The sequence below is a fragment of the Mytilus galloprovincialis genome, chromosome 9, assembly GCF_965363235.1.
Source record: "Mytilus galloprovincialis chromosome 9, xbMytGall1.hap1.1, whole genome shotgun sequence".
Taxonomy (NCBI): Eukaryota; Metazoa; Mollusca; class Bivalvia; order Mytilida; family Mytilidae; genus Mytilus; species Mytilus galloprovincialis.
Genome location: NC_134846.1, coordinates 35,312,655 through 35,384,743, shown reverse-complemented (window position 1 = coordinate 35,384,743; position 72,089 = coordinate 35,312,655). Strand labels below are relative to the sequence as shown.

At 32.7% G+C, this 72,089-nt stretch overlaps 1 protein-coding gene and 1 long non-coding RNA gene across 3 annotated transcripts; both read right to left on the bottom strand.

Annotated features, from left to right (window-relative positions):
- Positions 1-30,052: 30,052 nt before the first annotated feature.
- LOC143046771 (uncharacterized) lies at positions 30,053-34,195 on the bottom strand. Its single transcript, XR_012969271.1, has 2 exons — positions 33,976-34,195; positions 30,053-30,500 (listed from the first exon to the last, which is right to left on the bottom strand). It is a non-coding gene; the product is annotated as an uncharacterized LOC143046771 (long non-coding RNA).
- A 1,875-nt stretch (positions 34,196-36,070) lies between these two features.
- On the bottom strand, positions 36,071-69,829 carry LOC143044902 (ionotropic receptor 25a-like). Of its 2 annotated transcripts, XM_076217131.1 has the most exons (13): positions 69,508-69,829; positions 53,569-53,721; positions 51,479-51,736; positions 47,797-47,978; positions 46,979-47,116; positions 46,112-46,195; positions 42,025-42,132; positions 41,378-41,470; positions 40,855-41,046; positions 39,624-39,942; positions 38,250-38,805; positions 36,965-37,205; positions 36,071-36,397 (listed from the first exon to the last, which is right to left on the bottom strand). In XM_076217131.1, the coding sequence occupies exons 1-13, from the start codon at positions 69,596-69,598 to the stop codon at positions 36,281-36,283; spliced, it is 2,532 nt and encodes an 843-aa protein (XP_076073246.1). In that variant the 5' UTR covers positions 69,599-69,829; the 3' UTR covers positions 36,071-36,280. The 2 variants fall into 2 exon arrangements, with proteins under 2 accessions (XP_076073246.1, XP_076073247.1); XM_076217132.1 differs by lacking the exon at positions 51,479-51,736.
- Between the last annotated feature and the right edge of the window lie 2,260 nt (positions 69,830-72,089).

Here is a 72,089-nt window from a genome sequence, read left to right as displayed (position 1 = left end):
CAAGCGGCGACCTTGCAGCTTACTATTAAAAAAATATGTCCTAATGAATTTCTATGGCGCACATAGTAGCATATGTTTTTGACCGCTACGACAAGAACATCTCTATAAAGTCGCACAGAGACTACAGCTTCCATTACAGTGTACCAGATCATAGAGCGGAGAAGTATTCCTGACTGGAAAACTTTGACAAATCCCATAAGATTCCACCTGATGTGAGCTTTACATAGGCAGAACGTTTGTTAATTCCGAAATTATAAAAAACACTGTCCATAGCTGTCGTAACTTGTTCAGCACTCAAGAGAAGGCCTATACCCAATGCCTTAAACTTTGACACGGAGTTTAGGGGAATGTGAAAGAGTGGAAGAACAATCATACGGACCTCTTATACAATTGTAATTGTTCTGTGTGTTCGCTACTATAAAAATAGGACACAAACAATTTGTAAACTATTGCCTGCTGCACATGTACTTACCGGATGCGACGCAACTTCGTCTCTGTTTGGAGTAGGTATACAAACTGTCTACAAGACTTCGAAGGACACGCACGACTATTTCAGTTGTTTTTAGAGTTTCGGTTATATTGACAATGATGAAGCCCTTGTTTTGGCATAAAAGATGATTTCAAAGGTGTATGATCAGAACTATCTTTTTAAAACCACTCCATCATAATACTTATTCAAGTTTGCCACTAGTAAAGATTTAAGTTTAGTCAGGTTATCTTCCTGCGAGACGGCACTGAAACAGTATGTTTTACGTACTTCGTTTCAAACTTAAAATTTGGACCTCATTACACATTGCTAAACCCCTATCCGTTCACCTTTAGAATACGGTTGGCGGCGAGAGTAAAATGATGCATTACATCCCGTGTATTTTAAAGGGCATATTTCAGCAGAATTCTTGCAGAATCTTGTGTCTTCACTGAAAGGAAAATCTGCAGGTGAAAATGTCATGTGTTTGTTTCACAACAAAACTTTACATGCCTGGGACTTTGATACTGTAAAGGGTCAGAATTATGTAGAAATTTCAAATCATATTCATTGACAATTAACCAGAAGATATAATTCTGTTGTTTGGATCTCTTTGATTGGAATGTTGAATTGTAACTATTTTCGAATTATTGAGTGCTTTTTAGTTATAATGAATTTCATGAATGATCTTATGCAAAAAATGCCTTCATGACAGTAGGATGCAGGTAACAATAATATTTATCATTTATTGATGAGGTTGAATGTCAGCCGGCAAGGTAACTACTGTAATTTTAACAGAATATGTGTTGATCTTTTTGTAATAGAACAAATATTTGAAAAACGCCAAATTCCAGAATAAATCGATTTCTTATTCATTTTTTAAAACATTTTCGAGATAATTCATTGATAATTGATATAAGAAAATGTCTGTATCTAGAATTTAACCTAAATTGTTGTATATTTTTTCAAATTTTGAAAGTATGGAAGAAAAAAATAAAAACAGAATTTGATCTTTGACCTCATTTTATGCAAAACTGTTACCACATTTCTTTTTGACGACATCGATATTTCAATAGTACTAATTTTCCCGAATCCAATGACATATAATATAGCCATATAGTATGTTTGACGATTAAATCTAAAAAATATTGGGTCTGGTCACCGTACTAATAGGACCAAGACAAATAAAAGAAAATATAACACGTTAATAAGATGATAAACAACGTCAATTCGTAGAATCTATACGTCAAAACCATCTTGTATTATTTTTGAAGTTGATACGGAATATTCGTCAACAAGGTCTTGGTACCTTCCGATGAATTTTTTTTAGAAAAAAAAAACGAGACGTTCTTTGACATACTCCTGTTTCATCAACTTTCTGTTCAGACACTAGTGACGTTTTACAAAGTCTGAGTCGGAGCTCCTAGCTCTTGAATATCGAATAAATTGGGAAATGTATATCCCTTATGCAAGTGAAGTTGGTATATTGCTACTAAGGTGGGGAAAACTGATAATTTCAAAATTAAAATCGTCTCGTTTGTCATAGAATTTGGTAATGAGATAACTGTGTATGTCAAATCCGAAGTATAAGTCTAAAATTGAGGCAGAGGAAGTCGTGTCTTGTTTCTTTAATTTTTTAGTTCTGGGAGATATCTTAATGGAACCCAATCAGAAAAGTTTGGATTGTTAATAGAAAAAACATCATCATCAAATGTAGTCTTAGTAAAGAAGAAGGATAAGGTCTAATAATGTGTGTAGATTTTAGACAGCTTAACAAGAAGTCTCGTCTTGATGCTTATGCTATTCCCCGTAAGGAGGAAAAATTCGACTGTCTTGCAGGAAACAAGTATTTTTCTTCCGTCGATATGAAATCGGGCTGTCACCAAGTAGAGATTTACGAACCGCATGAAGAGCGCACAGCTTTTACTGTAGGCCCTTTAGGATTTTTCGAATTTTGTAGGATGCCGTTTGGATTATCCAACTCACCTGCAACTTATCAGCGTTTAATGCAAGATTGCGTAGGAGACTTGCACTTGAAAAGATGTTGCATATTTATAGATGACATCATTATATTTTCTAGGACATTTGAAGAACATATGGAGAGGTTTAAATTTGATTTTGACATAGTTAGAGATACTTGTTTGGTAATGACACCAACTAAATGTACCTTCTTCAAACCAAAGGTAAATTATGTTGGTCATATAGTCGCAGAGGAAGCAGTTGAAACTGACCCCGATAAAATGGAGAAAATTAAGAATTGGCCAACACCGAAAACTCCAGAGGAAATCAGCCAATTTATTGGTTTTTGCGGGATACTACCGTAGATTTATACAAAAATTCAGTCAGATTTCTTAACCGTTAACCGAATTAATGCCGACACCAGCTAAAAAAAAAAACAAAAAGAAAATTCATACTAAACAAAAACATGGACAGGAAATTGCATTTGGAAAATTAAAAGAACTTCTATCTACAGCACCAATTGTAGGATATGCCGATTATACAAAACCTTTTGAATTACACACAGATGCTAGTGAATCAGGATTATGTGCTGCATTATATCAACATCATGAAGAACACAACAGATTAATATCATATGCAAGCTGTGGACTATCAAAATTTGAAAAGAACTATCCGGCACACAAATTAGAATTCTTAGCACTCAAATGGTCAGTTTGCGACAAATTTCACAGTTATCTTTATGGACATGCATTCAAAGTATTAACCGATAATAATCCATTCACCTATGCTTTAACAACTGCCAACTTAGATGCCACAGGACATAGGTGGTTAGCAGCTCTTTAAGTATATGACTTTGATATTACATACCGTCCTGGCAAAAACAACTCCGATGCAGATGGTTTATTAAATATACAGATGGAATCTATTAAAGCTAAATGTGGATTGTTTTCTACATCATTAGTGGAAACTCTATCAATATCACTAGAAGTAGTTGATGAAACAACAATAGATACTCAACATCAAATTTACAACGACATTGATTGGGTAAGTATACAGCATCAGGATAAAAAACTTCAGCCATAGAAATGGTAAGGTACTTAACTAGCTTGTACTACCATCAGATTATGTAAAACAGTATTAGAGGCTCTACATAATGAAATGGGACACCATGGACGCGATAGAACAACATCATTATTGCGTTATAGATTCTATTGGTCAGGTATATCGAAAGATATTGACTATTGGATTGAGAACTGTGATCGTTGTATAAAAGGAAAAAAAACAACCATCTAGAGCACCACTGTACAACTTCACAACTTTTCGAATTGGAATGCATAGATTTTTTAACTTTAGAACAATCAAGAGGAGAACATCAGCATATGTTAGTAGTGACAGATCATTTCACTAGGTACGCTCAAGTCTATCCGACAAACAATCCGACTGCTAAAACTAAAGCAGAAGTTTTATTACACCAGTTTATTGTCCATTACGGAATACCGAATCGCATTCATTCAGATCAAGGAGCATAATTTAAAGGGAATTTAGTACTGGAACTTTTTAAACTTTTAGGATCTAAAATATCTAGAACTACACCTTATCACGCAATGGGAAATGGAAAGACTGAAAGATTTTACCGTACTCTACTCTCTTTGTTGAAAACTTTGGAACCGAATCAAAAACTAAATTGGAAATTACATGTAGGATCACTTGTTCATGCATGTAACTGTACAAAACATGAATCTACTAATCAATCACCAAACTTTTTAATTTTTGGCAGGGAACCGCAAGGTAAGTTAAGGCGTATGAATTAGCAGCTGCACACTCAAGGAAGGCTCAGGCTAAACAAAAGAAAGGGTATGATCTCAGAGCAAGAGGTGCAGCAATTGAAAATGGAGATAAGATTTTAGTTAGGAAAATTGCATTTGACGGAAAACATAAAATAGCTGATAAGTGGGAGGATGAATCGTATATAATTATATCGCAACCGAATTAAGAAATACTTGTTTTCAATGTTAACAAGGAAAATAGAGACGAAAGCTTAAGATTTAGAATACTCCATAGAAATCTACTTCTACCTATTGGCCATATTTTAGACAAAACCGTTACAACTCCACTGAAACCGAAACCTAGATTAAAACAAATGAAATCACCACCGAAACCTAAATCAGTCATAGTTACAGACACTTCCGACTTAGTTCTGAATCTTCATCAGAGGATGAATATTAGTTTGTACAAGCAATGATGATACTGCTGTGTTACAGTTAGAAGAAATTGAACAACAGGATACAACAGAATCAGTTGGGGATGATTCTGAATTTGGAAGCGCTTCTGGGATTGATGAATCTGATCATGAATTATTGAACAAAGATTAAACCGTTCAATCTGATAATGATAGTGATACGTTAGATGATTTGGTCCTTACTCCGATACCTCCACCTAGAAGGTCGCGTCGTGCTAGGAGAGAACCAATGTTGCTAAGGTCTGGAGATTTTGTTGTGAAAAGTGCCGTGATTTGTGATTGGAAAGAAAAAGAGAATTTATGGCTTCTGCATTTAAGAATGGAACGCTATCTGGATAAGAAAAAGAAGCCGGGAAAGCTTTATTAGACGTTAGTTTGAAATCATCAATAGAAATTCAGTGAGATTATTCCATTCAGTGATTGAGATCTGTGTTTTATCTTTAATATGTTTGATAGTTAATTTCATGAATTGTTAGTAAGAAGTACTAAGAGTCAGAACTTCACATGTGTATTAATATTATATATTGTATTTGTGAAAAAACTTGACTGCAATGACGGGACGTCATTTCCCAATGCAGGGGAGTTTGTAGTATAGCTTGATTTTGATCATTTATGTTAATAAATAGTATTTGTATATATTTGTTCATGCATTGACTGGTTGACTGACTCTAACTGAGTATACAGTATGACAGTACTTTGATTTGCTATTCACTTATGTATTTACATCCTGGGTTTTTTATTTCATTATTTCGATTGGTTACTGTGTGAACTCCTTTGATAATGAGGCACTCTTTTCAAATTCTATACAGAGATATAGAACACTGACACTTTATTGTGATTTATATATATTTTTTACATTAGTATTTGATGCATGTATTTCTATATTTTATCTTGGTATGAAAGATATGAATGTATTATGAAAATGTGTATGATAGTCCACTTTGATTCCCATGAGTATGAAAGAGTTCATATGTTTACTTAAGTTGGTATGTGCCAGACAGAAAGAATATTACAGTTATTATATTATTGTTCATATTTGGCTGTTATTAGATTCCAGCATAGAATATTGTCTTGCATTGAGTTTAACTAGATATATATATATATATATATATATACTATTCTTGACATTAAGACTTATTAAGTCATATTTCTTTATATTCAGATTCCAATATGTTGAGTATAGATCAGTATAAGAGTACAGTACCTTTATAGAGGAGCACTGCTCAGACCTTTTATTATATACACGGTAAGCTGTGTTCTGTGGTTACGTGTTTATTTATTTACATGTTGTCTATTTGTACTTAATATGTGTCTTGTCTTTGTTTGTAATGTGTTTTTTTTTAGTTTACGAATATCTACGAATAGAATAGTGTATTAGAATTCATTAACTTTAATGCTGATCGTTGACACAAAGTGTTATTGATATATGTAGTTTTGCATATTGAACAGTTACCGGAATTAAGACTTTGGTACAAACGCTTATGATTTGTAGTAAAACATAGTACTTTTTTTTTTTAATTATTGTATATTTTGAACTGAAGTTAACTACTTGGATAATTTATATTTTATCATATTGATATGGAGAATAATTAGGGTTAACGTTCTTTGAACGTATGCATTGTGTCTTATTGTGTGTTTTATATGTTATAGGGTGTTTATTTGAAATTGCCTATAATAAATCATTAGAACCGTACTCAGAGTTATTTTCGCCCAACTTGATGAGTCTTACATGTATAACATATTTTGGGTTTCATTGCTCGTGTTATTGACTATGTACAAACACGGTCTGCAGTGTGAAAGAAACATCCGAAAAATATGAAAGAAACATAACAATTTAATATTTCAACACAAAAAATGAGAGAAATAAGCGTGAGATTTGAACCCAATCGTAAACCCAATCCATTATTTACAGCGCTTCCCATAAAGCCACGGCGACTCTTGAAGACATAGCTTATATTTAGCAGCTATATAGGTAAAATTGAGTAATGTTTATCTTGTTATTAAACAAAGTGGAACGTTTATGTATTAAGGACACTAAACCAATGCATGTTTGATGGAAACAGTTGTATACATAACAACAACAACAAAAAACATAACTTTGTTTTGGTTGAAGTTTCCTTCTTCATGTTCTTGTGGGATTCCCTGTTTTCCAACCGTAAACACGGAATTTATGCAAATTAAAATATCAGGGGAAATTAGCCCTACAATTTAACTCTTTCTAAAAATTTAATAAAATTCAAGATTAGGTTTTATAACAATTCCAAGAATACTAATAAACTGAAAACTAATAATGGTTGGCACATCTTTACTTTAAACTAAAATCATGCCAATGAATTGGGTGATTAAATATCTCTACTTTTACATACGAATAGTAAAGAAAAAAATAGAATCACAACTACAAACGATCGCGATATGCTGCAAACAAATATCCAATCAGAACTACAAATAAAACTTCGTAACTGAATACATGAACGCTTGATAAACAAATACCAAGACACGTCTTATAGCAATCCGAATTAACACTCAGCAAAATAGTCAGATTCGGGAATAGATCACGTTCGGTACTTTAAAGACCAGGCAACGTAAATAGTAAACCACAATCTAAGACGTGTGAAAGTTGGAAATTTGCATTTTAACCAAGAGAATAATGACCTGATAAGGTCTCTTATATGGACGCCACACCGTTATCCAAAACTAATATAATGAGCTTAAATTTTATAGTACAAGTCTAACAAAAGACAGATGCTACTAAATTGGAAAAGGCGGATAAATGAGGTTGGGTTAAACATGTATAGTGAGAAATGTCAACCCTCCCCGTATACATTTAACAATGTTTAACAATCCACAGTTTGAAAAAAACACTAAATTTGAACCACAAAATGTTTTATCATCTTCTATTCCTGGCTTTCTAATTCTTTATCATTACTGTTTGTGTTATAAATGTGTACATGTATGTAATAAGTATCTTCCACAGATTGGATTTTTAAAAGTACAAATGTTGAAATATAATTCATTTTATATCCATGGCAATATTCTGCATTTATTTACCATACAATATTGCAAAAGGGGTGGTAAAAATGTCACATATTCCCCCAAAATTTGGTTCAAACTAGATTTTCAATGCCTTTGAGTGATACCTTTTCAGAAACTGTTGATATTAATCTACCAAATGATCAGATAAAAATGGGTGTCTTTCACCTTCATCATTTTGTCTTATAATTTAAGCGCAAAGTTCGTATGACAAAAAGTTGGAAAAAAACATTACAATAATAGCCAGACAAATATTAGTATGAATATGAAAATACGGACTGTCATACAGAAAACAGTCCATATAACATGCATTACATAGTTTTGATGTTCTTAAAAACCCACTAGGAATGCTATTTTAATCTTAAGCTATCCAAAAAGGAATTTCATTCTACACTAGCTATCATATTTGAAATATACACAGGGGCCAACATGTGAAACTACACACCTTACTGTGGAGTGCTACCAAACACACATACAGCAAAATTACAATGATACATCAATAAACAAAAGACTGCTAGTTGCTTCTGACATGACAGCTCTTGACACCAATTACATCTATTGAAAGAGAAAGATTATGTTTGCATCATATGTCAATCAGACACAATCCCTCCCGTTAGGGGTTTAGTATCATAACATCATAAAATATAGGATAAGAACAAAATTCGTATCATGCCAACAACTGTTTAGAATAAATGTGTTTAATTCTGATTCAAAGACCTGAGGAGTGAATTAATATTAATTCTAAAAAATAACCTCCTTAATGACCTGACAACAGTTTCGTAACTGTATCCCTTCTGAATAAGTATGTTTAAAGGTTTGGTTAGCTTTTGGGTTGTATATGAAACGACGACAAGTAATCGGTGTGTAACTAGCGTTTTCCTTGCTTTGTTTTTTCTTGTTATGGTCTGGCGAAAATCGGACTCATGTATATGAATATAAAAATAACGTCGACATAGCACAGAATGTTACCATAGAAAAATCGGCTACACGGTGAAACTTCTACCACAAATTCAACAGATATAGTATCACTGAGAACCCTCAGTTTTATTTTATAACAAAATATGATGAATTGTATCCCAAAACAATATATCTGTAGTGTATGGTAACCCACCTTATGAAGATAATATTCAAATTTTAATTACTTTTGAAGATATATCTCTTCATCTGTTTCGGTTCTTAGTATTCCTGGCTTTTACATTTTTAACTTGAGCGTTCCTTATGGACGTAAATCAAGTAAATTAAGAGGACAATCATATAAAAAAGTGCAGTAGTTCATAATAGTTCTCATGAATCCACAAAACTAAGGGTGTTAACAGTGTCACAGTTCTTCTGGTATCCCTCTTTTACTCCGGACAACGCTTTAATACGTGTAACTTTAACGGACACCTGTTTGCTGAACATATAGATGAAGCAGTAATGGGCCGTTGTTTGAACGAACGTTTGTGAAGTTTGAGGTGTCTAATACAAACAAGTTGCACTTACATACTCAGAAAAGAGGGACAAAAGATACCAGAGGGACATTCAAACTCATAGATTGAAAATAAACTGACAACACCATGGCTAAAAATATTAGGACACACAGATAAAAATTGTACAGAAGACACAACATAGAAAACTAAAGACAAAGCAACACAAACCCTACCAAAAACTGGAGGTGATCGCAGGTGCTCAGGAAGGGTAAGCAGATCCTGCACCACATGTGGCACCCGTCGTGTTGCTTATGTTATTACAAATCACATAAATTGGCTAATCGGTAGGTCACATTCGTGAAAAGAGAAGGACATTGTAGTTACGACATAAGGAACAAATCCGATATCATCTGTGAAACGGTTATTCCATAAAGGTCAACCATTGTGTGATGGCGTCCGTCAAATTTACGAAGGGATGATTTCAACACTACCATTCAGAACTCTTGTTTAATAGCTTCCTTGTGAGCAGAACCCTCTATCAAGGAAATCATAATAGGAAATACAAGCCCGGGAATATCGTATTAATTGGGAGATATATAATCCGTATGCAGGCCTTGCTGGAATGTTGCTACATATAAATGAAAATTTCACAATTGGGAAGCTATAATCATCAAGTTTTGTTTTCAACTGACCCTTATTGTCAATTTCTAGATGGAAGGAAGTCTAGAAATGAGGCAGACTTAACTGTATCTGTACTATACTTTATCTCTAGTTTGATAGGATAGATTCGTTCTCGGCATAGTCACCAAACTTTGAATTATTTAGTGAGAGAACATCATCTATATAGTGAAACGTAAAGTGAAAGGATATTGCTAACTTCTTATCTTTATAAGTTCCTGTATGAAGTCAGACATATAATAATAAAGAAACAAGTCGGCAAGAAGAGGGGCACAACTGGTTCTTGTCCATTCGTTTTTGATGCGTTTTGTTATTTGATTTTGCCATGTGATTATGGACTTTCCGAATTGATTTTCCTCTGAGTTCAGTATTTTTGTGATTGTACTTTTTCCCATAGAAATTTCGACAGTCTGTTGAAAAACACGTACTCCACACGTAAAAATATGTTGTCAATCAGGTAATCAAACATCTTGATAATATCAGTTTCAGAGAATGTGTTGCTTAATCAGTGAAATAATCAATTATTCAATAAAGAACTTTTGGTTTGCCTAGAGCATTACTACTAGAAGTTTTGTACTTTATATACCTGGTGTTATTTTTCTTCTTTTTTTTTCTTCAATCACCAAAAAACGAACCCCTGAGGAAAATTAAAAAAGGAAACTCCCGCATCAAATGGTCAAATCAAAAGCTCAACACATCAAACAAATAGATAACAACTGTTATATTCATGACTTTGTACAGGCGTTTTCTTATGTAGAAAATGGAGGGTTTAACCAGGTTTTATAGCTTGCTAAACCTCTCAAATATATGACAGTCGCATATAATTCCATTCTACAGACAAATGGATACCGATGTGCGAAAAAAATACCGACATTAAAGGTAAAAATGATCTTCAAATAATGGTTCTAATTGATTGTTGTTACTCGCTACATTTAGGTCCATGATAAAACATCTTCCGGAGATGATAAATTTAAATTACATTTAGATCCCCAGTAGTTGTTTGGGTAGAGGGTCATGCAATGCTTATGCAGTTCAGGTTATGATGTAAGTGTAGGCGACAATAGAAATATGCGAATTCGAAAATACAGCGGAATCGTTTTTACATGTATAAATATTTGAAGATATGATGCGCCTGCCAAAAAAGGTATAAATGTATTATCTCCGATATGCAGATTGGTCTGTATATGTTATGGTGCCTTTTTATTCTATATCTTTTCAATCTAGTAAGATAGAAACCATTACGCTTTGAAAATAAAAAAGTCCTTTTATTTGATTTATGATAGTTTTCGCATCTGAAAATCAGTTATTTCTAGATCTGCAACATTCTATATCACAAAGAATTGGTTCGTTGATTGCAAACCTATCTTGGCAGGAATTTCACATTTACATCATGTTATGATTTCTATCTTACTAGTTTAAAAATACCAGAACATAGCTTCATCAAATAATGAATACCCTTTCTCCAAACACATGATACATCCTTTGCCAAGTGCATAATTTCTTAAAATAATTATGCGGGAGATGTATGTATACTGACGCCTACTGATAAAACCACATGTTTCGTGAACTCAACAAACCATACTTTTAATGTACGCTGGCAAAATAACTCTAAGCAAAGTATACTGAACCGAACCGGCAATTAAAAAAGGAACGTCTATGAAAATTGACAAAAGCAGACTCTATCAATAAAGGAACAAGCGAAAGACAATTGTCGTACATGTGTACAATGAAGTTCTTTCATCTCAATTTATTTGCATATTATGACATGTACAATGTTACATGGTTCATTTGGTATGTTTGTGTTTCTTTTTACAGTGACGTTTAGTAGGTTTTATTGGTTCTGTTGTGGTTGTAGTTGCCTCTGTTATGGTAGTTGTTTGTTCAGTTGTCGTATCCGGGCTTTCAGTCGTTGTATCTGGGCAGTTTCCTCGTGGAATAATATCACTTGTATCACAAACAATACCAGGTGGAGGAGATGTACATGTTGATGGTACGTTGCAAGGAACAGAATTCACGGGAGGTGCTAAAAGTATATAGAAAGATAAATAAAAACATGTCATCATGTGTTTGTTGAATCATACCAGAGTCCTAAGTGACATTTGTCATTAAACTGTTGTATGGATGTATTTATCGATTGATGGCTGAAATCCAATGACCAGTACGTATACATTCATATCCGGATAGCCATGTTTTTGTTAATAGATATAGGAAGGTGTTGTATGAGTGTCAATGAGACAACTCTCCATCCAAGTAACAATTTATAAAAGTAAACCATTATAGGTCAAGGTACGGCTTTCAACACAGAGCTTTGGCTCAAACCGAACAACAAGATATAAAAGGCCACAACAATTACTAGTGTAAAACCATTCAAACGGGAAAACCAACAGTCTAATCTATATGAAAACGAGAAACACGTATGAACTACATAAACAAAAGACAACTAATGTACATCAAATTCCTGACTTAGGACATGTGCAAACAATTGCAGAGGGATAAACCGTTTTAATGATACCAAACCTTCTCCCTATTCTGGAACAATAGTATAACATCATAACATAGAAAGACATACTATAAAATATCAATTGGAATGACTTAACTGAAATATACGAATAACAAAAGGATGTCTACCATACCTACACGTGGAATAGTTGTTACCCTATCTGTATATGGTATGCGGTGCGTCGATAAGGAAGCGCCTTGTGTTTATCAGATGGAAAGCAATAACCAATTTACAAGTGTTTGGATTGACACGATAGGGGATAAATTCGCTTTTTTCCCAATGACACTTAATGTTGGTTAATGCAAAAAAACACGATATAAAAAATTACAGGAATAATGACAAAAAAACATGTACCATTAATTTTGCTTATTCAAAAAATATACTATAATTAGCATTTTTTCTAAAATAAAAATCAAATAAACGATTAATATACTTATAGACAGGTGTTCCGGATTCTGCAAGAGAAGTATGATGAATTATCAGAAGGCTAAAACAATAAATTTACTTTACAGTATTATAAGTTTTGTGACGTCATTGAACTTAAGGTTAACGGTTATTTATATGTGTGGTCTCTTTTCTGGATAAACAAACAATACTTTCTTATACTTGTACTTTCTAGATGCCTGTGAACAGTTTATAACAAAAAGGTTCTAGGTATAACTGAATTGCCCTGAAAAAATTGCACAATATACAACTTTTCCACAACATTACACTAAAAAAAAAAATGTTTACGCTTTAATAACAAGCAATTCCTATTCCGCCAATGATATTCAAGTGGCTCAGTACAAATAAAAATACCGTCATTGGTTGTATCAAATTAATGAACAGCATACAAAATGCGAAATATGTAGTCGAAGGGTAGTTATCAAATAGACTACATAGTAGATAAATATTGAACGGATATTCTAAACATCAAGGTTAAAAGAAACCAACAATAATGTTTTAAAAAATGACCAAAAAAAAACAACAACAAAAAACGAACAAAAATGACACACAAACACAATGACAACAAAGAAATACCGCAACTTTTTTGTCTGTACAATCTTGAATTAATTGGATGTTGGAAGAAATTTAGCTAGGGTTGTTCTTACCTACAGCTTCAACAACTGTTGACGAAGGTTCTCCGTCACTGTAAGTCATGTTACAAACTCCACATAAATCAGTAAATTCTCCTGTCTGGTCTGCGAATGTTCGTGGAACTGAAAGAGAATCAAAAACTTTAAAAACATTATATTTGTGTAAATGAACTAGTAGAATGTTAATCACGACATACACATCTAACCAACAAAATCATTTCCTTAGTTTTCCTCATAGCTATCATCTTGTAATGAATTCTCACACCTTGCTGGTCGGTGTGAGCCTATAATCCTTGTTGAAGGCCGTTCTTTGACCTATATTGTTATTTTAATGCATTGTGTCTTAGAGAGAAATTTGTCACATTGGCTCTCATACGTAATGTAGATTGTAATTTATGTACTTTATACATGTTATGTAGATGTTATACAAAAAAATGGTAAGAATTTTTTCGACGTATTTAATCTTATATTTTTAACTATTCTTGTGTTTATTCCTTTCAGTTGAAATATACATTGTACCAAATCCCTTTGGGATATTACACCCTACTGTTTTAATTCTGGGGGTTAATAAATTAACCTTTATTTTTAATAGAATATAGATAAACTATACTTTACCATGTCCGTTTGGTGACAAAAGACATTATCAAATTCCAATCCAACGGATACTGGAAATAATTTTGGTTTGTTCTAGCAAGAACCAGTTGAAATTAAATTATATGTATTTTGCGATGCTTTGTGATTGCATATCAGTGATATACATAACTCATCGTACTGCGTATGGTCAACATAGCATACTTTTATTGATTCCAATATCTTATAAGATATGGTTTGTTTTTTTTTTTCCTTTGATTGATAAGCATATTTGTCATGTGGGCTCCTTTTATCGCTATTTTAGCATGTATAAGATAGGTGATTGTGCATCGTTAAAGGTTTAAGTTGAATTGCTGATGCTAAAATATTAATTTTGTTTCCGGTAGATAATTGCCTTATTGTCTAAAATAGCATATCTCCGCAATTTTATAACAGGCAAATCACAACATAAAAGTGATATAAAGATAGAAAATCTAATCAATTCTATTGTCATGTATATACTTTTAGAGTTTATCTTTAAAATTTATCAGTATTTTTGTTGATAGGACTGAAAACAAACACAAAAAAGCATTATCAAAACATTTTCAGTAGACAAAAACTCAAATGTAACAAGCAAACTTTTGTCTTTAAGAATCTTATACTATATCAATATGATCAACAATATATAAACACGTACTTCCTGCTGAAAATGAAACTTCACAGGACTCCCAATGTCATAAAAAATCGCGTAACAAACATATTGGATTTGCTCGGTTGACCTGAAAAATTGTAAATTCTATTATATTCTTGTTCAAATCAAAGTACTATGAACATCTAAACTTGATTTTATTAAACATTTACTTTGTTATTTTGACCGTCACTTTTTTACCCAGTCATGAATACGACATTTGTTGTCGATCCGTTTGATGAGTTTGAGTTTTTGATATTGCTATTTGATAAGAGACTTTCTGTTTTGAATTTCCGGAGTTCAGTTTTTTTCAAACTCCTTGTATTGAACATGGTGAAAGCAAAATTTGTTTCACTGATAGAAGTCGATATTAAAATTCATATTTAAACATATTTCTTCCCAAAAACTATAATTGTCTTCAAGATGTCTAACAATTTATCATGTTTTAAACAAAGATATTAGTATGGATACAAAATACAGTCCGACTAAAGCTAACCTCCACTATTCATTTGCATTTGTAATGCAAAGTGTATAGTGTGGGCTGTCTTTAGTCGGCTTTTTACAAAATATTGAGTGAAAACTTTTCTTAGTTTGGTCATGGTCACAGACCATCTGATATTTCTGTCGTAAAAAAATTAAGATAACAATCCGAATGACAAAATAATAACTCCAGTTAGTAAGAAATATAATCTAATTGACTAATAGTTTAAGGGGGTACAGAACACCTAAGGCATTTAACTCTTTTAAATCAGTTATGCGTTTTAATCCCATATTATAAGTAAGCAGAAATCAAGCTTTGGAACGACAAAACTAGAGTTTGTCAAACTGCTTTATAGCCAACCAAATATATTATTCCTGTAAATTGTGCGGTTCAAATTTCTAGAAATTTTCATACTTTTGTTAATACGTCAAAGTAAATATTTTGTCAAAACTTTATAAAAACTTAACGAGCCAAATCTATTTAGTCATAGTTCTGGGTACTCCCTTAAACAATCCAAAAAGGGAATACGGAATAATTTCCAATATGACTTCTATCTGTTAAATTAAACAAAATAGACCAAAATGACTTCGATCTAAGCGTTTATAAGTTTATTCGTATGTGCATATCGACATCAAAGCAGACATGCATGTATGTTACTTTCCATGTGTTAGGGAGTTGTCCTGCTTCATAGATATTAAATGTTTTGTTGCGCCATTCACAGGGAAATTTGCATGGAAACTCCGTTATGCCTGAAATTTGAAGTTGATGCTATTGGAAAATTTGATATATGAACATGACAAAACTTTCAATCTATTAATTATTTTATTTCTATCTTTTTGCTGAAATATACTACCTTGTCACAGTACAAATACTCCATTGGAATATCTTAATACAGTTGATGGCAGGCCAAACATTACATGTAGCATGCGTGCTCTACATGTAAACGCCATATTAACTCCGAAACTTCAGTAGACAAAAAAAAGTAAACAGGTGATATGTTAAAAAAAAATCTTAATAAAATCAACCACATTATTCTTAGTTCAGCTTTGGCTGAGGAAGTTAGAACTAAAATTTTTAAAAGCATAAATAAGAGCACAAGCGAATATATATAAGTGCTTTTACGTACACCATTATTTACACTGAAGTGTCTACATCATAATTTTAATACACAGTATTTGATTTTATTGGTTAGTTAGTGTTTGACGCCATTATCAGCACTATTGTACTTTTTCGTGGCGGTCAGTTTTTGTGGAAGAAGTCGGAGTATCCGGAGAGGACAACGGATCCGCCATAGTCTATTAAGATTGAAGTTGACGCGTACTTGCCACGTTCGGCATTCGAACGGACAACCTCATCAGTAGAAGTTTCACGCTCCTTAGCCTATTCGTCCAACAAGGCCCCGTAAAGTAAATAAACCTATAGCACATGACAAAAAATAGTATCAACAATTGTTGAAAACTCTATGAAAGCTGCAATAAACGTTACTTGTTTTATTATTTCAAATAGCCAACAATCGATATACTATATACTTGTGTGTCAGTGTACTGATCTCTCTGAAATTGTTCTTCAAGATACCATATCACAAAGGGAAGGCTGGAATTGTTTTAAGGGGTAATTGCCTCAAACATTCAGGAAATAGGGGTCAAAAACAAGCATTTTTCTAATTTCCAGACAAGAACTTCTGTTTAAGTAATGGATTTCTTTAAAATTGTACTGCAAGGTACCATACCACAAAGGAAAAGGCTGGGATTAAGTTTTGGGGTAATTACTGAAAGGGGGTTAAAAAAAACTGGGGGGGGGATTTTTTTATCCAAAATTTGGATCACAATCCAAATACAGACAGTCTATCAAGCCTGAATATTGTGTCCACACATGCACCAACTGGTCAGTCGAATAAGGCTGCGCTCTGCACATCATTTTCTTAATCATATTAATCTGACATGTTAAAGTTTGTACATTATGAAGTTACTGTTGTTTTTGTGTATTTCAGATTATTATTGAAAAAAGAGCACTTTGAAGTACTAGGAGAATTTGAAAACATCTTGGTGAAATAGTCTGACTGGATATGACAGAACATCAAAAGAAATGACGAAAAATTACACATCTTATCAAAATACTAGAAACTAAAAGCTACTTGCAATTTTCACTGGTTTTGAGCTCAGTAACAGTCTGACAAGGAAAGAATTTAATGAACATGATTCATCTACATTCATCTATCTTATGATGTCTCTTGATAAATATTAAAACATATTGACTGTAAAATAATTACCAGCTCACCAATTATATCTGTTGTTCACAAAATTTGTTATTTGGAAATATCTGTTGAATGTTTTGAAATTAAAATGTGTTAACTTAAATGATTGAAGAATTGAAGTCTTTGAATGATACAAAAGCAAGGATACATGGAATGATTGCAATTGAGACAACTACTAACCCTGCATAGTAGGGCACTGATGTAAACAAGTACATGTCACCTGAAGTCTTCAACAATGAGCAAAATCCTTAACTTAAAGACCGTTATACATGGGCTTATTAAGTCCCAAGATAATGGTATCTACATCCTTTGCTTTCGAATTTTTGTTTGTATGTGATGATGGTTAATTAAAATAAGCCCAGCACACTTAATTTGTGAACTGTTTTTTATGCCCCACCTACGATAGTAGAGGGGCATTATGTTTTCTGGTCTGTCCGTCCGTCCTTCCGTCTGTCCGTTCGTTCGTTCAGGTTAAAGTTTTTGGTCAAGGTAGTTTTTGATGAAGTTGAAGTCCAATCAACTTCAAACTTAGTACACATGCTCCTTATGATATGACCTTTCTAATTTAATTGCCAAATTAGACTTTTGACCCCAATTTCACGGTCCACTGAACATAGAAAATGATAGTGCGAGTGGGGCATCCGTGTACTGGGGACACATTCTTGTTTAATTTCAAAAGAGAAAGCTAATAGACAAATTTAAGCAAATAACAAAAAAAAGGAAATCCATTTAATATGGCAGACAGCAACCAAACACGACCAGTGGACATAATGAACATGTTTATGAGTGCTCAAACTGCACAAAAAACATCTTATATAATGCTGGATTACCAAAAGTGTTTTTCTTTTAAATCATCTGCTCTTCTCTGGTCTTTAAAAATTGTACAGATTTGGTGTCACGATATCTCAGTAGCATGGGTTCGAATCCCGGCGAGGGAAGAACAAAAAATTTGCGAAAGCAAATTTACAGATCTAACATTGTTGGGTTGATGTTTAGACGAGTTGCATGTACATGTACAATATATACAAAAAGTTAGCTGCTATTGAGACAAAAGCAAAAATCATAGTGCAACAAAACATGTTGATTACAGATATAATAACAATAAACTAAAATAACATTTACCACTACTAAATGATTAGGAACTTTCAGGAACCAATTGCAGCTACTGTCCAGGTTATGTTAAACAAATTTTCACCTCCAACTGATCTGTTCAGTGAAGAGTTTTTACCATTGAAATGAAATGTGAACACATTCCAATCTTTTGGCAGACGTGAATATTCTCATGTGGCATTTATACCTTTATCCAAGGGTACCTATATATGGTGGTGATGATACACAGTGATAATTAACCATTTTTTCTTCTTTTTATTTAATTTTAAAAAAGAAAATGGAATTTAAACTTTTTTTGTTAATTTTGTAAATTTTTCAATTTTTTTCATTTATTTTTTTTTAAGTATTATTAAATTTTAAAGAAAAAAAAATTAAAATAAAGGTAATTACATTAAATTACAAAATAATTGAACTAACACCATGAAATTAAGAGGTAAGAAGAAATGGAGGTTTTCTAAACTTGATGTTGATTTCCAGTTTTATTTAATACCTTGTTATAGGAAGATGTGGTATGAGTGCCAATGAGACAACTCTCCATCATAGTCACAATTTATAAAAGTAAACCATTAAAGGTCAAGGTACGGTCTTCAACACGGAGCATAGGCTCACACTGAATAGCAAGCTATAAAAGACCTAAAAATACTATTGTAAAACCATTCAAACTGGAAAACCAACGGTGTACTCTATATAAAAAACGAGAAACGATAAACACTTAAACGACAATGTTTATAACTGTTTCTTACGTCTTATCTGGATTGAAAACAACGACGTCATTGAATTTCATTCTAAAGAAATCAATTAATCGACTAAAAGCTTGTAAATGTGTCTTGTATAAAATTCTTGTGATAAGTTATGCTTTTAACTGACAGCGGTGCGTTCGTTGGATTGTTCAAATGACATAAATTTTCATTTCATTTGAAATTGGGGTTTTCCGGTTTTCCGTTTGAATTACTTATATATATATATGACAACTTGTATAACTAGTTCTGATACTATGTACGTAGTATAAATAAAGTTTGGTGTTCGGTACATAAGGCATGAGAAAAGTTTTTGCGGTACTACAGGTAGGGTTTTATTGTACTACATTTATATAAAGTTAGGCATTTAAATGTATTGGTATCGAAGATGCTCACAGTTATGGCTAATCGTAGTTATTCACATTAGGGTTATTGGATACAGTTGGTAGCTCCTATGTTTATTACATATATTGATATGTTGTTGAGTCGAAGAAAGCGGTACAACAAAGTAAAATAAAATATTGTATCGCAAGACAAAAAATGTGTTACTGCGAGCAACTGATCCTATTTCTGTATTTGTGTTGTTTATAACCTATTGAATTAAGAAAAGCAACACTTAGTAGTTCGGACAAACAGTGCGGTGGGGAATTTAATTTGTATCATATCTATCAACTTTGATTTTATATGCTTACTTTAATAACCCCTTAGCTATTTTGATGGACATCATGTTTGCCATGTTTCAAATCTTACAGAAAAAGGTAACATTACTTTAGTACATGTGGTCAATTGAAAACATTAAGGATTTTATCACTGCATCGAGTGTGATATGGTTTTTCTCCATTCAAAGACAGATAAGTTTTTACATTGGAAACGCGACGCTTGCCGATCATTCTATATATTTATATTTTACTGTCGAAAGAGGATAAATATCGTATATCACAAGATGCAGTGGTATAATCTTAATAGATACATTATACCTCCGTATAATCTGGTTCCCTTATTATTTAAATGCGGAAGATATACAAGCTTTATTTTTACTCTTCAACAAATTTCACTATCCGCCGACAAAATATGTTATTTTCATATTTGATATCATTTGGGCATGCTCACTGGGGCTAATTCAGATGAAAGCAAAATGAATTATCATCATAATTCAATTTTGACCAATAAAGAATTGAACGCATACACACAATTATATATGTATAGATTTATTATTAAGAAAGTGTTAAACCAATCAAAAGAAATAAAAAAATCAGGTTAGAATAAGAAAAACTCATTTATAACCCTGTTTTACTCCAGGCTTTATTTTCAGTTTTTATTTTTAAAGAAATTTTTTCTTTCATCCTATTTCAACAGTGTGATTTATGAAGAACACCCAAGGATTCTTCTTTTTAACTATTTTGATAATGAGTTCTCTCATTACATTATATTTGTATTAATGTCATCTCACATTAAGGAAGGAAAATCTAAAAGATGGAAACGTTTAGTTCAGCTGTTTAATCGACGTGTTTATTTTTCTGCAGTTACTTTCTTTTCTTAACAATTCACCTGACATCAATGAAACTCACTTTTAGAAACACATCTAAGATTTAAAAGTATAAAATTCTCAGCTGATGCCTGCACAATATTTCAACTCACATCAATACAAAATATCGTTGAATGTATTAAACCACACGCCTAACTAGATTTAGTTTTTATCCATTTATTAAACACTTAAGCTTATTTCATTTACCGTTATCTTTTATTTGTTTAGGTTATGTATATTTCACAAAATAAATCATTCATATGACATGAAGAAAAATAAACTGAGTTGAATTCAATATCGTAGCAGCTACGTAGCCGCTAAGAGAACAACGACACAACACTACAATGTAACACACACAGAAACGAACCAAGCAACAGACAAAATCCCACGAGAATAACAAATATAACATCAAAACCTAATACATGAATTTGGGATAGACAAGTACCGTGACACGTCTTATCGCAATGTGAATTTACCCTCAAAAATAAGAGAAAACAAACGACGCAACGTTAAAATGTAACACATACAGAAACGAACTATAATATAACAATGGCCATATTCCTGACTTGGTACAGGACATTTTTAAAGAAAAAAATGGCGGGTTGAACCTGGTTTTGTGGCATGCCAAACCTCCCCTTTTATAGCCATGTGAAATATAACATTAAGATGACAACTCAACACCACAGGACTACAATATAAATAAATTGGAGAATAAAAAATTGACAAAGAAACACACGAACAACAGCCAACAAAAGGCAACAAGTTGAAAATTTTAATACGCCAGAAGTGCATTTTATCCACACAAGATCTACTAGTGATGCCCAGAAACAAAAGTTTGAAAGCCGAAACAAGCACAAAGTCGAACAGCATCGAGGACCAAAAGATCAAAAAAGTTGTGCCAAAAACGGCCAGGGTTTTCTGTTAGTTACCAGAACATCCTTATCATTTAGAATGATTTATACTTTTGCAAAATTACTATTTTACTAAAATTACTAATTTACTAAAATTGTAATGATTATATTATGTGTCTGTTTGACCTTATATGTGTTCCGTACAATTTACACGATTGTGTACTAATCATTAGCACTGAAACTCATCAGTAGACGTTTTGTTTAGTTTTCTTTTCATCATGCTAAAGTAATATTAATAATAGAAAAGAAGAAATTTTTGTCAATTATGATGAAATTTGGATTTGATGCAAGAACTGAGTATATGCTATTGCTATAACCAAATTTTGGTTTTCGTTTGTTTTGCAATCATAAAAAAAGTAAAGGAAATTAATAAAGTTGTCCCCTCCAACTCCGGAAAAAATACATCCGCATAAAATCCAAAATGTGACAATTTTACCATGTTTCAAACTCCGTTTTAGAGAAAATCACGACTCTGTCTCGAATATAAAACTTATCAGAATAACTACAGCAAAATATTAGACAATAACATACATATTGTTTATTGATATATTTTAATTGTTGACACTATAAATATGATAGAATAGCTCAGTAGTTATTGCTGATTTTTTAATCATATACATGTACATGTAGTATATGTACATCGGAAAATGAAAAATAACAATCAATATAGATATATGGCCGTTAATTACCATTTTGTTTAATGTTTCGACAGATCAAATGTACTTTCATACAGGAACATTACATTGATTGGAGGAATGCAAACCATTTAAAATGTATCTGTCACCTGTTGACATTCGTGGATCTTCCTGTTTGTCAATACGGATACATGATATAATGGTTATCCGATTCCAACGACTAGTCACTGCACTTTTATTTTTCAGTTTATAGATTTTGTAAAGCAGCTGTTGCATGTTAACAATAAAGATATGTTGTAATAAATCTGCTATGCAGTAAACTCTCATAGGGTATGATGAAATCCTTTGCAGTCTCATATGGTAATACATCATGATAAGATCTACCTATTGTCCCAATAAAGGCACGATATCTTGAAAACAACGACGGGGGCCATGTTGAAATCAATCAATAAAAGGAGATAACATCTAAAGGGGATGAAGAAATCCTGAAAAAGTTCAACTGGTAAAACTTCATTATGTGGTCTATAGATGGTTCAACTTTGGTATTGATGACTCCAGTAGAAGTGGTAGGAGGGCGTGCCAAAATATGCTGGAAGAAAAAAAGAAGAAAAGAAAACGTTAGAAAAACAATAAGAGTCTTTCCTCGCGTAGAGGAAAGACCTTAAAAAACATTTCTATTTTCTACGGGAACTCGGACTTCATATCTTTCTTTTATGTGTTGTGTGCGTATTTTGTTTGAACTTTTTGTTAGGTTACTAACTACAGTACTTCTGATTAAAAATATGTAGAGGTGTGGGTATGCTGACATCAACAAAAATTGTAAGCCTTGTAAAATAGTTCTTGTTCATAGCCTAAATAATTTTTTTTTTAATATATTTAATTTCCCAGTAGGCGCTCTCAATAACAACATTTTTTGATAAAGTTTAAGAAAGCAACAACATTCTAACAGTAAACCGATTAGTCGAGTATCATTTTTTTATTCGATGCTCCGTACTACCGAGCAATACTCGAGTACTCGTTGACATCCCTAACAAATACATACCTTATTTACGTAATTTGTTTGATTTTTTTTTAAACCTGTTGCAAATTACAACTTCCTTGATGACTTAATCAATTGTAAATGCATTTTTAGTTACTTAATCACTAGTGTGGGCACAAACATGTGTTGACTGATAGATTTGTACATTATAAAGCCAGCAGGCCTATTTGTCTCCAAAATATGAAATTAAAATTTAGCCAATTTGGACACTGCTTTACATTGAAATATTTCTACAAAAATTTCCGGAAGTCCTACATATTAATACTGAGCGCAAACGCTCAGGGTATGAAATGTGGTTCTACAAATATGTTGTGTTTTGTCATGCTCAAACTCGCAGGACCTACATGAAACTAAAATTGAATTTTGGAATTGAAAAATAAAATTTTATTGAATCTTTGGAATATGGATGTAATGTAAGAAATAGTGTGTAAGTGAAAATTTTTGACAAGATACTAAAATTGTAATGAATATATTATGTGTCTGTTTGGCCTTATGTGTTTTGTACAATTTACACGATTGTATACTAATCATTAGCAATGAAACTCATCAGTAAACGTATTGTTTAGTTTTTCTTTTCATCATGCTATAGTAATATTTATGATAGAAAAAAAAAGATTTTTTTTGTCAAATATGTTCCTGTTTGTCAATACGGATACATGATACAATGGTTATATGATTCCAACGACTGGTCACTGCTTTTTATTTATCAGTTTATAGATTTTGTAAAGCAGCTTTTGCATGTTAACAATACAGATACGTTGTAGTAGATCTGCTATGCAGTAAACTCTCATAGGGGAGTGTGAAATCCTTTGCAGCCTCATATGGTAATTCATCATGATGAGATTTACCTATTGTCCAAATAAAGTCATGATATCTTTAAAAACAACGAGGGGGGCATGTTGAAAAAAAAAATCAATAAAAGGGAGATAACTTCTAAAGGGGATGATGAAATTCTAAAAAAAGTTCAACTGGTAAAACTTCATGATGTGGTCTATTGATCGTTCAAATTTGGTATTGATGACTCCAATAAAAGTGGTAGGAGGGCGTGCCAAATAAATGCTGGAAGAAAAAAAAAGAAAAAAAAGTTAGAAAAACATTAAGAGTCTTTCCTCGCGTAAAGGAAAGACCTTAAAAACATGTATATTTTCTACGGGAATTCAGACTTCATATCTTTCTTTTATGTGTTTTGTGCGTATTTTGTTTTAACTTTTTCTTCAGACTTCTGGCAAAAAATATGTAGAGGTGTGGGTATGCTGACATCAACAAAAATTGTAAGCCTTGAAAATAGTTCTTGTACATAGCCTATATAAAATTTTAATAATATATTTAATTTCCCAGTAAGCGCTCTCAATAACAACATTTTTTGATAAAGTTTAAGAAAGCAACAACATTTGAACAGTAAACCGATTAGTCGAGTATCATTTTGTATTCGAAACTCGGTACTACTGAGCTATACTCGAGTACTCGTTCACATCCCTAGTAAATACATACCTTATTTGCGTAATTTGTTTGAGCTTTTTTTTTATACCTGTTGCAAATTACAACTTCCTCGATGACTTAATCAATTGTAAATACATTTTTAGTTACTTAATCATGTTAATCACTAGTGTGGGCACAAAAATGTGTTGTCTGATAGATTTGGTAATTACATGTCTCCAAAATATGAAATTAAAATTTGGCCAATTTGGACACTGTTTAACAATAAAATACGTCGACAAAAATTTCCAGAAGTCCGACATATTAATACTGAGCACAAACACTCAGGGTATGAAATGAGGTTCTACAAATATGTTATGTTTTGTCATGCTCAAACTTGCAGGACATACATGAAACTATAATTAAATTTTGGAAGTCAAAAAAAAAATTTATTGAATCTTTGGAATATGGATGTAATGTTAGAAATAGTGTGTCAGTGAAACTTTATGATAAGATACTAAACTTGTAATGAATATATTATGTGTCTGTTTGGCCTTATGTGTTTTGTACAATTTACACGATTGTATACTAATCATAAGCACTGAAACTCATCAGTAGACGTTTTGTTTAGTTTTCTTTTCGTCATGCTATAGTAATATTTATAATAAAAAAGAAGTTTTGGTCAATTATGTTGAAATTTGGATTTGATGCAAGAACTGAGTGTATGCTATTGCTATGACCAAATTTTAGTTTTCGTTTGTTTTGCATACATAAAAAAGTAAAGGAAATTAATAAAGTCGCCCCCTCTAACACCGGACAAAAATACATCCGCCGCATAAAATCCAAAATGTGACAATTTTACCATGTTTTCAAACTCCGTTTTAGAAGAAAATCACGACTCTGTCTCGAATATAAAATTTATCAGAATAACTACAGCAAAAGAGACAATAAAATACATATTATTTATTGATATATTTTAATTGTTGACATTATAAATATGATATAATAGCTCAGTAGTTATTGTTGATTTTTTTTTTTACATGTAGTATATGTACATCGGAAAATGAAAAATAAAAATTAATCAATATACTTAGTAGATATATGGCCGTTAATTACCATTTTGTTTAATGTTTCGACAGATCGAATGTACTTTCATACAGGAACAATACATTGATTGGAGGAATTCGAACCATTGAAAATGTATCTGTCACCTGTTGAAATTCGTGGATCTTCCTGTTTGTCAATACGGATACATGATACAATGGTTATCCGTTTGCAACGACTAGTCAATGTACTTTTATTTATCAGTTTATAGATTTAATAAAGCAGCTGTTGCATGTTAACAATAAAGATATGTTGTAACAGATCTGCTATGCAGTAAACGATGAAAAACGTATTGACTGCGTATGGAAGAATTGCGAAAATTTGAAATGCCACTGCTTGACAGCAAATTGTGCCACTGAATGCCTCTTTGGATATTTTGATGAACAACATTTTAAAGTGAAAGATTTTAAATATCTTCTTCTGTAACGAGAAGTATAACCTTGATTTAAATCTATAAAATGCTAAGAGCATTAAACATTAAAAGACCGAAAATTTTTCAACCCGCCTTTAATTTTACTTTATAGATGTAAATATGCCATGATTTGTTTAAAGCATTTCAAACTAAAAGAAATTTATTAAGAAAAAAAAATCGCTGAGAACATTGTCAGTGAATAGCTACTGTAAAATCCATTAGAAAAATACCATCAGGAACAAAGGTTCGATGACGATCAACGCATCTATTTACAACAGTCCTCAAATATTCTACACAAAAAAAGGATCCAAAAGAACATTTACTAAATCGACCGTGCTTATAAATACCGGGGTAAACCTATGGTGCCGAAAACATTATGCATGCACGTTCTGCATCATTAGTAAACAATTATAGACTCTGTAAAAATATAAATGTGTTCCTTTACTTTTCCAGGAATATCAATCGGTAAAAAGTTATAAGCTTTTAACTATGTTCTGTTTTAACTGGTATTACTATTTTTCAAAATATTTCTAGATAACGGAGCAGTCAACAGAGTTGTGGTTACAACAGGAAAATATCGATATAACACGTTCATTGGTTCATTGTAAGCAAGAACCTTAACTGTAGGAAATCATATCAAGAAACGCAAATTCTGGCACTGGAAGAAGTTTTGAAACAGCATTTGTATTAAACAGGATATGCATCAATATCTTGTATTTGTTGTCATCAATAATGCATTAATCTAATATATTAACTAGGCAAATCATAATAAATAATGAACATAGAAAAAGCGACATTGAGTTGTCATGTGTGATCAATATATACAATAGTATTTATTTAATCACAAAAACTGAAGTGGCCTAAAAGGTCTTCTTCAAAGTGGTGAATATAATAAAGTTAGATGAATTTTAAATTATTCAATTTGTCACTGAACAGTTATCAAAGGTACCAGGATTATAATTTAATAACCGTCAACTTGGCCCTTCAAAATTGTCAAAAAACATTTTTGCTATTTTCAATGACTGTTGCTATTACCTTATTGCTGGATATACAACAAGAGATAGTGCACGTAGGGGGGCCATCAAATATACCACTGGAGATCAGGCTTACTCACAGGCATCCCCCATGTCGACTAGGGGTAAAGAGAAAGTGTTCCACTAAATAATTCAAAATTTGGTGACTTTGTTGAACGTATCTATCCCATCAAACTAGAGATAAAGGATACAACAGATACAGTTAAGTCGGCCTCATATCTTGACTCACATCTAGAAATTGACAATGAGGATCGGTTGAAAACAAAACTTTACGACAAAAGAGATGATTTCAGCTTTCCAATTGTGAACTTTCCATTTCTAAAAAGCAACATTCCTGCAGCACCTGCATACGGGGTATATATCTCCCAATTGATACGATAATACCGTGCTGGCATTTCCTATCATGATTTTCTTAATATAGGGTTGCTGCTCACAAGGAAGCTATTAAAACCAAGAGCTCCTTCGTAAACTTTACGGACGTCATCACGAGTTGGTTGACCGTTATGGAATTACCGTTTAACAAATAATATCGGATATGTTCCTTACGTCGTAACTACAACCCCCTACCCTTTCATGAATGTAACCTACTGAATTAGACTATTTACCGGATTTGTTATGACATGAGCAACACGACGGGTGCCATATGTGGAGCAGGATCTGCTTACCCTTCCGGAGCACCTGAGATCACTCCTAGTTTTTGGTGGGGTTCGTGTTGCTTATTCTTTAGTTTTTTATGTTGTTTCATGTGTACTATTGTTTGTCTGTTTGTCTTTTTCACTTTTAGCCATGGCGTTGTCAGTTTATTTTCGATTTATAAGTTTGACTGTCCTTCTGGTATCTTTCGTCCCTCTTCCAAAATATTTCATCGTACACAACACTGTCAATAATTAATGTGCATAACTTCTACCTGTTTCAGAAATGTTGCTGTAGTTATTGTTAATTGAAGTTAAAAGTTATCTTTAAAGTTGAATAATATTTCAATCATATTTCTATGACTTGACGATTATTATAAAACCCAATTACCAGAGGAAAAGGTGATTTACACACGGACAACGAATGTTAATGATTTTTCATTCATAAATACAATGTAAGTGCCGTTTATGTTTGATTTGATTTGATTTTTGTTTTGTTTTTAAGCCACTTTTAAGCACCGCATTTAGGCTATTTCGTGGCGGCCAATTTCTAATGGCGGAGGAAGTCGTAGAAAACCACCGACCTTTGATAGGATAACTGAATAACCTAGTCGATTAAGATTGGAGTCGAGTGCACCCGTACGAGCAGGGTTCAAACTCACAACCTCAGTGTTGACTGGCTAATAATTACAGTAGTAACTACTTAGACCACTCGGCTACCGAGGCCCACAATTCATGTATGAACATTGAAGGTTATTTCAACTTTAAAAAAAATGTTTTGACGGCATCAATTTTTCAAGATTAGAAATATAGATTTATAATCATACAAATGTGGATATTATTGAATTTGTGAAAATTTTATTCATTCTTTCTCCTATGGTTTTTGTAATCATTTTTCTTCTTCCCATTTTGATATTCACTTGAAAATAAACTCATCATAGATACCAGGACTAAATTTTGTATATACGCCAGACGAGCGTTTCGTCTACAAAAGACTCATCAGTGTCGCTCGAATCCAAAAAAGTTAAAAAGGCCAAATAAAGTACGAAGTTGAAGAGCATTGAGGACCAAAATTACTAAAAGTTTTGCCAAATACAGCTAAGGTAATCTATGCCTGAGGTAGAAAAGCCTTAGTATTTCAAAAATTTAAAATTTTGTAGACAGGTAATTTATAAATAAAACCATATCAATGATAATTCATGTCAGCACAAAAAAGTGCTGACTACTGGGCTGGTGATACATTCAGAAAAAAACCTTCAACATATAAAGAAAACTCCAGAACATCGTAGAAATAAGTCGGGTAAAAATGTAAACAACGCAGATCGGCGGCCGTGAATTTACATTATTATGGTTCTCTTTCATTAAAGCTCAATTTTTCAGTCAAAACTAAAAAATTACGTTCATACGCAGAGTACTAGTATTTGAAAATTAAGATAATAGAGGACATTATCATGGAATATGAAGCCAATTTCTGTTGAAATGATACAAATTAGATGTTTTAAAAAAGGAGAGCTCTAATTTCTGTGCACGTCATATTAATGAAGCCAAACGGCGGTGGGAAATTGATTATAACATGTATAAGGCCGCAAACTCCAAAAACCAAATTCAGTTAGGAAAGTCTTATTCTATCATAATCACCATAAATTTGTTTTATTTGACTTCAAAAACGTAAACTAATAGAAAAACGTATTATTTGGTGCAATTTTAAAAGAAAACATTATTGTATGTGCAAAACATATTGAATGTAATAAACAAATCGTTGAAAAAAACAAGAATCATTTAAAAAGTAAAATAACAGAAATACCGATTTCAAAGGAGAATTGAAAACGGTAAGTCCCTTATCAAATAGCAAAATCAAAAGCGCAGACAAATTTAACGATTGGAAAACAGCTGCCATATTCCTAACTTGATAAAGGCATTTCTTAATGTAGAAAATGGTTGATTAAACCAAAGCCAGACTTTTACAACATACATCTAATAAATATTGAATACATGTCTCCAACAAAAATATTTAAAAAAAAGTGTCAATGTCATATGTTTAACGTACAACTGGTCAGGAATGACACCGAGGTGAATCTGTAAGGTTCAATAAGTACAGTGAAAACAATTGTGCAAAGTACTCTTTAAAATAATATTCTCATAGAACATTGTGGAAATAGTCCTTTATTATTTATCTTTATTAACTGCAATGGACGAGAAATCCTGCAAAGTGACTTTCAAACCCGACACCTATGCCAATTTCAGAAGTCTGACTCATTCCGCATGTTTCCAACCAAACGTCGTCGTCTTTATCTAAGTGTGCTAAGACTGATTCTGTTGTTTTAGGGTAGGATTTGTGATTACTGTTCATCAGTTCTCCTATAATTGCACCGTTTCGCATGATACATATTGTGACATATGTGTTTACAGATGTGGTAGCAGTATATGTCAGAAAATATGTTCCTGAAACTGGTGCGATGAAATTACCATGAAATGGTTTATATGCATTACCAGTGTTTAGATGCATGTTGTCGAATTTAAGTTGCTGTCCTTTACCTACATCGAGTAGTGCTTGTTTCGGTGAAGCCATATATGCAATGTTTGGACACGAAGACGCTACAAAATAAATATAACTAATGTTTCTTGTTAAACACGCTAGTCGGCCAGTCTCGACCAAACATTAATAAATAAAATCGAATAGTGAACCCGGTAAAAAGAAGATTTAGTTGCAGTACTTGTCTGTTTAAAACCAGCACCAACTATCCACTTGAGTGTGTAGGGTCTGAAGAACATTAAAATCGGGTCACGTACGTTGACCCAATAATTCAGCCAATCAGATCGTTACCTTTATTCCTATACAGCTTCATTCAATTTATCGGGACTCTCTGTTTATTTCGATAGAGATGGTATCGTGGATAGTGGGATACTGGTTTTAATAAGATTGATTTAGTTGAAGCCTCTGCTGCTGCGATTTCTATTTAAATCTCATAAATTATTTGAGAAGAGTCAAATCAAGGTCATAATCAGAAACTGAAGGAATCATATGTACATCAAAATGTGTTTCGACAGGGTAAATGTCTTCTGCTATGTATGCAGTACCCACTATGCGATAATTAACATTTTTCAAATATACTTGTGACGTCATTTTTTGTGGCGTTGAAATATTCGTGTGACGCACATTTCTTTCTATAATATTGTGATTTACGTTTTATACTTTCGTAAATTAGTGCCCGTTGTTATTCTGTGGTTCATATGCCGTAATGTACTATTGTAATATTATTTATGTGTTTCTCTGTCTTGATTGTTTCTGCGTTTGTTTTTCCTATCACGTAATGTCATTTTATCAGTATTTTTAACATTTCCATATATACTAGAACACACCCGCGAAATCGCGGGCATTCAGAGCGTAGTTTAAAGTATCAGTATGTAAAGTGTTGTTGGAAGAATTTTGTTAAATACAGAATGACTGGAGAATTTCAGCAAAAGTATCATAAGTCATAGGTTATTGGGGACAGGAAAATGTTTTTTTTTACCCTCCACCTTTATTTCCAAAGTTCCCAATTTTTGGTTTTCTATCAATTTCAATATGAACATACATTTAGTATGTTATGAACATTTATTTAAGTAAGGAGCCTGTAATTCAGTGGTTGTCGTTTGTTTATGTGTTACATATTTGTTTTTCGTTCATTTTTTGTACATAAATAAGGCCGCTAGTTTTCTCGTTTGCATTGTTTTACATTGTCATTTCGGGGCCTTTTGAAGCTGAGTATGCGGTATGGGCTTTGATCTTTGTTGAAGGCCGTACGGTAACCTATAATTGTTAATTTCTGTGTCATTTTGGTCTCTTGTGGAGAGTTGTCCCAACATGGCAATCATACCACATCTTCTTTTTTTTTTGTAATCAATGAATTTTGTAAAAGATTTAATGACTGGAGAATTTCAGAAAAAGTATCAAAAGTTCACATGAATAATTTTAGCGCTTATCTGTATATTATGAACATTCATTACTATATAAATAAAGCGTATTTACTTTCAATTCTAAGTTTACTAATCGATCCATGGTGATCATTGATATAGTATACAGACCCTCTCTATTTAATAAACTCTGTGACTGCCGTGGATAGTAAACTTGAAAATGATAGCAGATAAAATTCTGAAAATACACTTTATTCGTAGTATATGTATGTTCAAAGTGTACAGAAAAACGCAAACCGGAAGTCTAATCTGACTTAAAATTTCGTACAATGACGGGACAATACCCGGATGCCTTTTTTCTCGTTTTTCTCCTAAAATAACTCAATCTGAATAATCATATGAATGGATGACAAATGCGACTATGCACTGTACCTATAGGACACAGAGGCGTGTTGATTAATTTATTGTAGAAAGAAGAGAAGCGACACCAAAAATGAGGTCTTCTCGTTTAATAGTATAAATTTACAGTGTTCTAGGATTTTTTTGGCACCTTGACTTACCAAGGGTAAGATCAATAAAAAAATTACTTACCCGCCATAATAACTTTGAATATTGTAATTTACTGAACAAAGCTGGATTCGGATACGATTGAATTTTGTACAAAATTTAAAAAAAACGATTTCTTACTAAATTTGACAAATATGTTATAGTTATTACTATGTCATTTATTAAGAGCTATAATAAATGCAACTGTAAGTTTATTTTCCTCCGATGACAAGAAAAAAAATCGTTTATGTCCCGATTTAAGCACCAGTTATCAATCCGGATTTTCCGATTTTACCGACACCGTGACCGACTTTTAGAATGATAGGAGAAGAATGTGGTCTCTTTTGCGCTTGATTACACCTAGTAAACGAGTGCTTGAATAAAAGCGCCGATAGACATCGACAAAATCTTCGATCTTTTATCAAAGTTTTTTCTCGTGATTTAATAAAAATAAAAAGCAGATATGGGAAAATTGAAGAGGACCGGGAAATTTCAAGAGTTTTTCGGCTTCCCCGAACTTGAAAATTGACTTACCACCGGGTGACAAAGGCTAAAAAATGACTTACCCGTTGTCCTAATCCACTTACCCCGGGTAACGGGTAATGGGAATCCTAGAACACTGAGTATAGATATATATATACAACTCGTCTAAACATCAACCCAACAATGTCAGATCTGTAAATTTGCTTTCGCAAATTTTTTGTTCTTCCCTTGCCGGGATTTGAACCCATGTTACTGAGATATCGTGACACCAAATCGCCTGCACTGTAGCCGTCCCGCTAGACCACACGACCACCTTGGCTTCACAATAATAAAGCTTTCGGTGGCCGTGTGTTACCTTTCCTCGTCAGTTTTAATCTAGCGTTGTACTACAGTACATGATATATAAGGCATGGAGATGTTATTGGTACAGATCAGCTCAATTATATATAGTAAAGGATCCTACAAATAAATGCAAGATACAGTCACAGAAAATAATTATATCTATAAGTACGTCTGAGTCAGTGACAACTCTACAACAGATTTATCCATCGGATCACCAGCAATGATGGTGATACATGGCTGTGTACATTATGTATATACAACTCGCCTAAACATCAACCCAACAATGTTAGATCTGTAAATTTGCTTTCGCAAATATTTTGTTCTTCCCTCGCCGGGATTCGACCCCATGCTACTGAGATATCGTGACACCAAATCGCCTGCACTCTAGCCGTCCCGCTAGACCACACGACCACCTTGGCTTCACAATAATAAAGCTTTCGGTGGCCATGTGTTACCTTTCCTCGTCAGTTTTAATCTAGCGTCGTACTACAGTACATGATATGTAGTGTCATATATGTATATATATATATATATATATATATAAGCAGGAAGTTTTGCTAGCCATAAAACCATGTTCAATCCACCATTCTTTTCATAAAATATCCTATAACGGTTATACCAAGTTATGAATATGGCAATTGTTTTCAAATTGTCCGTTTCTATGTACATGTATGTTGGAGCTGGTTTTTGTAATAGTTACTATAACTCGTGCAATTGATTTATCTTTGTCTGTTAAATTTCATATTAAAGATTAGAAATATATCATTGCTTTCACTTTCATATATCATTTCTAATAGTAATTTACCTTTTTCAATTGTAGATAATCTGCTGCTTAGTGTTTCAATTTCACCTTTCAGTTCAGAAATCGTCTTTAACAGACACACGTGTTCTGTTGAGTTTGCATTACAAACGATTGATGGAGGCAACAGTAGACCACTGTGTTCCCGAAACACCAATACAAATATTAAAATGAACATTTCCCACTTATTTTTGTCTAGACAAATGCGCATTTGAACTACCGAATAGATAAGATTGACCTAGATATAAAGGAATTTCTATTACTTAAACTTTGACATATTTGATAAGGCAATTTTAAACAAGCTGTTCTACTTTTGTACGATAGGCATAATTAAGACCTAAATGTTATAGCAGTTTTTCCGATATTCATTAAATTTCGTAAATTTTTTTAATAGTTAAATCGCATTTGACATATTTGAATATGTAAAACATTAGGAATAAAACATTTTTACTCAGATAAGGAGGCATCGGTGGCCGAGTGGTCTAAGTAGTTACTACTGTAATCACTAGCCTGTCAACACTGGCGGGGGTGTTAGTCCGAACCCCTCTCATGCGGGTGAACTCGACTACAATCTTAATTGACTAGGATTGTCAGTTTTCCTATCGAAGGTCGGTGGTATTCTCCGGGCACTCCGGTTTAATCCACCAATAAAAGCTGACCGCCACGAAATGGCCTAAATGCGGGGCTTAAAAGTGGCGTTAAAACACCAAAAATCAGATCAAATCAAATCATAGTTAAGTGAACTAGATTCTCCTTAACAGTCAAAAACATGTTGTTCAGTGGTTGTTGTTCGTAGATATGGTTCATAAGTGTTTCTCATTTTTCATTTTTTATATAGATTAGACCGTTGGTTTTCCCGTTTGAATGATTTTACACTAGTCGTTTTCTGGGCACAAGACATATAACAAACTTTGACGCCAAATTATACTAAAACTACAAATGTACATAAATTATAGCCAAATCAGAAATCAGAGCTTAGCATGACGGAGATGTTTTCCTTAATTAAAAATTATTTTTCTTAATATAATGGAAGTTTATGCGACTCTCTACAAGTACATGAAGTGAGATTTGTAGCTAGTTATAAAAGCCTGGATTAATCCAACTGTGTCTACATTATCAAAAAGCGTGTATCAATGCAAGTCAGGAATATGACAGTTGTTTTATATTCGTTCGATGTGTTTGAGTTTTTGAATTTCCGAATTGATTAGGGACTTTCCGTTTTGATTTTTTGGAGTTTGGTATTTTTGGTATTTTACATTGAACAAGCACTTAATAGTCCGTTGCATTTTATCAACGAATCAGAAATAACGTTATTGTTGCTTTTGGTAAAGAAATACAGCATATGAGGATCTGCTTTCACCACCAGAACACATACAGCCACATTTATAATGTACGACTGGGTTTTTGGTTTTTATTTAACATTTTTTCTGCTAATATTTTTTTACTTAATTTTGATCATCGATGTTTGATTTTTATTATAAGAATGAAGAACTATATAAAAACTGAACGTCAAATTGAATGTAGTTGCATTATGCAAATATATGTTTTTAGAAAATTACGTATCGAGATGTGGTTTCTTACTTTTGTACGAATACTATCAAGATACGATTATGGACGACAATCTTTCAAATGGTATATACATTTGGTTGCAATATAGCCCTATGCATGTTATGTAGATGCATGGCATATTAAATTATATCCTCAATGTCAATCCACTAATAAATGGAAGTGAGACGTTAACGAACTTAAATATTTGATTTTACCCTATTGCAGTTTTATATGAAATGAGATATTGGCAGCACATACACACCCCGTAAGACCGTGTTGGATTGTACAAAAGTGTATAAAAAAGGAGATACATGTAATAAGAAAATTTAATCAAAATGTTAATAATAAAACATATTAAACCGGGGAAAGAAGTTTGAAAGACTCTTACATATGTATTAAATAACGAAAAGACATGAATTACTTTTCGAAAATTAGCATGGTGTATGCAAATAGCAATATTGATTTCCTAAGATGTTTTCATCTGTATTTTTTTATATTATGTTGCTTGTTTCTCTTAGCTTATGTGCATAAACTTTGGTACAATAAATTGACAACATTTTCTAGGATTTATTACAAAGACAAAATCTACAAAATCATTTTAAAATCAAATACATTAGAAAAGTGGTGAACATAGATAGCATGAGGTTTTTATGAGAAAGTTATCTCATAACACAAAATAAACAAAATTATTGTAGAAAATTAAACTAATTAAGATTCGTGGTGAACATAGATTGTGAATTACAAGACAGTTATCCAATGACGGTCAGATATAACCGTATTTGTTTAAATCTATAACTGACAGGTTATCTTCGTCTGTTTTACGTGGAATTCCCAGCTCATCTTTGTCCTCAAATGCATGGTTATCTTTCATTTCCATTTTCTGCAACGAAAACAGGATATTTTCTTGTAGAATTCACAAACATTATAAAGCTTAAAAGACTCTTTACCTCTTTAATTTCCTTTCTACATATTTTTAACATTATTATTGTACAAAATTGCATATAATATTTAACATCTAACACATTGGACATGTAACGAATCAAAAAGACTTTTTTTAATAATGTGGCTTCTAAAACTTCTATGATATTATTCATTTCAGGAAAATGAGTTATGAACTCTAGTTGAATTTATTCGTTTATGTTATCTTACAAATATATCCTTCGTGAAAATATTCTCTAAATACACATGCAAAACACAATTATACATATATAAACCGCATGGTAAGATATACGTATTCATAAGAAATCTAATTCATAGCTGTATAACAAAAACTATAGGAAGAGAGATAACTGTCATTCTCTTACTCATATGTGATATCTTAATTGTTCAATTGTTCGCTTAAAAATAAGTAATGATATTCTTTCTATGTATTTGACTCAACCCACATTTTCCAAACACCCGTTACTTTATCACTGCTCTTTTGACTAATAAGTTACACTTCACTTACATTTTCGTTTTCTTTAACCTTGTTGATTTGCTTTACACTTTTGTATCTCGTCCAAGAAAGCTCAATAAATAGTATAAGAAAGCTAATCCCACATCCAATTGCCATGACGATAAATATGCCACCAACAGCTTCCATAGATAATCCCTGGTTCCCTTCAGTTGACGGACAGGTAATCGTGCTATTCTTCCACCACTTATCCTTTAGCTCAGTTATAATTGTTTCCGATTGCATTTGTAATATTCTGAAAAGAATTCATATAATGACTTTTCTTTATTTCAGTCAACATATTTCGCAATGGAAGACGAAATTTGTTTGAAAACTATTTGGCGAACGCAGATTAGTAATATAAAAAATAAGATGCGGTACGATTAGTAATGAGACAAACAAAGACCAATAGATGAAGGCGTAGGCAATTTTAACTATGCCCCATGATGCATAATCTTGAATATTGTGGATGCATTTATTTTCCTGGATACCAATTTTCATGGATTGCAGGTAACTTACCTTTTCGTGGATATGTGAGATCATGGTTTTGCCAAAGTCTGCATATTTTATAGCAATTGTGTAATTCGTTGAACATTTAAATTTGTGGTTATTCTGTTTCCATGAAAACCACGATAATTGGTATCAACTAATAAAAATGAATTTTCAATAAATGCAAAAGCACTCCATGCTTCCTGTTTTCTCCGTATATGTAAGAAACTATTTTTCATATAAAGACCAATTACATTTTAAATCTTTATCATTATTACATATGTTAACGCCATATTAACCATATGAAACCGATTTAAAAACATTTGTAGAATATTTATACTTAATATTTCGTTTTTTTTTATTTGACGTATTCTTATAATACATTCAATAAATTGCAGAAAGATAAATGCTATTAAGTGATTTATTTGAATAGGAGTTTCTGCATGTCGGTTCTCGGTAAATATCTTTAACAAATTTGCATAGTAAAATATGTAGCTGTATAATTTAATTTTTTGTTTTTGTTTTTGGGGGCTGTTATTTGTAAGCATAGATGTGTCCTTAGGGTAACAGTGGTATTAAACTACATTTAATTTTCAGGAGTATTATATAGCTACCTAAATATCTCTCCTAAATATCTCTCGATCTTAAATAATAATCATATTGAAATGTGTAGGATGTACAAAATGTAGAAAAATAAACAACATCATGGCCACATATTATCGTTTAACACGTGCTTATATAACATCCAAAATCGTCAAAGCGTCCAGTATTAAATACTGTCTCCCTACTTATACAGAAAAGATATACTTACGTTTTCGATATTGAATCCAGAAGCAGGGAATTTTGCTGTAACACTAGCGCATACGGTTTGGAACTAAAAGGACTTCCGATCGTAAGAAGTCCACACTGTCTATTCATTTGATACTTTATCATTGGTGTTTCGTGAATGTATGCAAAGTTATCGGATAAAAGCTTTTGAATGCCATCGTCCGTTGTTTGGACTAGACCAGTGGCTTGAATGGCGTTCCATATCTTCGTATACTTTTCTCCAAGAGGATATTCCCATACAGCAAAATTACCCACATTATCAGATTCATAGCTCATTTCTTTCCATAAATCGTAAAAATTCTTTTCGATATTAGCCATTCTACTGAAGTATGTTTCACCAACGGTTCCCTTTAAAACAGAATATGATATCGAGGTCTGTGTAGATAGATCCTCCAATGATTCGATCGAGTAACTCAAACGTGATGACGTCATAAAAGCGGCTAAATTGGCTGTATACGTCCCCATCATTATTTGACAGAAGAACCAAAATCCAGCTACTAGAATTCGACTAGAAAATGTAATAGGACTGCGATCAGCACCTGTAAAAAAAGGAAATGTATTACTACTGTTATTTCAACTGATCGGGCGGAGCTTATAGTTTAATTTGCATAAGGACAGTCTGTTTAAAGATGTGTGTGATAAGGATGATTGCCGTTATATTTATTATAATTATTGAATTCTTATCACCAATCAGTGTCACCAAACACATATACAAAAGAACTGAGTGTATGATATGGGAGAATAACTGCACACTTCATTGATGAGTTTATCCCGAATCTCCTGTCTATAGATGGACTGGTCTTAAATAAGCGAACTTCTTAAACCCCGCCCAGTCAAGTGAAAGAAATCTAGTAATATCAATGTGCTGTTTAAAGTTCAGTAGTTATCAAAATTGGATTACGATGCTCATAATATCATCTTGTAATTCACAAATGGATACTGAAAGCTCTTTACTTCAGTATTGGATCAGATCAGAACAGCCAAATTGGTTTGTTTTTCCCGCTTTTTTGATTGCGTCATTTAATCACTGTTACTAGACTAATAAACAGTTTCTTCTTGATTTTTCAAAGAGAGAAAATCATATATGCATTTGGTTTGTGGGGTAAATTCTTTTCTTTTGAATTGAAACAAGGGTATATTTCATCTGTATAATGTATTTCAGTAATTTCAGTTTCAGAACATTGCACATTCCTGAGGACAAAATCCTCACCAATAGTTCATAATCACGTCAGAGGGAGACAAACTAATGCAAAGATCCACAGGGACTGCCAAATGAGGTATGTAGTGACATTTTCATTAGCAAACTCTTAGAAAGAGTGTTATTCAATCCCAAAACTAGTTTGTATATATAATTTACCTGCTAACGTAATTGATCCCATAACAAACCATACGCATTCTTTAAAGCTAAACGGATTGTGTTGTGGTTTAGCAGCAAACGTTTTCAACTGAAGTCTATGAAAAAAGTACAGTATCACAGCCGTGCTGATTTGAATACTAAACCATGTAACCCAAACTATCCCTGTGAAAGCTGATGCAAAGGCAAACATGTCATTGTACACTGTTGGGTCGCGCATGAGTAATTGCAGTCCAGCAAAATCATAATACGGAGCTGTGAAATCTATGACTGTTTCTCTTTCAGCTGTTACAGATATAGGTCCAATTCCAATATCTGCAGCCTGTAATAGAAAATATCCATGGAAACACAAACTGTAGGTGTAAACAATTCAATAAGTACCAACCTTCATCCTGACCTGAAACAATAGTTTAACATCACAACATGGAAAATCACACTATAAAATATCAATTGAATTTTACAAATATGAATGAGGATGTAACTAATACATCTGATACTCTGTCTCTGATCGGTGTGTTATCTCTTTGATACATTTCCCATTTCCATTCTTAATTATATCTTTAACTTGACTTAACTTAAACAATATTTTTGTACATGTTGTAGTTTTTGTTTAATTCGGAGGTTGCTTAGAAAGGTGCATTTTACTATTAATTGCCTAAATTATTTTATAAGCCATGAGAAGATTTTTTTTCAACATACAATTTTGTTGACTATATATTATATGGTATTTACGAACAGCTATCGTATGTATATTAATATTTTGTCTTTTCTACCATCAAAGAGCAATTAATCAGACTCGTCGTACGCTACGTACCTAGTCATAAGCAGTCATGTTATCTAGTACCCAAAAAGTAGTTTAAGTTGCTATATAATTTGCTGAATTGCTAGTGGAAAGAAACATCCAACGTATCGAAAAGAGAGCTCATGATTAGCATGTCGAAGAGAGACAAACAAAAACATGTTAGAAATCAAAACAAATGATGATATTAAGATGAACAACGATATATAGAACTTAACACGAAAAATTAAAGACTAAAACATGAACCCCATCACAAACCGGCTATGTTCGTGTGTGCTTCGGAAAAGTATACATGTAACTGATATTGTCGTCCATAAAACAACACAACTTGAGTAAATAAAGTAGATTTCGCTTAATATGCTTATTAGTTGTCTCATTTGCAATCATACCACATCTTCTTTTCTTATATTATGTATTTTGTATAGTTTTACTTACCCCTCTTGCCACTTCCCCAATGATACCAGACCACGTTCCATCAGAACGTAGAACACCATATTCTCCATCCGGGACATAGTGAAAAGAGTACTCAAAACTAAGTCGTCTGGCTATCTCATCTAGTATATCGATCGTATAACCTTCATATCTTACACCGTCTTCTGTTTCTATTTTAGTTATGAAAGGAGGTTCCTGATAATACAGTAAGGCTTTTATTAACAGATTAACAGGCAAATATGTTGGTATGACACATCGGATGAAAAGGCAAATTCAATTAGTTTAATCGCAACAAATGTATGTAGCGAAATCTGTATTAAGAAAAGAAAGAAAAAAATGCCAAGCTTGACACATTTTCACTTTTCAGAAACATTGCAAAGAAAAACACACCAAGATAACGTGTTTTGAATTTATTGTTATTTTGTTCTTGGAAAGTCATAAAAAAATCTCATCAGTTACGAATTTATTGTCACAATTTTAAATATACCCCCTTTTTCATCTTACACCAGGAAATACATTTACTTACATGTATCAGAACAACAGTTAACCTATTATCTGAAATGTTGGAAAAAGCAACCTCCGTGGTATACAAACCATTCGATCTTGTCCAATAGCCGATCTGTAATTATATAACAAACATGTTGATAGATCATACTTAATTGATACTTAAACTACTTGCTCAAAATATAACACATTTGACATTTGATCAAGGTAAAACTTACACGGTAGCATCTGTTGAAAGTTATTTATAGGATTGCACATGATTTTATCATTAAGCATATAACATATATGACATATATATACCTAAAGATACAAAATGATCTGGATTAAACGGCAATGACACATCAACCCAACTAAACATCAATGTAAACAGATTATACATCTTGAAGACGTATTATAGTGTTTTGAATGATATATTTAACAATTATAAACCTTTTTTTACCATATAAAAATAAAAAGATGTGGTATGATTGTAAATAAGACAACCGGAGACTAAATATACGAGAAAATACATTGACTGATATACAAAACAATAAACGAAAAACAAATATAATATACAGCAACACACAACAACTACTGAATTACTGGCTCCTTAGGAAAAATAAATATAAAAAGTGGCGGGGTGAGACATGTAATCGGGCTCCAAACCGTACATTCAATGATAATACTTACCAATGATTCAGTCATAGAACTTCCATTGTTGTTATACTTTATAATATTCAGTTGGGAAGAGGTATTGCTGGCGTTTATTGTTGTTGTTAAATACTCATTCAGGTTTTGCTGTAATAAAAACCAAAGGAATCTGAATTTACTAAAAGTTGATCTTAACAATTTTATCTCGATCCAAAGTTCTGGTGCAATGTTTCATGCAATACTAATATTATACAACAATCATTTTCCAATTTTTAAAACCTTATACCCCAGTCCCACTAGGCCACGATCGCACTACGATCTGTGAAAAAATTCAAATTTTGATGATCGTAGTACGATCGTGTAGATCGCAGTAAGGTCGTATCACGGTCGTGGTGAGGTCTTTAAGATCGTGATGAGCGTGGCCAACTTTGAACATGTTCAAAACAATCGTGGTGCGGTCGTGGCCAAATCAGGTCGTAGTAGAAGCGTAGTGAGAGCGTACTAAGATCGTAGTAAGATCGCAAAGGTCGCTGTACCATCGTAGTGAGAGCGTAGCGAAAGCGTAATTCTATTCGGAGAAACTGCGCTACGATCTCAGTGCGATGTTATTACGACCTCACTACGATCATCACGTTCTCACCGCGACCAAACTACGCTTCCTCTACGACTATATCACGCTGTTCACGACCATAGTACTATTTTAGCACGCCCTTGCCGTCCTCATCACGCTCTTCTTACGACCTGACTACGTTCATACTACGACCATTATTCTCATTGTCATTTTCCCATAAAATATATTAATTCTCTCCAGGTTTTGTTTGTCTGTATGTAATTGGGACTTCTTGTCCATTTTATCTAACGGCTCAACCATGCTTCTTGTTTTCATATAGATTAGGCCGTTGGTTTTCCCGTTTGAATGGTTTTACACTAGTAATTTTTGGGGCCTTTTATATCTTGCTGTTCGGTGTTAGCCAAGGCTCCGTGTTGAAGGCTGTATCTTGGCCTATAATTGTTACTTTTAAAAATTGTTACTTGGATTGAGAGTTGTCTCATTGGCACTCATACAAAACCTTCCTATATCTATTGACAGATCTGTTTCATATCTGCTATCCTTCACTAAAATATCGTCATTTCAGCTTTATGGACCAGCAATAGGTTGTAATTTAGGCAGCAACCATTTGATTTTCTGGGGGGGGGGGGGGGGGGCTATGGTTTTTTTTGGAAAAAAAGTTTGTTTCCAGTTTTTGGAGACAAAAAAAAATTGTTTTTGATTCTGAGAAAAAAAAATTGTTTGTTTCACCCTCAGCTGCCACTATATGTAATGCTAAAATTGAAAGAAAAAAATTGTTTTCGACTTAGCCCCCCCCCCCAGAAAATCAAATGGTTGCTGCCTTAGGTCGGATTGGTCGGTCCGACATCTCTACTTGATCAAGATTCGTTACTTTCAGAGCTCCATCTGCCTCTACATCAACCCTAACACCACGCCCACGTGTTCTAGTAGATTTTGGTGGCTTGATTGTATTTTTTCTCGAGAAATCTACGTACTAATTAGAAATAGAACTGAAGGAATGATACTGTATTGATACGGAACACGATGTTGACGTTATTGCTGAGAGCGTAGTAAGATCGCGGTTTGAACGTAGTGTAATCGTGGTAAGAACGTGCTATAATCGCAGTAGAAGCGTGGTAAGATCGTGTTGCAATCGGATAACTCGTGGTATGGTCGTAATGAGAACGTGACGAGCGTAGAAAGATATTGATAAGCGCGGTGAGAACGTGTTATAATCGTAGCGGGATCGTTGTAGAAGCGTAATGAGGACGTAGTAGCATCGTGAAAGCAACGAAAATTTACATTTTCATGCCGCTCATACCGCGACTTCACCACGATCTGAATTTAATTTAGATCGCGGTGAGCGTGGTACGATCGTGGTCTAGTGGGACTGGGGCTTTATACCCCAGTCCCACTAGGCCACGATCGCACTACGATCTGTGAAAAAATGCAAATTTTGATGATCGTAGCGCGATCGTGTAGATCGCAGTAAGGTCGTATCACGGTCGTGGTGAGGTCTTCAAGATCGTGAAGAGCGTGGCCAACTTTGAACATATTCAAAACAATCGTGGTGCGGTTGTGGCGAAATCAGGTCGTAGTAGAAGCGTAGTGAGAGCGCACTAAGATCGTAGTAAGATCGCAAAGGTCGCTGTACAATCGTAGCGAAAGCGTGATTCTATTCGGAGAGACTGCGATACGATCGCACAGCGACGTTATCACGACCTCACTACGACCATCACGTTCTCACTGCGACCCAACTACGCTTCCACTACGACTATACCACGCTGTTTACGACCATAGTACGATTCTAGCACGCCCTTGCCGTCCTCAACACGCTCTTCTTACGACCTGACTACGTCCACACTACGACCATCATTCTCATTGTCATTTTCACATAAAGTATATAAAAAAGCTCCCTAGATTTTGTTTGTTTGAATGTAATTATCCATTTGCTCTAACGGCTCAACCATGCTTCTCGTTTTTATATAGATTAGACCGTTGGTTTTCCCGTTTAAATGGTTTAACACTAGTAATATTTTGGGTCCTTTATAGCGTGCTGATTGGCACTCATACCACATCTTCCTATATATATTGATACATCTATGTTATCTCTGCTATCGTTCACTAAAATATCGTCATTGAGCTTTATGGACCAGCAATAGGTTGTAATTTAGGTTGGATTGGTCGGTCCGACATCTCTGCTTGATCAGGAATCGTTACTTTGCTCCCTCTGCCTCTACATCAACTCCTACCACCATGCCCACGTGTTCTGGTAGATTTTGGTGGCATGACTGTATTGTTTCCGAGAAATCTACGATTTAATTAGAAATAGAAGGAATTGAACTGTATTGATATGGAACACGATGTTGACGTTATTGCTGAGAACGTAGTAAGATCGCGCTATGAACGTAGTATAATCGTGGTAAGAACGTGTTATAATCGCAGAAAGATCGTGTTGCAATCGGATAACTCGTGGTATGGTCGTAGTGAGAACGTGAAGAGCGTAGAAAGATCTTGATAAGCGTAGTGAGGTCGCAGAATAAGCGCGGTGAGGACGTGGTATAATCGTAGCGGGATCTTTGTAGAAGCGTAGAGAGGACGTAGTAGCATCATGAAAGCAACGAAAATTTACATTTTCATGCCGCTCATACCGCGACCTCACCACGATCTAAATTTATTTTAGATCGCGGTGAGCGTGGTGCGATCGTGGTCTAGTGGGACTGGGGCTTTAAAGATATTCAAGTATTAATTAAATGGGTTAATGATGAGAGCCATGGTGTAGCAGTAAGTGCGTCTGACTACTAACACAAAGGTTTTGGTTAGATTCCCTTGACACTAGTTGCAAGTATGGTCTTGGGGAAACGATGATACCGTAGTCCGTCAGAAAGGGACGATAAATGGATGACCCGTGTTAAGACAGAGCCATATATGTTTCAAGTAAAAGAAACCCTTGTAGATTTCGAAAAAGAGCAGGCTAATGCCACAAGGCAGCACTCTCACCCGCAAAGTGGAAAGGGTTTAATATAAGTTGCAATAACTTGTTTCTAATCCACTATCAATAAATATGTTTACGGGTATGAGTAACGGGAAAACCACAGAATAAACAAGTTCAAAAAGAATTGAAAATTATATTATACGAATTTCTTATACTATGTTCCTAATTTTGTCATTTTTTTTAAAGGGAGACGGATTTATATAAGTTTTTCTTGTTTCCGAATCCCTGTATTTATATTGTATAATTATATTTTGTGCACTTTTTGAAAATAAAAAATTGTTTAAACTAATAAATATGTTTAAACTAATAACACAAAAAGCAAAGGAACAACACTTGTATTGCTGTTCTTCATCTCAAAGTAACAATGAGGCCAATTCACTATAAATAAATATGTTTTAACTATTTACTACAAATTGAAATTCCATGTATGTACTCGATTTTATATCCTCTAAATGTAGGTCAGGTGTAGCCTCAAACTCTCTTAAAGACCTTTTGATTATTATTTTCATGAAAGGAAAGAATCAAGATCAAAAGCTATTTAACGAGAAATAATAATAAATAACGAAAAATACGACACTTACAGTTACGTATAACGTGTTGCTGACGTAGGTGTTAATTGCTTTCCATAACTGTGAAAGGTAAACATCGTAATTATGCTCATTTACCTGCAAGAAAAAGGATTTTTGAAACATAATTTTTATGTCGGTACAGCATTAAAATTTAGAAAGGATACCACAGAACTGACGTGTTTTACCCAATTAGTGTGTCGTTGGATTCAACATTTGTATATGAATTATCGCGTTTCATTTCATTAGAAAAAATAAACTTACCACCTTTAAAAAGCATTCAATTATATGATAACATAACAATAAGGGTTAACCGTAGTATATCGATGAGAAAAAACTCAATATACAAATCACGAAATCGTCGCACTTGAAAACTCAGGGCATATCTACCAACATTTAAACTTTATTCTTAAATTGTGTTTACTATAAAAAAAAAATAGTTCACATAACATGTTGTTAGTAATTGATTGATAATTGCGTGCTTAAAGTCCAGTAGCAAATATTCCAGGCATGTTTAAAAATGAGGACAATCTACAAAAGAAGATTATGGAAAATCGGTCTGCGTAGATAAAAGAGAAAAAAAACAGTGTTTACAGAAGTACAGAGTTTTGACTAGCAACATGACACATTCGACTAGTAATATGACACATTCGACTAGTAATATGACACATTCGACTAGTAATATGACACATTCGACTAGCAATATGACACATTCGACTAGCAACATGACACATTCGGACCTACTAAGGAGTTGTAAATGTTTTCCATTATGGCAGACAGCGACAAACGACAACAAATTATTTGATCAAATTGGTAGTTTATTTTTGTATGCCCTATATCTGGACGGAAATCTACCACTGGACGTTGAACAAACATACTTACATTATTATTACCCGTATAATTGGCATCAAACTGGACAATGCACACAAAGGAAAACATTGTAATATTCCCAGGACATACAAATGAATCAAATGGAACCGCAATCCATTGGTCTTCCTTTCGATTGGCTGTATTGTTTGCCTAGAAACAATAATTTATAATTATTAGTGAATAAAATAAAGACATATATGTAAAGCAGCAGTATAGCATTAATATTTATTTAGGTCAACGTGAAAAAAATGTCAACAAGAGTGCACTTGACGTATTATATATTTTGGTCAACGAATTGACATCAATTTTCATGTTTTACTTATTTCAAAATGACGAATACAAAATTAGAATGAAATTCAAAACAGTGTAGCTGTGGCCATTGATTGACACATTAAATCATCCATTGACTGGGACAATTTAGGTGAACGTTTGTATGTAACGACCAATGCTCACTATGTACTTTTTAAAGACACTTAAACTATGGGGTCACCAAAGGTTCTCAACACCTAAATAAAGTAATTCGAAAAATTAATCAGAAATAACACGATATTTTGATTTATATCAATTATATAAATCAAAACACAAAGGTTATTCCTGATTAATTTTTCGAATTATTTTATAATTAAAGGCGTTAAGAAACCTTTGGTGACCCCACAGTTTAAATGTCTATCGTAGGTACGTCGTGAACAGTGGTCGTTACAGACAAACGTTCACGTAAATTGTCCCAGTCAATGGATGATTTTAATGTGTCAATCAATGGCCACAGCTACACTGTTTTGAATTTCATTCTACGTTTTAAACATGAAATTCTTTAAAATTGATTGACTTACTGTTACTAATATATCTGCAATTTCTGTATACGTTCCAATGGCTATAAATCTATTAGTTGCCCCATCAGTTAAACTAGTGTACAGAGAATGTTCTAGGTTTGAAGTGTTCATGTTGTACATGTTATACAGACGGACTGAGTATAAGGTATCGTTGTCACTGACAAAGACGGATGTATCAATTTCTGAAAAAAATGACAGTCATATAAATTATATTCTATATAAAAAAAAGAAGAAGATGCGATATGATTGCTAATGAGACAACTCTCCACAAGATACCAAAATGACACAGAAATTAACAACTACAGATCTGTATAGGTCACCGTACGGCCTTCAACAATGATCAAAGCTGATACCGCATAGTAAGCTATAAACGGCCCCGAAATGACAATGTAAAACAATTCAAACGAGTACATGTATATAGCCTTTCTGTTTATACATCGTTAAACATCAACATGATAAGCACAGCATGACATCTGAAGTATAAAGTTTACTTCATGTCGATTATACAAATTTGAAGATGTGGCATGACTTCAAATGATACATCTCTTCACAAGAGAACAATTGGTGTGTTAGGTTAGCAACTATAGTATACCCCACGGCCTTTAACAGTGAGCAAAACTTATACCGCAAAGAATGCTATAAAAGACTCCGGAATCACAATTCGAAAGAGAAAACTAACGATCTGGTTTATTTAAAGGCACATGTATGAAACAATAATCAAAAAACAAATATTGTGTACAGCAACAAACGGCAGCAAATGATTTACTTGCTACTGGTCTAGTGGTCAGACTTCAGTGCCGATACACAAGCAGAAATGACCAGGCATCAGTTTAAGGACACCAGTATAAGTTTTACGAATGATTTTTTCTTTTATACTGATATTATTTGTCAAAACTGAAAATAACACCTTTTTATATGATAAGTATCCGAAGCTTTTTTTGGATTGCCGTGCATCAGGAATACTCATGATGCATGTACCCAGAACAACTGAAAGTCAAGAATGTATTAACTAACCAAATAAACTCATCATATATACCTGGATTAAAATTGTGTACGCCAGAAGCGCGTTTTGTGTACCAAAATAAAGGCGTGTATAGTCCGCGAGTTTATTCTCCAAAATTGAACCTGACAGACCGGGGTATGGATTATAGAGTACGATAAGCAAGAAATAAGAGAAAAAAATCAATTTCGTGAGGTGGTTTATTTACATTCCGCCATGTTTGTTATTAATAATGTAGAAGGCGCTTTTATCATTTTCAAAACTAATATATTGTTATATAATCCAGTATTAATATGTTATTTTTATTCAATTTCAAATATATACCACTAAAATCTGCTTGATAAATAACTCATCAGAGACGCAGGAATAAAAAGTTAGAAATAACAAATAAAGTACTAACTGAAGTTGTAAGGCATTGAGAACCCACAATTCCGAAAAGTTTCGCCAAATACCGTTAGATAATTAATTCCTATGGTAGAATATCCACGTGAATAGCTACAAATATATGTACATGTTTATGATACTACTGTGAAAGTATTTTTATTCGTGGGGTACCAATTTTCGTGGTTTTCGTGGATGACTTTATCCACGAATTTAAGTGTCCAACGAAATAATACCATTGTCCAAATCAAGACATGGAAAGATCCCCATCGGTAGGTTTGACTACTGAAATGATCTAGCCTAAAGAATATATTGAACACGTTGAATAACGCCAAATCTGAGAATACTTTAATAGCAGTCACAGAACTACAACCGCATGCAGGATTATAGATAGATAGATAGATAGATATAGGAAGATGTGGTGTGAGTGCCAATGAGACAACTCTCCATCCAAAAGAAATTTTTTAAAAAGGAAATCATTATAGGTCAATGTACGGTTCAACACGGAGCCTTGGCTCACACCGAACAACAAACTATAAAGGGCCCCAAAATTACTAGTGTAAAACCATTCAAACGGGAAAACCAACGGTCTACAACAGAACACAGAACTACAACCGCATGCAGGGTTATAACCATTTAATCTTTAATAACATAAACTGTACAATTTTTGATCTTTTAATGCTCATAAATTTATTTTTTTTTTATCGATGAAAGTCAGATTTCCGGTATTGATATGCTAGTATGATACAGTGTTCATTTTATATCCTCATAGTTCTCGTACATATGGGAAATAATAATTTCATGATGGGCTTCATTTTGGTAAGAACTATTTGACAATTCAAGCAACGTTTATAGCATTTGTTTATGTTACTGTTTTCTTCAGGTGACATGTTTATGGCCTAATTAACACCTTTGATGGTCTTTAATCTGTTGATCGCTTTAACGGTGTCTTCCTCTAATGCCAACATTTTATATGTTACCTATTCCTTGAATGCCAACAAAAATATTTCAATGGATGTATATGTTTCAGTAGATGTTTTTATAAGTATTTAACTGTTATAAATAATTAGTAATTTTGATAAAATTGCAACATTTTATCACTTTTTGAAGAGAAAAATAGTAAATATTCGGGTTAAAATTATTCTGAATTTTCAAGAAGGAAAGAAAATGAAAACATTTTTATTAGTTTTTCTTTATAAAAATAAAATTATTTTGAGAATGGAAATATTTAGTAAGACAATGAGACAAAGACATTTCAGTTAAATACAATTATTTCAATCTAAAAAAAAAGCCTATTAGAGATTTTAAATATGAACTATATGAAGATTTCAATTGAACAAGACTTTTTTTAGTAATTAAACTTTAAAAACCACCAGAACTAATTAAGTAAATGCTGGAAACTTTACAAAGTATTAAGAAAATCAATTTAATCGGGAAACAAGAATTTCGATGAGTTACGATCATAATAAACACCTAAACATTATAATCTTATGAATCACTTACAATAAAAAAAAAATACAGGGTTTAGTATTAATATTATAACCCAAAAAATATCCGGCAAAAACTGAACAAAATAGTTATCTAACACGTGATACAAAGTTTCAAGAAATTCCATGTAGTAATGTAGTAGGATATTAAAGCAAACATGACTATAAAATATTGGAAAAAACCTTCAGAGACCAAAGAGGCTATAATTGTAGAATGTTTCTAACAATATTCACATATTGACTTTGTGATGCAACACTTTTCAAAGTTTCGTTTTAAGAGAATCCATATTTGTTCAAGCAGTTACAGCAAAAAATGATTTTCATCAACTTGAATTAGATTTACTTCCCTGATATTTACCTGCTCAATTAGTAAGATTGACTTGACTTTTGTTGGGATAACTACTTACACCTATTCCTCGAATGCCAACATTATTTTACAGGTAAATTGTCGGTAGATCAAAGGATGTTGGCATTCAAGGAATAAACCACTTTAACTTGGGTTAATTCGTGTTATCACTACGATTTACACGGGTTAATGTTTACTTTGCAATTTCCTTCAATCCAGACTATTTGTAACCTTCGTTTCTAAAGGCTTTAATTTTTCAATCATTTTTTTTTTTGAAAACTAAAATCCACGAATTTAAAAACCCACGACTGACATGTAAATATTGCTCAAACCACGAAAATTGATACCCACGAATTAAAGTGCTTTCACAGTATAACATTTTCAAAAATGTAACTAATAATGAATCGAAGTCGATACTTTTTCCCTAGTTCTTATTTTATTTGACGGGTTTTTTTTTAGTAAACTTACCAAATTTCGTATTTGTCAGTAGAATAACCTCTAGATACCCACTGTCGCTCATTTGAAATAACGACAAAGACATCTCAAGATATTCACGGAAACTGGGCTGTAAATAATATGTTGGTGTGCACTCCTCTTGTATGTTGGACGACAAAGAAACGAAGGATGTATTCGTCCATTGAGCCACATGACACATGGCCCCAGTAGTATCCTTCTCAACATCGATTAGAACGACTCCATTTGTAGAGTTAACCTTGTAAGCCAAATCTAAAACATTTGAAGTACAATTTTAATAAATCTGAATTCATTGTAGGGGCCTCTGCATCTTCGCTAGCCAAGGGTTACGATCCACTCCCGCTCTCTTCACCCTTGGCGGACTGAGATAAAATCGCGGAGACACAAGGTAAGGATTTTTATTGGTTGCAGTTGAAACTTGCTGCATCCAATCAAAAAGCGCCGAAAACATGATCACGTGTAAATGTAGAAAGTGTGTTTGTAAACAATTGCCACGTGTTTATTGTGCAACAAGTCTTTACATCCATAAACATGCGACTATGTATGTTTCAGGCACAAATGCATGAATTTTGAAGTATATTTTCGTTTCCGACTTTATCAAGTGTGTAGAACCTAGACGCTACCGTGTTTATACCTCCAAATTGAAGAGTTAAAATGCTACCATTGGTCAAAAATAGTTTATTCGGAATGGGCGTGACTTTAAACTTCTGATAGATGGCACAACATTGTTTTCAAAAATGTTGGCTTAATCTGCCAAGGGTGAAGAGAGCGGGAGTGGATCGTAACCTTTGGCTAGCGAAGATGGGGCCTCTGTGGTGGAGTGGTCTAAGAAGTTTATCTAATGTATCAATAGTCTGTTAAAGGGAAATTAGCTACGAGATAAACAATGAAATATGATCTTTTCGTTAATCATTTAGTGAAATTGAGAAATAATCATTCGCTTTTATCTGCCGGTATGGTTTAATTTTGTCAAAATAAGCTTATAAATATTGCTAATATATCATTTATTTGCAAGTGAATAATTTGACCTCACTGAATCCGTATTCACATGACCTTCGATTTAATTCAATAGCTAGAGATCGGTTATGCATAACATATTCGTGACCATCTAATGTATTAAAAGGAAAAGAAGATTTTATGCACATTGAAAGTAAAACAAGGTTAAACTATTTGGTTAACGAACTCACTCAACAAAAACTCATTATTATACAGATAAATCGATAATCAGTAACATATTTTAAACATATACTATGAACATAAGTAAAAAAAAATATTGCAAGTGTTCGCTAGCTATCAATATAGATATTCATGTGTATATCAGGTTATATGACCTTCGGCATTCTTCGGGGGTCAACTCGATGATTTATTAGATAGAATTTAGACTAAATTACACCCAAAAATCCTGATACATATTATCCAGTGCATACAAGTACATCGTAAATTGAATACATGTATTTTAGATTTTTTATAATTGGATAAACATTTTAATATACTATAAATCAAATGTGAGAATTTAAGTCAAATCGGTACGCATGATGGATGGAGAGTTGTCTCATTGGCACTCATACCACATCTTCTAATGTCAATAAAGCTGGCAGCTAATACCCCATTATTACTGAGATTTTGAGTTCGAATCCAGCAGGTGCCGGGTGCGTTCAACTTAAATCTTAATGGATATCCAGTGTTCCTGTCTCCACAAGAGAAATACACAAGAAAACGTACGCGGATTAATTGATTGTTGTAAAATGATCAGTGTCAAATATTACAAAACTAGACTTATTCAACATGTAACAATACTGCATTCTAAAAGTTGTAAATTTAATCAATCATCCATGTATCTGTTTGCCGATTATCCATTCGTGTAGACTGGTTAATTGCTGTTCACTTAATGTAAAATTCAATTATTAATAATTTAGTGTAATATAAATGACTATTCTCGTGGGTTTCAAATGAAAAATCGACGTTTGTATAGTGCACAACAGTCAATATACATATCTAAATATTTTGTACGTTAAATGTAGTATAGTGGTCTTTCAGAAAAGTGTATACTTGACCTTTTGCGCAGCGTCTATATTTAAACATACCATCAGTGAGATATGTGTCGTCCAGGACCAGCGTCGGCGTTTCATTGTAGAAATTTAGTGTTATACTGACTGAAGATGATGGGTCGGTTTGGTTGAAAAACGAATCTGTTAAATCTGAAAACTTCTGTAGGTTTTCTTCGTCAACGAACACTCCTACAAAAATGAATTAATTATACATTACTGTATTAAACATTTGTAATATTATACAAATATAGTCTTTCGATGAGGTCGATACAAAATTAATTGACCTGAAAGAAGTATATTGACTGAGGACGAATTCCGAGGTCGATTTATCCTGTATTGACCTCATACAAAGGCTACATTTGTTATATTATTAATTTCCGACCATATTTGTATCAAAATCGTCATTTGCTTTTGTAGGAATTTTAAAGATATTATATGGTCTCCTTGACAATAACAAAATATTAGTTGTTATTTCATTTACTTTTTTTGTTTGTTTGACATCTTATGTATTTGAAGATTTTGTACCTCAAATAATCGATCACAGATAATGTTTGTTTCAAAACGTTTAAACAATATCCCGAAATTCAGTACATGACGTCACAAAGTATATCGGTTTTTAGATATTCTAAAAATATCCATGCTTTTTGCTATCCGCCGTTTTCTCTCTACCTTCGAAAATATAGTTTAACATGTGACTATCCCTAAACGAATCAAATTTATCAAAATATACGAATTAATAATATATTATTCATTATATGCTCTTTAGTTTTGTCTGTGCTTTGGTTTAATCATAATCCAACAAAAGCACACTGAAAAGAAATATGTTAAAAGATGAGAAATGAAGCATAATTGCGAAACAGACAACAATCCATAAAACCAATCATAGATGTCAAGATTAAAATTGTGTAAGCGTTTTGTCTAAAAAACGAAAAACTTACATGTATATATGCAAGTTGTTCGGGAACCAAAGAGTATATATATATATTAAGCTTAGAAATGATATGTTAACACAAAATACCATGTTTGTTTACAAAGTTCAATGTCATGATAATTTACTTTATACTGCACTCGTTCTATTTGAGCAGTCAAAATGCGTTGACCGTATATTTCTATGTTATATACAGTCACTGACCTGATATCACTTTTCCTCATGAATATATAATTAGAAATTTCCGAAATTATAATTAATTATTCATACGACCTATTCAACCTGTTCTTTTTTCCAATGTATACAACTACTCAAACTTATTTCTTTTGCAATTTTTAGAAAAATAACATATTTCACTTGTTTTAAATATTTTTGGTTTGCAAACTATAAATTATTATGTTTTATGGTTATTGCTGATATTTTAGTTCACTCTCAAACTAATTCGTTCACCATGTACATTTCATCGTGTTGTATATTTCACCGCCCGCATGATATGAGGCCTTTTTATAAAAGGGAGAAGTTTCCAATATTTAAGCAAATAATAACATTATCACATTAAACAACAATTGAAAATTTTTTTTTTAGATTACAGTATAAAGACAATAATAGTGCATTGACTTGACATATCAACGATATAAGGATTCGGCCCGAAACGGTGAAAAAGCTCGGCAGAGCCTCGCATTTCCCCGTTTCTAAGCCTCATCCTTATATCCTTACATTGTCTATGTCTAACCTATTTGTTTATCATGCATGTTCCTACTTCATGATCAATTTATATATCATTTCCGTCGCTAGAACATTTATATGGCAAATTGTAATTATATTCTATGATGGTTTTTAAAAACTATTACGGTTTATCGGTAAATTACGTCATTAACTGAGAAAAAATATGTTGTAAACTAATATCGTAAATATGGCTACATACATGTATATGCAGATTACTTTGAGTATGGAACATTTCCTGGTTCATACTGTTGTTTTATTATTTAGTCTGTAATTGTAATCAGCATGACGTCACAACAATGCGCTTTCTGCAGTGTTATTGCTATATTCGAATTCGTTTAAAATATTAAATGTCGTACTTTAACAAATGTCCAATGGTACAATCTAGCCACAATGATTGTCTTAATATTCTGATTGTAAAAGACTTTGGGGAAATATTTATGTTAAAATCAAAATGCTCAGATAAAATGGTTGTAACCAAGGTTACTGCATCTTGGTTTACCGACCGTTTGAGACCCTCATGGTTGTCAATATTGTTAAGTAGTAGTATGATGAGTTTAATCGACAAGGTTTTGCATGTACTAAATTTATCTAACTCGGACTTCTTTTAAACTGAGCGCATTGCTAATTGTTTGTTTATTCTATATGGCTGGAGGTATAAGGGGAGGGTTAGGATCTCACAAAACATGTTTAACCCCGCCGAATGTTTGTGCCTGTCCCGAAGTCAGGACCCGCTGGCCTTTGTTAGTCTTGTATTCCATTCTCAATTTTATTGTACAGCCCGTAACAGAGTAGTGATCGAATTCGCGATTCTTTACCGTCAGAATAAGTTACGTTATCGACAAACTTATTTCAGAAGTGACATAATTTAATTTTCTTCATCGACAAAATATTTCTTGTCCAACGTGTAAGTTTTCATTGTTTAAGTCGAAGTTTTTTTAACACAGTAAAACGTTTTTTTATAATCAACCTCTGTCATTGGCATTTTCATTAGCTTCACACTAGTATTTTAACGGTAAAGGATCAAATACGGGATCTCCGAAATTTCTATCATTTGTTACGGGGAAATCATTATTCAATCGAACATATGTCTTTGTTCATGACACATATTATGAAATACAAAGGAGTTGAAATGATCAAATACTTTCGAACTGACGGAAACAAAAATACATAATCTAGAATGTGTGTTCTGTCATAAACAATGGCTTCGTCGTGCGAATCGACGAGATCATGTTACATGTAACTGATCTTAAGCTAGGTTCACACTGCCGATCAGATCAACTCGATCAAGCCCGATCAAGACAAATTACGTGATCGGGAGACTGGTCTGACTCAATCGACAAAGATGTTCGGGATAGTCTACCCTACTCTTCATCGATCTGACCATCTACCCGAGAGTTTTTGACATGTTAATAACAATCGAGTAAGGACCGAGAAGCAAGTCACTCGAGAAGAGATCGAAAATTCGTCGAGTAGCGGTCGAATTGACCTGGAAAGGATCGTGTATCGAAATACAACAAAATTTACGTTGTATTCCGACCAATCTCGATCTCTACACGATCCTTTCCCGATCAATCTCGATATCTACGTACTCGACGAATTATCGATTTCTTCTCGAGTGACTTGCTTCTCGGTCCTTACCCGAGAGTTTTTGACATGTAGTCAGATCGATGATGAGTAGGGTAGACTTACCCGAACATCCTTGTCGATTGAGTCAGACCAGTCTCCCGATCACGTAATTTGTCTTGATCGGGCTTGATCGAGTTGATCTGATCGGCAGTGTGAACCTAGCTTTAGCTGTAGAAACAGTTGGTGCGACCTCGATAAAATCTTTATCAATTTAATATAAGCGATAAATATTCATGACTACAATGATAATGAATTTATTGGAGTCACATCCACTATTTCTACTGTAAACATGAACTCGTCGGTTAGTGCAATGAAGACACTTTTAAAGATTGAGATTGTTGGTTTATTGTTTACACCTTCGAGGTATTAAAATTATTTCAGTGTTTATTTAAAGTTAAATTTATTTTCAAATCTCTTCTGTTTAAAATTGTCGAAACTTCCGTTTAAGATTTCTGTGGTAAACTATCTATTCTATAGTTAGGACCATTTTATAATAAATACCCTTTTGTACAATAATACTTTTTTTATAGAAGTATAGATCTGCTGGTTATAGATTTTTTTTATAACTTTCATTATTGTGACGACGCGCTATGAAATTCAGATGAATTTATAAATGAAGTTGTATATAAATTTTTGGTCATAAACACAAATCTTTTAAACAGTTCGACGAGTGCGTCAATGTTACAGTAGTCTGTTTACTGTAAGTTACTAAGCTTGGCCCGATTCATCTGTCATTTATGGAAACTAATTCACCACTTTCTGAGATATTCATTTTTATTTCACCATCAGACATGGAGCTACATTTGTAACTAAAGAAAAACTCTCAAATTCAAGAAATTTGAAATGATATACTGAAACTTTTTTATAATCAATTAAACGACTGCTTTTCTCAGATATGTGATTTTTCATGATCAAACTTTTTCATTGTTAACGGACATTTTGAGATATTTTATTGTAAAAAAATGGTGTTTTTTTTAAGAAATCAACATTCAAAATTTAGAACTTCATGAACATGTACAGGAAGCTGAATTATTGCACACCTATAAACTACTTAAAATTGTACTTCGATCTGTTGCGTCCTTAAAATGTTCTGACCGTTCTAAGATTTAATGTACGGAAATGTTTCGGTAAATTAAATTCAAATCCGAATTGAATGTTTATGACACATAAAAAGAGAAACCAGAATCTCTAGATGACCAAACGTATGTACCCGTTGGGGCGATTTAGAGCTTTTCAGAAGGAGTGAGATTCCACCCTTGTTGAAAGCCTTGTGGAGACCTGTAGATTTTTAAATTCCCTCCGTTTTTCTCATGGATGGAGTGTGGTCTCTCTGTAAATTACCCCTTATCTTTTCATTTTCCTATTTACCGAATGTTCCATGTGAAAATTTCCATTGGATCATATCTGTTAAACTAAATGTACAAAACAGGCTCAAGAAAAGGCGAAATTTCTTTTTCAAACCCGAACTAGAAATCTATTTTTTTCTAATATCGTCAATGAGTTCAGGCATGTGAAAAATTATATAATCACACACAAGAAAGAAACCCTAAACAGGCTCTCAGCAATACTTTTTACCTATTTAATATTAAGTAAATATTAACATTTACATGTATTTGATAAAATACAGATATAACAAAGAAACTGCCCGGTATCCGACGTAAGAGTACACTTTTTACTGCACGCATAGTCGGGTGCGTTCACTACGAGGACACTTGTACTCAACTACGCGTGAAGTATGAGTACAAAATCTTCCCATACAGCACTAGAAAAAAGTTTGGCATGTGAAACGGACGAAGACATATTCTAACAGAAGTACAAATACCAGTCCTCCCTTTTGTTTATACATATGAGAAAACATTTCAAAGTTATTGATTGAATTCAAATCCATCACACATACGGTACACATTGTAGTCCGAAAAAAGGACTTCATTCTTATCAAACACCTTTTTAATTGTTTACCAGTATATTTCATTTAGTTTTGGGTAAAATTGTAAAGGAAATGATACTATCAAGACGTCCTCCATAAATCTTTTTTTTTCTGTTCTGACTTTGAAGAAATGACTACTTTTCGCCCAATCGAAATGGTGCATGGACATATTTTGTTTCATATTATTAGAATTATTTTCAATATTATCGGTATTAAACTTGATTATCGACACATGAAAGTTTGTCAGCATTGTCAATCTTTTTAACGTTAAAGTACCAATAGTTCGGTCACTACTCAATTAAGTTTGTCGATAACGTAGCTAATTTTGACGGTAAAGAAACATCAATTCGATCACTTCTCTGTTACGGGCTGTATGTTTTTATTCTCTTTTTATAGATATAAGAGGTGTGGTATGTGTGCCAATGAGACAAAAGTAAACCATTATAGGTCAAAGTACGGTCTTCAACACGGAGCCTTCAAGTTGATTCACACCGAACATCAAGCTATAAAGTGCCCAATAAATTACTAGTGTAAAACCATTCAAACGGGAAACCCCACAGTCTAATATATATGAAAAACGAGAATCGAGAAACACTTATGAACATCATCAACATTTATTTCTTTAGTATGTTTTGGAGTAGAGTGACGTTCATTTTCAATGAACTGGTTCACATTTTTATTTAGGAGCCTGCTGAAGCCCTACTACGGGTGTTGGATATTTACACTGTGTTGAAGACCCATTGGTGGCCTTGTGCTGTTTTCTGCTCCTTTGTCGGGTTGTTGTCCTTTCTGTATCCATGGTGGACTTTTTCAATATTAGCAGTTCCAGAAAACAGAAGTTTAATTGTTGGTCTAACTGTTGTTGAATGAGTTATTGGCGCATGTAATGAATAATGAGATTGGGTTTGAAAGGAAAACAATTCAGTTAAAGCATGTGTCTTCAAAAATGAGTCGTTTAAACAAAATTGTGAAACCGATTTATTTTGATTCCAGTCTGGTCCATTTTCAATTGAGTCTTCCATAAATAATGACGATTTGGTATCTTAACTCATAGTATTGATGCGAGTTATATCTCAGAATTTGGCAAGATTGATCTCACCGAAAAAATATTTTGATGAACATGGCAAGACTGTTCTCACCAAATACAAATCTACACACATATATTCACTTTATTTTATAGATTAAGGAACAATGTTAGCAACGCAAAATTCAATTTATTTCCAGTTTTATTAATACCACATATTATATACACACAAACGTTGACTGTTTATTCTGTACAGTCGGTGATAGTCTCGCAAAAAAAAAACTATAGAATGTTGTACATCAGTGTATAATGCGTTTGTAGTATATAACATCTGACCCGTTTATATACTATTACAGTCATACCAAGTTGCAACAGGCAAATATATTATTTGGTAACCGTTACGATGTCAAAATGTCGACCTTGAAATGTTTGTCTCAGTTTCAATACCATAACCATGTGGAAAATAATTTGTACCGATCACAGCCCTGTAAATGTCTCAAATTTACATTATTTTAAGGGTCCTCCACCATTCTATATCCTTTGGGGACTTTTGTATGTAAATGACACAAACAAATAGATATAAAATAGATTTAGTTGTTATTTTGCTCTCAATCATAAAATTACGTCTACCACCCGCATAACAAGAAAGAGAGAGCATTAATATCAGTCCGGATACGGAATAACCCTTTCCGATTCCGGAATGATGCAGACACCAGTCTGTGAACTAGCAACCATTATTTATAACGAAAATATGTATATAACATCCTTTTAACACATTTCCAATTGCTATTCAAACACAAAAGCCTTAAAATCATGAGTACATGCATTCAAAGCTCTAGAATTAAAAGAGGTATAGAATAATTGCCAAAACGTCTCAAATTGAAAACTCTGCAACGCTGATTTATCGTGAAAATCAAATGAACATGTATGCAAGTAAAACATCCTAGGCACAACTAGTCTACTAACAGATTGAAACTCCCGAGGACTAAAAGTCTGTTAGTAATGAAAATCAAGCCTGTGGTTCTAAGTAAGACGTATCGATTTTGGTGCGTTCTATTTCTAATCTTACAATGTACAACATCATTAAGATTATTCAGAGAAAAACGTGTTTAAAAACAAAAGAGACACAAAATGAAGGAGGATATTGCAACCTTAAAAGTCTGTGTACACTCTTTTTATCAGGTACTGAAGTTTCAATCATTTGCAATACTTTGATTTTAAGAAGTAACGGTTATGTAAATAAACGTCATTACAACCTTGAACTCAGGATGATACTCTAATAGAAAAATTGATATGGATATTTCTATATGCATTATTTGATGTTGCATGTACATACCCATTAGGCTCTTTATTTCGTTTGACTGCAAATTGTTCAGTCATTCAAATAATGCTTAATGGCAATTTGTAAATCTCTAAATCATTGACTTATGAGATAAGTGAAATAATCTTGTAGAGATTACAAAGGGGAGATTTTCTGTTATTTACTCTTTGATCAATGACTGGTCATCTTATCTGTACTAATTACATGGAATTCAAACTAAGTTAAGAAAGCAAAGTTTTAAAAGCACGCGATATAGGGAAGTAAAGATTTAATAAAAAGGGCTTTTCTTGTATAATTTCCAAGCTAATTCCATAGTTTTCAAATAGGGCAATTGGTATGTTTCTTTGTTATCTACTTAGTATTCTAGAATAAGCAACCTTTTATCGAGAGTTAGGTCCGTTTAACATTGTTGGATACGAAAATATTACGTTTACAGATTAGGAGATATGCATTTTAAATATGTTGATAGCAAGCTTAAAGAATCGGGATTATAACAAAAACATATAAAAAATATATATTTACATGATTGTATGTATATATATATATATATATATATATATATAGAATTGCATCGCCGTCTCCAAACACTATCAACACAACAGGCGAAAACCAGGTTTTAATATGGATAATCCTCAATTTAATAACGCGATCAAAAATCAAAATCTATAGAGTAAATTGTCATGTCTGTAGAAAAATTGAGTAACATCAGATGTTTTTTTTCTGTTCAACAATCTGAAAAAAGCAAAAAAACTAAGCCTGCCATAAGTGTGAGGAAGCCTAAAAAAATCACACAGACCACAAATTAAAATACCAGGTGCATAACTTCCAATCTTGATTAGAAGAACATGTGCCTGTTTGGTTGAATTATCTCAAGCCGTTTTCAAAGTGTTGCGGATTTACAAAATGTGACACGCACTACGAAGACACAGGACGATGATCTGACTTTATATGTCGCCACAGCTTCGTTGTCGGTCGAAACGAAATATGTCGTACGAAACAAAATATGAGAAAATCATGCCACAGCATTATGTTTAGTTGAATTCAATTTAATAATCAATTCCCTTTGTCATATCTGCTCATTGAAAATATCAATAGTGACACTGAAAATATGTAAAGCATAACAACTGGTCAAGATAATGAATACATGAAGTAAGTAGGTTGACATGATATTGATGCCGTCGGCAAAACTGAAACTCGAGACAGAAAATATTTGAAGTGAGACATTGCATGACTCCCTATAGTGACGCAGAACAAATGTGTCGATTTTGTAAAAACAATAGAATAAATATTTGCCAACTTACAGATTAAACAATGTAAATCGGTGTAAGGTCTTTAGGGTGTTATACATATATGTAACTAAAAGCAATCGAACAATGCTCGTTTCGTATATCTAAGACAGCTTTCACATTTTTGTTTTTCGTACATTAGAAGCATACAATTAGGCATTCAATTGATAAATTAAAACACTCTATTATCATATTCTCATATTATAATGCCAGTATTTCATAATTAGTCGTATGAATAAAATTGATCGCAAGCTTAAGTATATATATCTCCAGAACTGTTCATACCTTACGTATGAATGTAAGTTAAACGATGACACGGGGTCCAAGTATTAGGTATATATTAGGTACATGCCAATATGTGAACTATCTCGTTAAAAATCAATCCAAGAGATTCGTCCAATGGGGTATATTCAAATCTTGAAAATATTATCTCTTCCTAGATATGTTAGTTATAGTTGCCACTGGACTTCAATTGAAATGTTCGTAATAGTTGCCACTGGACTTCTATTGAAATGTAAGTAATAGTTGCCACTGGACTTCTATTGAAATGTATGTAATAGTTGCCACTGGACTTTTATTGAAATGTTAGTAATAGTTGCCACTGGACTTCTATTGAAATGTAGTAATAGTTGCCACTGGACCTCTATTGGAATGTGGTGTAGTATACGCAATTGAGATGATAAGACAAGCATTTCTGTGATTGTTGATACATTTGCTAGAATATTTGCCTAAAATATATTTTAAGTATAGCTTCTAGAAATAAGATGATGTGGTATTATTACCAGGTAGACAACTATCCTTTATAGACGATGTTTGCAACTATTGGTAAATGAGTGTAAGGTCCTTAGGGTGTTATACATATATGTAACCAAAAGCGATCGAACAATGCTCGTTTCGTATATCTTTCAAGACAGCTTTCACATTTTTGTTCTTCGTACATTAGTAACATACAATGATGTTGATGTATCTGATGCTCAGTAGTTTTCGTTTTTTGATGTGGTTCATAAGTGTTTTCGGTTCTCGTTTTCTATACAGATTATACCGTTGGTTTTCCCATTTGAATTTGTTTACACATGTCATATTTCGGGCCATAATATAGCTTGCTGTTCAGTGTGACCCAAGGCTCCGTGTTGAAGACCGTACTTTGACCTATAATTGTTTACTTTTAAAGATTGTTACTTGGAGAGAGCTGTCTCATTGGCACTCATACCAATCTTCTTGTATCTTTTATTTTAAATTATCAACTGCTTTTCATATTACGTATTAACCAAGAATATTATAAATCTTACGTGATATTTATTCTCCTAAATATTTCTGTACAAGGTATCCAAATGATTCCAACTTAATTATCATTTTTGGAGATAAAAGGTTAGCTTTCAATTATTTGGAGTGACGCTTTGACCATCATGTGAATCTGATGTTTCCGGAGTAGAATGTATCTATTTTATATAAATATTTAAATTGATGGGTTTATTAATTGGATTTGTAGATTGGTTTGCAAATAATAACTCGTATTTGTTATTTTATTTCTAAGTATCCTAATATCTGTGTCTGGAACAATCATGGTTATATTATAATGCATTTGTTTATATTTATCGGCTACAGGTTGTACATTTCTTTGAATGATACTTCATCAACATGTTTGACAAAGCTTGACGACGTTTTTGATTCATTAGATGATATAAAGAAAATGATAATTATTAAAAATATATAAGATAATTCTTTTGTGTATTACTTTTTATATCTAAAAGTAGCTTTTCATCCAAAGTACAGATGAAACACATATCCAGAATAAGTTTTAAAACGACATGTACATTCATAATTTGGTTTTAAAATCGTGTAGGGTTCCCTAGAACCCTGTATTTCTCGAGATGTAGTTAGTGTAAAAGTGTAAGGTTGACTGTTAAAAAAAAGAAAGTGCATTTATTACAAAAATACAGTCTTTCTTTAAATCAAACTTGAAAATCAGTCTTGAAAATTAGTTTCTGTTTAATTTTCATTATAATACACCATAGTTCAAAAAAATTGATCTTTCTTAGAAATTTAATTCCAGACTGTCTGCATGTTAATGATAATCACAAAAATCTTTGTTCATCAATGAGTAAAATACTGAATAAATCGAGGAAGTTTTATTAAACACAATCATGGGTTGACAAGGTCATTGATATCTAATAATCTTCAACACCAGGCGGTGTGCAAACAAAAAGGACCAAATCCTTATCCAGAAAAAACCGGAATCATTATGTTGCTCTCGATACATGTATTGTCTTTAATCATTAAAAAAAGTTATTGATAACTGTAAAGTGTAACCTTAAGGTGTAACACCACTAATTCGGGCCCGGCCAAAAAGCACATACTAGAAAGTAGTTCATATTTAACACAAAATAGTTCCTACGCATGAGTGTAACTTTCAAAATATGTAGGATATTTAGGTATTTTTGGCATCAAATGAAAGCTGAAGGACTGGTGATAATTTTAGAACACTTTTGGACTTTTAATTTTAAATATTAAAAAAACTGCACCAAATTTTAAAAAGAGGGTACCTTTTGTCTTTTTGTCAGATCTGAAGTACCTGTTTTGGTACATCCGAAGTTCCGGGAACCAGTTCTTTCTTATATGCCATTAAAGGTATGTTGATTTTTTTCAGTACAAGACACCATAAAGTGTTGCTTTGGCATGCAATGATTGCCACTTTATTTGAACTTAAGGTGGTACCCAACACTTTAACTAAAATTAATTTGGCTCGTTTAATTTTCATAAAATTTTGTCAAAGTATTTACTTTGAGACTTTAATAAACATATACAAATTTAAAAAATTTTGAACCAACCATTTTGTCAGAAAAATTACACTGGTTATATAGCAATTTGACAAACACCAATTTTGATCATTGTGAAGCTTAATATGAGGCAGGCATTACCTGTGAACGGGGACGAAGTCTGTATTATTTTTTTTTTTTAATTCAAACATGTTGATAAAAGAAACGGAATTACCGTAACGTTTCCGATATTTGTTCTGTTGTTAGGGATTTAGTTGTGACGTCATATTCAATGTAAACAAAGAAACGCTGTTATCCAGGTAACGTTTTTTTTTTCATATCAAACAATTATTAAAAATGATTGGGTGTTGAGTTCCTTCCTATATTTGTTGATATGTTGATAAATATACATTTTATTCAAAGTCTCATGCAAACAAGACCGGAAACGGAAGAAGACCGGAAACGGAAGTAGATCTGAAAAAAAAGTTAACGATTTTGAGTTCATTAGTAGAATGAAAAATTCGGGAAATTTTCCCGATTTTTTTTTTTTATTATTATTGATTTTTCTACCGTAATTGGGGACTTCGTCCCTATAATATTCCTTTTACAACACAATGTAATTAAAACGTTTAGCTGATTTACAGAGTTATCTCCCTGTAGTATTAGGTACCACCTTAAAATGAAAGAAATGTGCCTGCTTGAAATGGAGGAATTTAACATAGAAAGCAATGGGACCATGAATTAATGGTGTACTTCCTTAAACTGTATCAAATGCTTTCTTTTTTGTTGGTAACCTTATCATATGTAGGTAGAACAAGACAAAGTAGAAAAAAAGTATTGACACTGTCGATTTCACAAGGAATATTGAAAACACAGTAATATACAGATACAAAGTTGACAAAAGCACAATGTCATTATTTTATTTTACACCTTATCAAACAGATTATCATACGCAATACACGTGGGATAGTGTCATCAGGTTCAAAAATGAAAAATGCTGGAGAGCAAACAAAGAAGCTAAACGACCTGTTTAAAAAACAACTTCAAACTTTATCTTTAGAAGTTGCTTTCTTTGTTTAAGTACAATGACACAAGTATTAATCTGGAAATTTGCATGCAAAACGCACCATTTAAATTATTAATAATAAATTAAAAAACAAGCACTACCTTCTTGATGGATAGTACTCCCAAGAGAAGACAAAATATAACATACATAGCTGCCACCTTTTAAATGTTGTCCTGGTTTTATTTTGTAACAAGCATTAAATTTTTTTTTACTTAAATCAAATAGTAAAATGCCTATAATTGCTAACAACAACTTCATTTGAACTTTGATAGATAATTGTCTCATTGGTAATCACACAATATGTACCTCCCTTATATACAATTCTACGTGTGTTACCCTAACTATATGAGATATAACCTCCTTGATACTGTACCCTATACTTTCTTCTTAACAATAATGTTATATGCTAAATGAATTTGATTTCCGATTCATAGAAAAAAATGTCTGCTCCATAGGGAAATAACCTTCCTCTCCACGTTAATTTGTCACAGTTTTAACCAGATTCCTCATTTTTTTTTTTTTTATATATTCTAACACAAACGTTAACCACATTATTGTATGCTCCATAAACTATGTAGCTATTTTAATATCTTCCTATTAAAAAAATCTGATGATATTGTTGGTTATTAATTGAGTTGTTTTGACATTTTTTAATAACTTGTGATCGTAATATATGTGATACATTTGTTAAAGGAAATTGATATCGTCGGCACGGAATTTGTCAATAAATCAAGTAATACAATGGTTCTGTTAATGATGAGCATGTAATATTAAGTATTACATCTTATAAACAACAAAAATAAAAAATAATTGTTAGTATTTATACCATTAGATGATGGGATAGGAGGAAAGACATTTTGTTTTAACGAAAACTCAAACCATATTACAAATAAACTCATCATAGATACCAGGATTGAAATTTGTTATTTACGCCAGACGCGCGTTTCGTCTACAAAATACTCATCGGTGACACTAGAATTAAAAAATGTTAAAAAACTAAATAAAGTACGAAGTTGAAGAGCATTTAGGACCAAAAATACCTAAAGGTTTTGCAAAATACAGCTAAGGTAATATATTCCTGAGGTAGAAAAGGCTTAGTATCTCAAATATTTAAGGTTTTGTTAACAGTTAATTTTTATAATTATGAACATATCAATGATAACTCAAGTCAACACAGAAGTGCTGACTACTGGGCTGGTGATACCCTTGAGGAATTCAAACTCCACCAGCAGTGTGATCGACCCAATGGTTGTAAATAAACTCATCATAGATACCAGGATTGAAATTTGTTATTTACGCAAGACGTGCGTTTCGTCTACAAATGACTCATCAGTGACGCTCGAATCAAAAATGTTAAAAAAAAACCCAAATAAAGTACGAAGTTGAAGAGCATTTAGGACCAAAAATTCCGAAAAGTTTGAAGAATATAGCTAAAGTAATCTATTCCTGAGGTAGAAAAGCCTTAGTATTTTAAAAATTCAAGGTTTTATTAACAGTTGATTTATAATTATGAACATATCATTGACAACTCAAGTCAACTAAGAAATGATGACTACTGGGCTGGTGATACCCTCGAGGAATTCAAACTCCACCAGTAGTGGGATCGACCCAGTGTTTGTAAATAAACTCATCATAGATACCAGGATTGAAATTTGTTATTTACGCAAGACGTGCGTTTCGTCTACAAATGACTCATCAGTGACGCTCGAATCAAAAATGTTAAAAAAAAAAACCAAATAAAGTACGAATTTGAAGAGCATTTAGGACCAAAAATACCTAAAAGTTTTGCAAAATACAGCTAAGGTAATCTATTCCGGAGGTAGAAAAGCCTTAGTATTTTAAAAATTCAAGGTTTTATTAACAGTTGATTTATAATTATGAACATATCAATGATAACTCAAGTCAACAAAGAAATGATGACTACTGGGCTGGTGATACCCTTGAGGAATTCAAACTCCACCAGCAGTGGGATCGACCCAGTGTTTGTAAATAAACTCATCATAGATACCAGGATTGAAATTTACAAACTCATAAATTGAAAAGAAACTGACAATATCTTGGCAAAACAACAAAAAACGACGAAAAGACAGAACATATAAACATAGTTTACAACTATTCAAGTAAAAATATAAAACAACACGTTTAATAATTTATTGCGTCCGAAGCGCTTTTCTGGATTTACCTTCATCAGGAACGCTCAAAGCCAAACATTTGCAATCCGAAGATGTATAAGTACCGAAAATCGTTGAAGAGCTATATGTTAAAAATACCTAAAATAAATAGCCAAATTCATCTAAAGCCAACTTTGCCTGAGGGAGTTGAAACCTTAGTTTCATAATAATTTCAAAATTTATAAACGGATAATTTATATAAAAATCGAAACGAATGCCATGATAAAAGGCTTCATTAGAGTTGGAATTGTTTACACAACAATGACATAATCTAAGGTATATTGGTATTTAGATATTTAAAACCCATATTTGTATCATTTAACTTGGAATTCGAATAAACCTTCGGTATTCCACAAAGAAATAGGAGTCAATTTTAGAAAACATAACAATATAAAGGTACATAAACATGTATGTTTTGTTTCTTGTTTAGTCTTATACACCAAAACTTCACAACTATTCTCGTATATCTTTATAAGAATAAAGAACAACCATTCTGTGTATCAGCAATACAGATTTGATGGGGAAAAAACCTCAACAACTGTCATTCCCATAAACAATACACAAAAGTAGCAAGTAATATATACACGTACATTGTCTTCATTATTGTGGTCGTGGGAAATAATGTCAAATGCGAAGACTATTTTGATCTGAGAGTCACTGGTGAGTTTTCTGTAACTTTGAGAACTAATTAGTTCAGTAGATGCAATAGTACCTTAAAAAATTGAAGAACATTGAAACATAAATTGTGCTCATTTTTATTCTTTTTACCAAAAAAAAAATCCGGTAGCCGTTTAGTTTCAAATATGAAAACAAATCTGTACACAACTAATTAATTTCTAAAATGAATTTATTTCAAATATTGTTGATGGATTCTAGTACTCTTGAGTTGATTAATTCAAAGACTAAATGTATCAATTATTGCACTTAATTTTGAAATACACAAAATCTGTCATCCTGGACATCTATAAAATATTGTTTGGATTTCTTTGAACTATACATAAATTGCGCCGTTTTTCTTTATAGCTTAATTAAAATATAACGTAAAAATGTTTAGCTAATATTTTACTATCAAACTGTTGAAGTAAATCATTTTAAACAGTACTGTTTAGTTATAGGGATTTAAAGTCAAAATAAATGTACTCACCAAAGTGTGCAGTGTACTGTGCATTGCAGAGATATAAGAAGCAGGTGTATATACAAAGTAAATATTCTTTTGTCTTCAACATTGATGCCATCTATCCATAGTCCGCTTTTTGTACATGGAGACTATTAAGTCCGAAAACTAGTGGTTCTAAGTAGATTTTCAAGACCAGAATAGAATTCATTTGTTGATATTGTGAATTACATTACATGGAGACCTAAATCCTACAGTCAAATCTTCAAAGCCGGAAAATTCCGGTAAGTTTTCAATAACCTTAATCCGATTCCGAACGCTGAAATAGCACATCTATCATTAAGTATTTTCAATAATTTTACCTGGTTATTTGGAATCAATAAATTACAGGTATGCTCACTTCCTTTGTTATGTCCGCTAATTAATTGCTGAAATAATAATGAAATATCGGAAATATTGTCCGCAAATACAAGTGGTGCCGGTGATCGTATTTGCTTTTATTCAAATTAAATACACCAATAAACCTTTTATAAATTCAAGACATTTCATTGTATTTTTTTCCGTAAATGTTAAATAATTTAAAACAGTAACCCATTTTTTTATTTTAAAGAAGACAATAATTTAAATTCTTAATTTTATAAACCTTCTTTTTACTGATTCAAGAAACTTTAAACACTAAGACAAGAGTAACCAAATTTTAGAAAAAGTTATCATGTATATGTTTTCATAAAAAGTTTTCTGACAGTTGTTTCGAACACAGACAAATATTTACCTTGTGGAATAATTTCCTTGACTGCTGTGTTTGGTTTAAACATACTTAAACAAATACTACTCAAAATTAATAATTCATATGTCACACTTTCAATAGTTTTGATAATGTAAGAGAATAATACAGATCTCAAATAGTGCATGTTATTAAAAGTCTTTAAATCTAATATCATTAAGTATAAATATATATTTATTTTAAAAAAGAAGCGAAAGATACCAAAATGACACTCATAGGTTAAACAGACAACACCATGACAAAAAAGAAAAAAAACTAATTAACAAACATATTTTACAGACATATTACGTATTTGTTTTTCGTTCATTTTTGTACATAAATAATTAAGGCCGTTAGTTTTCTCGTTTGAATTGTTTTACGTAGTCATTTTTGGGCCTTTTATAGCAGACTATGCGGTATTGGCTTTGCTCATTGTTGAACGCCACACAGTGACCTGTAGTTGTTAATTTCTTTGTCATATAGGTCTCTTGTGGATAATTGTCCCATTGGCAATCATACCACATCTTCTTTTTTATAAACAACAGTTACTGTTTACAAATCACAACATGGAAAATGAAAGACTGAGAAATACGAACCCCATCAAAACCGGGGTGATCTCAGGTGCTCTGATAATTAAGGAGATATGGCAGGACAGCAAACAACATGATACAAAACACAACATAGAAAACAAAAACCTCAGAAATACAAAAAACAAGGGATGATCTCATGTGATCTGGTAATTAGGAAGAAATGACATGATTGTCAAGATAACTATCAAGGACATAGTAAAACGGATGAAGATGTACGTAAAACAGTATCATGTCACTGATGTGCAAAATATTTACCACATTAAGATTACAAAAAGGCTCTTGAATAATGAAAATAACACTTTTCTGTATTTCTTTAAGTAAAATAAAAAAAAAACGAACTCCGACGAAAATTCAAAACGGATAAGGTAATGGCAAAATCAAAAGCTCAAACAAATCAAATGAATGGATTACAACTGTCATATTTTACTTGGTACAGGCATTTTCTTAGGTAGGAAATGGTGGATTTAACTTGGTTTTATAGCTTGCTAAACCTCTCACTTGTATAACAGAGACATCAATTTACATTATATTGACAACGATGTTTGAACAAAACAAACAGGCATAATATGTAAAACTATAATAAAAAGAAAAAGAAAAAAAGGGGTACAGCAGTCAACATTTTGTATAATCTTACTCACTATCTTAAGCAGAGCAAGATCGTTTAAAACGAATGAAAATATGGTAATTCAATGATACATAAATCATTTTACCAAAACAGCAAAACCATTATAATTCTGATTTGGCAGAAGGAGTTCGAACCTTAACTGATTTTTTTTTTTAATTTTTAACTTTATCAACGGAAAATTAAAGACAATACCTTTAAATATCATTTTTATTATTTATTTTTAGAAAAACGTAATTAAAAAGATATTGCTATTAATATTTAAAGTACATTTAGGAGAACTCATTTTTCTACATCCTGTCAATACTGTTTACTTATAGTTTGGTATTGCTCAAGGTTATGCTTGTCTAAGTTTATTTATTATGTCTTTAAACTTAATCCGTTGAAGGTGTCCTGATTCATACTTTTGTTTTTATGAACATTATTGATTTATTATTAAGTAGTGGCTTTGAACTAGCTTTCAGAAAATGTGAGTACTCTTTATAATATTTAATTACGGTCACTTCATTTCAATTTTGGTGGATAATTGACTCATTGACAATCATACCATATCTCCTTATCTTTAAACTGAGATAATGGTACCCTCGGATAGTGAAAGTCAACAATCAGTGGTAAAGACTCCGTGTCAGAATAAGGA

Bases quoted from the DNA above. Each gene is read 5' to 3' on its own strand.
- LOC143044902 (XM_076217131.1), bottom strand. From the start codon at position 69,598: ATGGCATCAATGTTGAAGACAAAAGAATATTTACTTTGTATATACACC. The intron at 51,737-53,568 runs GTATGTTTAAAT...CAAATGTTTTAG, and splicing joins CGACACATATCTCACTGATG to ATTTGGCTTACAAGGTTAAC. The intron at 37,206-38,249 runs GTAAGTATATCT...AATTCTTTTCAG, and splicing joins CTGGATTCAATATCGAAAAC to AATATTACAAATGCAATCGG.